The sequence below is a fragment of the Hordeum vulgare genome, chromosome 3H (genome assembly GCF_904849725.1).
Source record: "Hordeum vulgare subsp. vulgare chromosome 3H, MorexV3_pseudomolecules_assembly, whole genome shotgun sequence".
Classification (NCBI taxonomy): Eukaryota; Viridiplantae; Streptophyta; class Magnoliopsida; order Poales; family Poaceae; genus Hordeum; species Hordeum vulgare.
In genome coordinates, this window is record NC_058520.1 from 448,678,840 (window position 1) to 448,750,928 (window position 72,089).

Here is a 72,089-nt window from a genome sequence, read left to right on the forward strand (position 1 = left end):
TCCTAATGATGTGATCATATTATCAATGATCTCCAGTGTCCATGATCAGGAAACCATGACCATCTATTGATCAACGAGCTAGCCAACTATAGGCTCACTAGGGACATGTTGTGGTCTATGTGTTCACACATGTATTACGGCTTCCGGTTAATACAATTATAGCATGAATCATGGACAATTATCATGAAATAGGAAATATAATAATAATCACTTTATTATTTCCTCTAGGGCATATTTCCAACATTTATAAAATATTATTTCAGCAAAATCCTTTTTATTTATTTTTGTAGCCTCAACCCCTGCTTTGGGATTTTCACTACAAGTCCCTGATTTAAGGGGAGTGCTTTTACCGAAAGATTTTATTCCAATTCTATTATTAAAATAACTTCTCAAAACCATGAAATAATTAGTTATAAATTATTTTTCCTATTTTACTTATATGTCCTTTTTAAGGACAAAAATGGTATTTCATGGTGAAAAAATATTTTTCTACCTTAGAAAAATCTGAGAAAATTTAGGGAAACTCAGAGGACATATATTTTCCATACATAAGAGTTTCAACCCTTGGTCATGTTCAAAATATTGGACTAAACCCTTAAAGACCATTTATGTCTGTTCTGATCTTTTGAAATATTTCCAAAGGAAATATTCTTAAAAAATTCCAAGAAAATTCTAGCATGTCCCACATACTATATGTGATGATTATGCCAAGTTTCATCCCCATCCAAGATGGTTTGGTTCACCAAATAATCCAGAAACCTTTGTGTCCAGAACCAAGTTGGAACAACTCTACATTGCCAAGTTTGTCCATTTCGTCTCAAACTTTTCAAGAGTGTTCAAAACCCCAAATGAGGAGGGCATGCCGTTGCATTTGTGGAGTTGATTTGATCACATTTGCCCACAGGATTGCACATCTGTCCATTTTTGGGTTTTTCCAAGTCTACATTGTCAAACTAGCTCAATTGAGCTCAAACATGGTAAACCTTGTTATATTTGCACATTAACCAATCGTGTCAAGTTTGACTGCATTTGGAGAAGATTAACTTCTCCAAACCAGCATCAAACACCTTCAACATAAATTGTAAATCAGCCGTAAACACCCCTTATATCCCACTCCTTCACTTCTAATCTCCATCACAGGTCACCAGTGCTAAACCACACGTGCAGCCGAGAGCTTTAGCTCTAGTTCAAAGTGGAGCAAGACAAAATCTTTAATCTTCTCACTTAATACACTCTGGCAACACCTATTCTTCACTTATCCTTTGACGAACATTGTTCCCCTCGGAGCCAAAATCTCCAAAGGGCATCTACATAACTCCCAGGTGCTACCACGCACGCTCTAGACACGCCAGAGCGAGCATGCATGCCATGGCATCCCAAAGTGGCGCTCTAGACGCGCCACAGAGCGCACTTGTAATGAGGGAGGCCAGCCTCGGCGAGGAATCACCCCCACAGCCTGCCCAAAGGCTCATGCATCAACGGTCGGCTCGAGCGTGACACGGGGCCCCTCTCCTCCTCCATTTTCCCTGCCCTCGCGATGCGTGCCCACACGCATCCGAGCCTGTCAGTCGAGAAACGCCATCATGATGCGTCAAAGATGCGGCCCGCTCCCCTTTGACCCTCTCAGCTCACATAGACATCGCCCACGAAGACCCCAGACATGTCCTAGAGCCCTCTCTTAATCCCACGCCGTTGCAGCGACCTCGTTGGCGCACCACCATTCAGTGGACCGTGGAGTTCCTATATATAGGCCTCCCCGGGCTCTTCTCTGACTCCCTTCGGCCTCACCGCACCTCCAATCGCCTCTATGCTTACACTAATCAAGCTATCCGAGCACCAGTGCTCAAGATCGACCGAGGTGCCGCCGCGTTGGAGCTCAGTCGATCTCGGGACACAGGCCTGCTCCGGTTCTCCCTTGGCTCCCATTCCCCAAGACCCTTTCCACCCTCTGAACGTCTCCACCTCAACTCTCGGGACACAGTCGACTCCTGCATCGTCTCCACCTCTTCCCCGACCCTTTCCACCCTCTGAACGTCGTCGCCGTTCACCTCCCGGAACCCTCCGCCGCGGTCAGCTCCTCGCCCGCGACTCAAGCCATCTCAAGCTTCCCCTCAACCACCACCCGAACGGCGGGAGTGCAAGGAACCCATTCCTGCACTCGCCTTTCCTCGCCGACGCCTGTGCTACCGCCAGTGAGCTCCTGCTCCTCTGTGGCTCGAGGTACACGACGACCTAACATGTGCGCCCCACCTGTCAACATATCCCTCTCTCTCTCCTCCCCCCCCCCACACAGTCACTGGCCACAGGGCCCCGCGCATCAGGTTTGTTCTTGACGGTGCGTGCACGCCTAGGCTGGTTGGCTGGTCGGCCAGTTGGGCTAACCAAGTTGCTGGTTCGCTCACGTTTGGCCCTTTGGCATTTTTTTTATTTTTAAGGATCTGTTTTAATAAATTCCACAGGATTATAAATTTATCCAATTCAAGTAATTTTTCCACCTAAATTCTTGTTTAAATATAAGGAATTTAATAAAACTATTTCTCTAATTTTTACACAAACTTTTGTGTATAGGTTTATTTTAAAACCTATAATAAGGCTATTTCAGCGTGTGTCAAAAAGATTTTTTAAATATTTTCCACTCCAAAACAACAAACAAATATTTTTAGAAATGATATTAGTATTTTACAAAATAGGGTAACATTTTTAAAATGGATTGTGTGTCGTGTTTTTGTTGTGACTTTTATTAATTTATGTTATTATCGCAAGATAAATCACGTGTTTGACAAAGGACTTGGACCCCAAGACCTCAAGGACCTGAGAGACTTTGTTGAGCAAGGCAAGCAGCCCTTTGACCATGTCTGAGAAAATATTTTTTATGCATACCATGTTGATTACTTTATTCCGATGCATATGACACGATTAAATCGGTAACCCCTCGAAATGGTGTTTTCTATGGCTCCTCTAGATCACTTGCATTTCAGCATGACCTTACCACCTATGAGGGTCATGCTGATGAAAGTAGATAGGTTAACAGTAGTGCTAAGTATAGGATGAGCATATGCAAGGAGATGGTAACTCGGAGATGATTACAAAGACTGTTTGAAAACCCCGTCGGGTGCCACTAATGCCCGAGGGTGATGGTGTTGAGATGGATGACCACTTGAGAAAGAAGTGGTGTACCAAGAAAGGTTTTGTGTGCGTGGTTTAGGAAATGAGATTAGATTTAAGATTTGTCAACTGTCCCAACCTTACATGTGCGAACACGATACCCCTTATGGGACGGGGCTTTGTTGATTACTCTGGTCGGTGCTAGCAAAGAGCCCGCATTACTAGTGATGGGGGTGACATGGTCACTCCCGGGATGGGCTCATGCCAGGAAGGGCGACTATGTTATTTTTACAGGTTCGGGCACACCATTGGTCCGTGCATGGATGATACGATCTAGAGTGTACTCGTAAGACGTACATCATGTGGGCTGGGTACCAATCGAGTGGACTCTTTGTCTAGTGTCGCCAGGGGAAAGGCAATGATCGGGTACTTACCTCGAGTATGTTATATACCGCGAGCCATGGATGACACGGAAATTTCTCGAATCTCATGGGTACAACACGCAACCTCTACATAATGTATAACTATTCGAATAGTCATGTCCACGGTCAAGGACAGTTGGGTTGTGCTGCTTAAACTACGTCTAGTGGTTTCCACATAAACCAAGTGTGCGTGTGTATGAAAGGGGTTACACGGGAAATAGGTTACTTGAGTTAAGTCTCGTGACTTGGCATGGAGCGTGAACCAGATGTGTCCAACCCTCAGAAGATATGTTGATATTTGTAACTTGTTCTTATGATTACCATTTACCTTGTGATGCATGAGCTTGCAAACACTTGACCATGTTACTGGATTTAAGGAAAAACCTGCTTTCCGCAAAGGCTGCATTGTATAGTTAAATCACACCGCAATTGCATTGTCCGCTTCATGGGTTGCTTGCGAGTACATTCAATGTACTCATTGGCTTGCCACTAGTTATTTAATTGTCCATGCATGGAAGAACCGGAGTATGGAGAAGAATTCGTCATAAGAGACGGACACATGAACTAGGACGCTTCCTAGTAAGAATGCTTGGAGGTTAAGGCTGATGGCATGGCTTCATGCTTTCAACCAAGATTCCGCTATTACTTCTGATGGTGTGTTGGCCTTCATGGCCCTATCTATGTAAGACTTCACCATAATGGTCCTTATCTATATCAGATGTTATTTATGGATGTAAGACTCTTGATATTCAGTATATGTGTGTGTTCAGTGAGCATTGATCTCTGGGATCACTATACACGTTCATTCGGCGGTCTCGACTCGTCAGTCGGGGTCCCCACACCTCCTCCGGCACTTCTTCATTCTAGTATTTTTTATTTTTTATAAAAAAATCTCTGAAAATTTTCAACCTAATTGGAGATGTGTAGAATAGGTATCTCTGACGTAGCTTTTTCAGGTCAAGAATTCCATTTGCCGGCATTCTCCCACTTAATGTAAACCTTGCATATTGTGAGAGGAAAGGCATTATAATTGCTCCACCAAGTGGAAAAATGGATAAAGCACTATAAATAACAGTAACAAAACATGGTGCAAAATGGATGTATCAACTAGATATTAGCTACCTGTCGTCCAACATTGTTCATCGCGCTCCGACGAAGGGCCAAGTTATTCCCACGCCAAAAGAAGGCGAGAGGGTGGTATTCATCCCCCACTCCACCCCTTTGTAAGGGGTTTGATGTTTGACTACGGGTTGGATTTCCATTACCTCTCCCGAACTCTTTCATGCATATTTCGGCCTTAATAATCGTCTGCGAGGCATTTCTACAGGTTCAACCCTACTTCGGCTTGTTGTTGAAAGTTCTTAATGTCAAGACGAAGGTAGTTAGTGGCGAGCAGGCGGACTGCGGGAGTGATGATTACCAAGATCCCCGTGGTACAATGGTCGTACGGTTCTTTCGTAGACACTGTAAAGATCTGGTGGCAGGAGTGGTTCTACATCATCGAACCTCACGACACAGAGTAGGAAGCACCCTCCGGATTTAGTGTAACAGCCCAAGTGCATTCCCTTGTAATATACCATGTATGACCTCCATGTTTGCCCTCATGTGTTGGCTCTAATAAAATTGCTTCATGACATTCATCATTCATCATTGCATCATGGCATCGTCACATAGAGTATTTGTTGCATCATAAGCTTGTTGTGCTTGTTGTGGTGTGAGTGTATGTGTGGAGAGGTGTGCTTGCAAGTGAGTTTTGTGTTGTGTGAAAACCTCACTTAAATTCTTTTTCAACTATGCCTAAAACCCCTTTTAATTCCAAATACTTGGAAGCACACCTTCCAAATTGTAACGCCACGAACACACCCGCCGGTGGTCGTTACTCCTGGCGGGATCTAGACTGGCCCCACATATCAATACTAGTCTTTTCCGCGCACTTTGTCCTCACTCATGCGTACCCCGGATCAACTTCCCGGTCGGTCACCCATTCGAATGGGCTCCCGGAAAAGAAGGAATTCCTTACTGATATGAGTAGTCTATCATCCCTAATAAGCCAGACTATCACACAAATAATCTCGCAAACATTTTAATATAGCTCTCAACCATGTTGTGTTATATTTACCTTTTGACTATTTGCAAAATAGATTCCTATGGTAATTATATGTGGTTAATTTGTTTGCTCTACAAATGCCCAAACCTTTTTATAAAATAGGGCATATTTTTGTGAGTGCAAAACTATTTTTCTTCCTCTCAAATCCCTTTTCAACTCTCTGGCATCTTATTTCTTTGTTGTTGTTTATTTTAAAAAGAAAATCTCTTGTTTTCGGGTGAGAGAGAGAGAACGGCCCACCTGGGCCTTTGCCTTCCCGCAAGCTCAGCAGAACCGCAGCCCACCGAGCCCCAACGCGACCGTCCTCCTCCTCTGTACGGTAGAGCATCGACCGGGGCCACGTCGCGTCCTTGCCGATTTGACAGTCGACAGGAGCCCAAGCCTCCTATAAGATGAGTCTCCCGTGACCTAGGATCAGCCCTCGACCCATTCCCTCCTTCCCTTGGCCTCGCTGCCGCAGGTAAGTCCCCACACAAGATAGGTTGTCGCCATGCTCTCGGTGCCCCGGCCAAGCTACAGTTCGTGCTCGGGGTAGCGCCCCTGCCTCGTCTTCAGCCCCCCTACGGCATGGATCTGCTACCCGGAACTTTGGTCGTCTTCTCCATCCATGCCCATGACGTTGACGCCTCCGGAGCTTCATCATCGTTGTTGTCTTCTTCCCGGCGCTCGAACCTGAATACATCAAGATCAGAGCTCCCTCGTGTCGTCTCTGGCTCGTCCTCGACCTCCTCTTGTTGTCCTAGGTAGATGATGTAATCTCCTCCTGCTCCTTGCTCCTTCTTGTGTCCTATCGACCCGCGTAGGAGACGCTAGGTCCATGCCACTATCGTGCTCCCGGTGCTCCGGACAAGATGGTGTTTTTGTTGTTGTTGTCTTGTCTTGTGTTGTTGTGCCGCCGTGCCCGTGCTCCCCTTTGTGTGAATGTTGTTGTTGCACACCTCGCGCACGCGCCTTGACTCACCCTACCTTCCAGCGCCTCGCCTAGTCTGTGCCCCGAGCTGAGCCAGACCTCGGGCTCAAGCAGCACTTCTCCCTCAGCCTCCGCGCCTATGCCGCCACCCCGCAGTCAGGATCTGGGGCCCCTTGCAATACCGCACCCCCGCTGGGGATTGCCTCCTCCAGAGACCACCGGTGGTTGCCGTCGTTGCCCTTGTGCTCGCGCAAGGTTGAAGAAGGGGGCCAGCCTCCACTGGGGGTCAATGCAATAGAATCCACGCCCATTTTAAACCGATGACCCCCATCTAGCCGAGTGTATGCGCCCTGCGGATCCATCCGGGGAGACCCGGGTTCGAGTCCCCCGGGTGCCCCCTTTCCCCTTATTTTCCCCGAGTTGAAAGTGGGCCGAGGGCCCATATCACCCCCCGGGGGCCCTCGTGTCAATGCCAGATGGGCCCTTGTTTTTTTCTATTTTTTGTTTTGTTTATTTTCAATGTTGTTGTGATATTTCCTTTTAAGGAAATATTCCAGATTTGGTTATTTCATGTTCTGTTAGTGCTATAGTGCACTATTTTGTAAACTTGTCAACAAGAATGTGGTCGACTTTTGAGGGTACTAGGCCCTAGTAAATTTATTTTCCATGATAAGCTTGTGGATTTGTGGGTTTCTTGCTGTAAACATGCTAAGGTAATATAGTTGTTTCATATGCTCTAATACTTCTAAGTGTTGCTCCTGTCATTTTCTTGCCATGTTGTCTTGATCATTCCCATGAATCTATTGTTCCTTTGTGGTTGGTCGAGTGCCATGATTTGTAGTTAATGTTACCCTATGTCATCATGTGCAATTGGCTGGCAAGAAGGAATCTTGCATCCTAGTTAGTTTTGTTGTCCAATATGACAATCTGTTAAAAACCGCACTATTGCACCCCTTGTTTTTTCTAAGTCTGAGAATCTGTTATTATTATCATGCCATGTTTAGAGGATGGTACGATGAATTCTGTGCAGTTTCATCTCATGCTTAGTGAGAGTGATTTGTATTAGTTGTTACCCTCTATTACCATGCTAAATTGCATGCCGTGAGAGTTGCTATAGAGTATAGTTGTATTGTTGTCAACATGCCACCATGTTAGAAACTCCAAGTGCAAACTATGATTTGCACTAAGTCCTAATCTCTAATATTTCTTGCCATGTTGAGAGCTTGATAACCATTGTTTCATGAACCTATCCAAGTTGATGTTAGTTAAGGATTGTTGCGCTCTTTGATAGTTTCAAATCCATGTCTTGGTTGGATATGTTGAGTGGCGGTAGCTACTAGTTTTCCCATGATCAAAGTGGTATGTTGGTGGTTTTGGACAGGTTGGTTGTTGTTTTGTTTTGGGCCTTGTGTTAACTGTGCTTCTTTGTTTTTCTTGTATTTCAGATCTATTTCACCTAGAATTTCGGACCAATCTAGTGGCATACTTGGAGTGCAAGAAATTGCCCATAGCCTCTCTTATATGTTGTTTAGACAGTGTTGCATTTCGTGTCTTGTTTTGTGAATTCCAAGAGATCCGTAACTCGGTTTGCAGTGTTCTTTATATGCTTTTGCACCGTTTTCTCATGATGCATCTATTGTTTCCATGTTCATGCATGCCCAATTAAATAATCTTGAGGTTCTGTCCAGAATGATAACAACATAATAAATGCATGAGAAAGATGACTAGTTAGCCTTGCCATGCTCCTTTCATAACCATACTCATGCATCATGTTGTTTGAAGCATTGTACCTTGGCGTGTGTTCAATGGATGTGTATTTTTCTTTTGCGTAGCATCGGGTGCTGAGAACAACTGCGAGGATCCCGTTGAGTACGTTCCTGAAGAGCAAGAGTTGTACCCGTCACAAGAAGCATCAGGCAAGATGATTGTGACCTTGATATAGTCTCTAATTTTATTGTGCTTAGATGACTTGTTTCCTTCACTATTTATCGTTGTCTACCAAATAAATATCAAGCCTCCAAACATTGCCATGAAAAACCTCTAACCCTCCACATCCTAGCAAAATATTGATTGACTAAGTTAGCGCTTGCTCAACCATCTTATAGCATTTCTAGTTGCAGGTGCACGTTGATCCATGTGATAACATGGGCATTTTGAATATCATCTTATTAGTGCTATTTAAATTAATGCACCTATATACTTGATAAAAGGCGGAAGGCTTGGCCTTTTGTTCGGTGATTTGTTCCGCTTTTGCCGCCCTAGTTTTGGTTACCGGTGTTATGTTCCATAACTCAGCGCTCCTAACACGCTTGGGGTTGTTATGGGGACCCCCTGGATAAATCGTTTTAGCTTAAGACCAGTCTGGCAAGACCCAACTTTGGTACTCCATTTTCTAAACAACTTAATAATAAAAAGCATAGGAAATAGCTACCCCGAGGAATCAACCCCCAGGCCAGTTCTCCTCATGAGTGTTGGTCCAACCCAGAGCACTGTGCGGGCCAACCTAGGGCAACTTGGGTGATTTCTATCTGGCCACTGTATGCATCGCTTATCCACGTGTCCTCAGACTGAGATACACGGATCTTGTCGAGGTCGTCGCCCCGTTGGGCGGTCTTGCCAGATTTTTTTACCTTCTCGACATATATTAGGCATCGGGATTCTGAGGATACTTTGGGCTATCTCAAGGTTGAGGTTTTCCACTAAGGAATCCGAGAAGATCACGGGTTTTCTATGGTCGGGGTTTCCTATGCAACTTGTAGCAGTTTGTGATGGACTAGTTGGAACATCCCTGCAGGGTTAATATCTTTCGGAAAGCCATGCTCGCGGTTATGTGGCAACTTGGAAACTTTGTTTAAGATCCGGTTCTAGAAAACTTGAAGTAAAATTAACTAAAATATGCCAACTATGTGCGTAACCATGATTCTATCTTTCACGAGGTCCTTCTCCGACTGAGGACACGATGGGTTTATGACTGACGTAAGTAGGTGTTCAAGATCACTTAGTGGTCATTATGTAGCTCATAACCGTCATGCATAGACCACTCCCTTTACATTAAGTTCTCGTAACTTAGCCATCATATATGCTTAGTGCTGCTGCAACCTTTACACACCCAATAACTTTATTAGTTCTAGTATCATGGTTGCAAGATTGCTGAGTCCTCGTGGCTCACAGATTTTCCAACACGACAGGTCCAGGTACTGCAGATCTAGAGGTGTTTGACGCTTCACGGCTTCATTGGAAGTTCGACGAAGGCAGTGGGCGCATGTACATGATGTACCCCGACGATTAGAGGACCTTGGTCGTCTCCTGGGCTAGCGAGACAGAGTCATTGAATTTTATTGTTTATCTTGTCCGTAGCCGGACCCTGTCTTGTGGATGATTGAGATAATGTTGTGTGGCTTGTAACTTAACTTTTGGTGAGTGTAAGCCAATCCATATACTCATCTCTTCATAAATGTATTGCGGTGATTTCTGTAGTTGCGAAACGCTAAGATGCACCTCTATCCATATTAAGGCCTCATCCCCAAATATGGATTGTGTTGCATCTTGGATGTTACAATTAGATCCGGACCTCCCACCAGACTGGTGTCATGGACGAAGAAGGGACTCAATTGGGGGTCGGTCGAGGAGGTGGGTCACTGCAAAGGTGTGTCTCACATCTGGTGAAGAAGAAGATTGAGCTAACAAACGTGGTTTAGGTCATGCTATGTTGTCCCCTCCTCCCCTATGGACATTGGGCCGCCCCTATGTGGTCCTACAGTCCAGATGACCCGGTCACCATGCACCACTTCTACCGCATCACCCATGACAAGCTGTGAAAGGTGTTGTTAGAGTCGCAAAATATTTGGCCAGCCAAAGAGGAAGACATGGGCCTTGACGCCATGCACCCTCCTGGAGAGGTAAAATTTCATTTTTTGTGTTCAGATATTTCCCTTTAATAAGTCTCTTACCCATCTTTCCTCCCCATTCGCAGATCTGGCTGGAGAAATCCAAGCGGATCAATTGTCCGGCACCGCTGCCCGAGGGCCCCAGGACGACCTTAGTGATGGCCATGCTGGTTGAGAAGCAGTACACGGTGCCGAAGAAGGAGGAGAAGGAGGAGGCCTCCGCTGAAAAGGACCTCCGGACACTAGATCCAAAAACACACACACCCCTTCTTCTCTTGAGGGAGAGCAGGAAGAGGGCGGGGAGGAGAGTGATTCCTCCCACGCGAAGAAGAGGGTGGCGTCCGAAGATGTCAAGGGAGATCTACCTCCCACTACCCCAAAAAGGCAATACAGGCCAAGGTGGCCCTGTTTGATGATGGTTCGGACTCCGCTGAGGATTCTGAGACCTTCGAAAGGGTTCCTCAAAGGAACCCCAGTCTCAAGCCCCCGGCGCAAAGGTATGAATCCGAAGATCATATCATTTTTCTGCATTGAGGTTTTGTTATTGACTATATACATACCCTTCCTATTGCAGTCCGCCACATGACTTCCCCGCCGACCAGGCCTTAGAAGGGGACTCTCCACCAGCCAAACTAGCGAAGAGCAGGACCGCATCCCACAACACCCTCCCCTCGTTTACCGAGGAGCTAGGGGAGGTGGTATCCCGAAAAACCTTCCATGAGCTAGACACAGGAGGCTAACACCTCGGTCGCTGAAGACTAGGAGGGTGAATCCCTCATGGCAAGCAAAGAGGGGGAGCCGGGTCAGCCTAAGCTGCCCTCAAAGACAATTTCGGCAACCTCCAAGCCTCCGGAGTTGTCTACTCCGGCCTCTCCGTGAGGAGGAAATGAAGTGTCGCTCCCAGAGCCGCCTGTAACAGAGCGGACCCAAATCAGGTGGTTGGCCATGGTGAAGGAAAATTTGAATGACTCCTCCATCACCGAATAACACCACACCCTTCTGGGTGCGGTTTTACAAAGCATTCGATCCATTGATAGCGGATTGAAGGAAGCTTTCGGCGAACTACCGACATGCTTCAAGGTAAATCACGTAATATTCTTTTTTACAAAGTAATTTTAATTTATGGGTTTATATACAATACCCATATCCAGTAGCCCCTGAACCCTATGTGAGTTTGGAAAGCCCATGTGGGGTCAAATAGTATGGAAAAAATACTTATAATATTTAAAGTGAGCCGTAGACCCAAGACTCTGGCAGGGTGGAAGAAAAACCTAGTAGAGGGTTCAAAATCTGATAACTTGGGAGTCTGACACATATAAATTTCTTATGCAGGCTTCATCTTTGGCAACAGCCCCCTAGTGCCATGGAGCTATCGGAAATGAATCGGAAGCCTAAGAGCTCCGAGGAGGAGCTCGACCTTCTCAACAAGTGGTTCGACGACGCACAAGGTAAGTCCGAACTAGACCACTATCATTATTTTGCTCATTTAAATGAGGTATTTTTACTTTTATCCTTAATCGTGGGGTGTTTTTATGACAACTGTAGTTGTTGCCGTGGACGTCGAGAACCTCAAGGACGAGCTGAACAAGGCGAGGCAAGAGGCTGCCGAACAGTTGTCGGCAAAGTCTACTAGTGACAAGCACGAGGCTAGGGTTAATGAAGTGCACAAAGAGCTCAAGGACGTCGTCACTAAATGTGAGGTCCTTGAGCAGAAGAATAAAGATCAAGCCTCCGAGCTGTCCTTGTTTACCAGCAGCGATCCAAGAGGCGTGGATGGAAGCACAAGGCCACCAGAAGGAGCTCCACCAAATCAAACAAACTGTGGATGGTAATCTATACTTACCGCAACGTGTATTTGGTAGGAAAAGGTTTGTGTTACTCACCTGGGTGTGGCATTCTCCAGGTGTGTTTGCAGACCTCCTCAAGAGTGCGGCGGATGTGACACAACACTATGCATCCCAGGAAGGGGATGCCGACCTAAGACTGTTCTAGGCGCAACTTCAAGCCCCTGAGCAACCTCTCCACGTCTACGATCAACTGAAACAGCTGATGGAGTTGCATTGGATGGCGGAGCCAGCCATGAAGGACCTTGATACGTCTCCAACGTATCTATAATTTTTGATGGTTTCATGCTATTATCTTGTCAAACTTTGGATGTCTTGCATGCCTTTTATATATTTTCTCGGACTAACTTATTAACTCAGTGCCAAGTGCCAGTTCCTGTTTTTTCCATGTTTTTCACTCCTTTCAGAGGAGGATTTTGAACGGAGTCCAAACGGAATGAAATTGCCAAAAAAGATTTTTTCCGGAACAGAAAAAGATCGGGGAGCCGGAGAAACAGGGCAGGGGGCCACCAAGGACCCCACAAGCCCTAATGGCGCGGCCAGGGGGCCCACGACCCCTGGCTTGTGGGCTCCCTGAGGCTCCATTGCCCTAGGTTTTGCGCCTATATATTCCCTAAAAATCCATAAAACATCAGGAGATCATCGAAAGTACTTTTCCGCCGCCGCAAGATTCTGTCTCCGCAAGATCCCATCTGGGGCACGTTATGGTGCCCTGTCGGAGGGGGGATTCGGATACGGAGGGCTTCTTCATCAACACCATGACCTCCCTGATGATGCGTGAGTAGTTCACCATAGACCTACGGGTCCATAGCTAGTAACTAGATGGCTTCTTCTCTCTCTTGGATCTTCAATACAAAGTTCTCCATGATCTTCATGGAGATCTATCCGATGTAACCTTCTTTTGCGGTGTGTTTGTTGAGATCCGATGAATTGTGGATTTATGATCAGATTATCTATGAATCTTATTTGAGTTTCTTCTGATCTCTCTTATGCATGATTTCATATCCTTGTAATTCTCTTCAAGTTGTGGGTTTTGTTTGGCCAACTAGATCTATGATTCTTGCAATGGGAGAAGTGCTTGGTTTTGGGTTCATACCGTGTGGTGACCTCACCCAGTGACAGAAGGGGTAGCGAGGCACGCATCGTGTTGTTGCCATCAAGGGTAAAAAGATGTGGTTTTCATCATTGGTTTGAGTTTATCCCTCTACATCATGTCATCTTGCTTAAGGCGTTACTCTGTTCGTCATGAACTCAATACACTAGATGCATGCTAGACAGCGGTCGATTTGTGGAGTAATAGTAGTAGATGCAGAAAGTATCGGTCTACTTGTCTCGGACGTGATGCCTATATGTATGATCATTTCCTTAGATATCGTCATGACTTTGCGCGGTTCTATCAATTGCTCGACAGTAATTTGTTCACCCACCGTGATATTTGCTATTTTGAGAGAAGCCTCTAGTGAACACTATGGCCCCCGGGTCTACTCCACACCATATTTTCAGCCTTACTCTTTTACTTCGTTGCACTATATGTCTTCAGATCTCACTTTGCAATCAATCTTGAAGGGATTGACAACCCCTTTAAAGCGTTGGGTGCAAGCTCTTTTGTGTTTGCGAAGGTACTCTGGACTTGACGAGATTCTCCTACTGGATTGATACCTTGGTTCTCAAACTGAGGTAAATACTTACTGCTCGTGTGCTGCATCACCCTTTCCTCTTCAAGGGAAGAACCAACGCAAGCAAGTCTCCGTCAACGTGTCAATTTCTGGCGTTGTTGTTTGAGAAGTAGCAGAAGGATTTCTGGCGCCGTTGCCGGGGAGGATCAAGTCAAGAACTCATCCAAGTACGTGTCGCAAACTCATCTCTTGCATTTACTTTGTTTGCCAGTTGCCTCTCGTTTTCCTCTCCCCCACTTCACCAATTTGCCTTTTTCGTTTGCCTTTTTCCGTTTGCCTTTTCGTTCGCCCTTTTTCTCGCTTGCTCCCTGTTCGCTTGTGTGCTTGCTTGCTTGCTGAAGTCACCATGAATGAAAACACCAAACTTTGTGACTTCTCGAATACTAATAATAATGATTTTATTAGTACTCCGATTGCTCCCGCCACTAGTGCGGAGTCATACGAAATCAATGTCGCTTTGCTGAATCTTGTTATGAAAGAGCAATTCTCCGGCTTTCCTAGTGAAGATGTCGCATCCCATGTCAATACCTTCATTGAGCTTTGCGATATGCAAAAGAAGAGAGATGTGGATAATGATGTGATTAAATTGAAGCTTTTTCCTTTCTCGTTGCGAGATCACGCAAAAACTTGGTTTTCTTCTTTGCCCAAAAATAGTATTGATTCTTGGAATAAGTGCAAAGATGCTTATATATCCAAGTATTTTTCCGCCGGCTAAGATTATCTCTCTCCGTAATGATATCATGAATTTCAAATAACTTAATCATGAACATGTTGCACAATCTTGGGAGAGAATGAAATTGATGATTAAAAATTGTCCTCCTCATGGCTTGAGTCTTTGGATGATTATACAAATCTTTTACGCTGGCTTGAATTTCGCTTCTAGAAATATCTTGGACTCCGCCTCAGGTGGAACGTTCATGGAAATCATGTTAGGGGAAGCCACAAAGCTCCTAGACAACATCATGACGAACTACTCTCAGTGGCACACTGAAAGGTCACCTACTAGTAAGAAGGTACATGCTATAGAAGAAATTAACTCGTTGAGTGCTAAGATGGATGAGTTAATGAATTTGGTTGCTAGTAGAAGTTCTCCTTTAGATCCTATTGATATTCCCTTGTCTTCTTTGATTGAGAGTAGCAACGCTAGCTTGGACGTTAATTTTGTTGGTAGGAATAACTTTGGCAACAACAATGCTTTTAGAGGAAACTATGTTCCTAGGCCTTTTCCTAGTAACTCCTCTAATAACTTTGGCAACTCCTACAACAATACTCATGGAAATTACAATAGATTACCCTCTGATATAGAGAGTAATATCAAAGAGTTCATCAACTCTCAAAAGATTTTCAATGCGTCCATGGAGGAAAAGCTACTCAAATTTGATGATTTGGCTAAGAGCGTTGATAGAATGTCTAGTGATATTGATGCTTTTAAAGTTAGTTGTGCTCCTCCCAAGATCAATGTGGATGAAACTTTGAAAGCTATGCGTGTTTCCATGATTGAGAGCAAAGAAAGAACTGTCCAAATTCGTGTTAGACATGAATGGCTTAAAAAGGCGTGTTCTCGTGATAAGAATCACGAAGATCTTAAAGTGCTTGGTGTGACTCCCATTGAATCTTTGTTTTCTTGTGTCAAACCTAATGATTATGGGGCTGGATATGAATTCACTTTGGTTGAAAAGTGCCCCAATGATTCGGAGTCCATCTATCTTGATGCTAAAAGCATTGAAAGTGGAGTAGAAGATATTAAAACTTTGAGTAGTAATGAAATTACTACTATGGATTTCAAGGAATTCAATTATGATAGTTGCTCCTTGATTGAACGCATTTCCTTGATGCAATCCATGTTAAACTCTCCACACGCTTATAGCCAAAACAAGGCCTTTACCGATCATATCGTCGAAGCTATGATAAAATGTCTTGAAGAGAAACTTGAATTGGAAGTCTCTATCCCTAGAAAGCTTCATGATGAGTGGGAACCTACCATCAAAATCTAAATCAAAAACTATGAATGCAATGCTTTGTGTGATTTGGGTGCTAGTGTTTCCGCGAATCCAAAGTCTTTATGTGATGTTCTGGGTTTTAATGAGATTGAAAATTGTTCTCTTAATTTGCATCTTGCTGATTCTACTGTCAAGAAACCCATGGGAAGGATCAATGATGTTCTTATTATTGCAAATAGGAACTATGTACCCGTGGATTTCATTGTGCTTGACATTGATTGCAATCCTACATGCCCTATTATTCTAAGTAGACATTTCCTAAGGACTATCGGTGCTACCATTGATATGAAGGAAGGTAATATTAGATTTCAATTTCCTTTAAGGAAGGGCATGGAACACTTTCCTAGAAAGAAAATAAGATAGCCTTATGAATCCATGATGAGGGCCACTTATGGTTTGAGCAACAAAGACGACGATACGTGATTCTATCACTTTTATGCCTAGCTAAGGGCGTTAAACAATAGCGCTTGTTGGGAGGCAACCCAATGAATTTATCTTTTTCTTTCTGTTTTGTTGCGTCCACACCATCATAATTCTGTTGTGATTGTGTTTTTTGTATTTCTTTTTGTGTTTGAGCCAAGCAAAACCTTTATGACTAGTCTTGGTGATGGTTGTTTGATCCTGCTGGAAAAAGACAGAAACTTTTCACTCACGAGATGATTTTTCATTTTGATTCAGAAAGAGCTTTTGAGTTGACTATTTTTTCTGCTGGTTGATATGCCTTTTGCCCAGGCAGTCGTAATTTTTCAGAATTTTTGAGGTCCCAGAAGTATACGAAGTATACAGATTGCTACAGACTGGTCTGTTTTGACAGATTCTGTTTTTGTTGAGTTGGTTGCTTGTTTTGATGAAACTATGGTTAGTATCGGGGGGTACTAGCCATGGAAAAGTGAGAATACTGTAGCCCAATACCAATATAGATAGAACTCAAGTTAGCTACAGTACCAAAAGAGGTGGTAGTTTGTTTTCTTGTGCTAATGTTATCACGAGTTTCTGTTTAAGTTTTGTGTTGTGAAGTTTTCAAGTTTTGGGTGATGTTCTCATGGACGATGAGATAAAGAGTGGAAAGAGCTGAAGCTTGGGGATGCCCAAGGCATCCCAAGCCAAATTCAAGGACACCAAAAAGCCTAAGCTTGGGGACGCCCCGTGAAGGCATCCCCTCTTTCGTCTTCAATCCATCGGTAACATTACTTGGAGCTATATTTTAATTCACCACATGATATGTGTTTTGCTTGGAGCGTCTTGTATCGTAGGAGTCTTTTCTTTTTGTTGTGTCACAATCATCCTTGCTGCACACCTTTTTTAGAGAGAGAGACATGCACTCATCGTGATTTTGCTAGAATGCTCATAGTGCTTCACTTATATCTTTTGAGCTAGATACTTTTGCTCTATGTGCTTCACTTATATCTTTTAGAGCACGGCGGTGCGTGACTTGGTAGTTGGCTTATGCTATGAAAGTAGTCCCAAAGTTGATAGGTACCCAAAGAGGATACAAAAACCTCCATCTTCATGTGCATTGAGTAGAAAGAGAAATTTTGATTCCTCTCAATTGGTTTTGAGACGTGGATTCGGTAATATTAAGAGTTATGCTAGTAGGGTGTTGTGAATCTAGAGATACTTGTGTTGAAGTTAGTGATTCTCGTAGCATGCACGTATGGTGACCGGCTATGTTAGGAAGTCGGAGCATAACTGATCTATTGATTGTCATCCTTTGTGTTGAGCTCGGGATCGCACGATGGTTAACACCTACCAAACCCTTCCCCTAGGAGTATGCGTTTAGCACTTTGTTTCGATTACTAATAAAAAATTTCACAACAAGTATGTGAGTTCTTCATGACTAATGTGAGTCCATGGTATAGATGCACTATCACCTTCCACCTTTGCTAGCCTCTCTAGTGCCGCGCAACTTTTGCCGGTACACAAACCCACCATATGCCTTCCTCAAAACAGCCACCATACCTACCTACTATGGCATTTTCATAGCCATTCCGAGATATATTGCCATGCAACTCCCACCGTTCCGTCTCATGACTTGTGTGGTCACTCTCATATTGCCATTGCATGATCGTAAAATAGCTAGAGAGATGTTTTCAACGTCATACGCCATGCTAGATCGTTGCACATCCCGGTACACTGCCTGAGGCATTTCCTACAAAGTCATCATCGTTCTAAGCTTTGAGCTGTGAGTAAATAAAAGTGTGATGATCATCATTATTAGAGCATTGTCCCATGTGAGGAAATAAAAAAAAGAGGCCAAAGAGCCCAAATAAAAAAAGAGAAAAAAAGAGGACCAAGTACCCAAATAAAAAAAATAAAAAAAGATAGAGAAAAAGAGAGAAGGGACTATGCTCCTATCTTTTTCCACACTTGTGCTTCATAATAGCACCATGTTCTTCATGATTGAGAGCTTCTTGCTTTGTCACTACCATATTCTAGTGGAAATCTTCATTATATAACTTGGCTTGTATATTACAATGATGGGCTTCCTCAAAATTTCCCTAGGTCTTCGTGAGCAAGCAAATTGGATGCACACCCACTAGTTCTCGTTTTGAGCTTTCACATACTTATAGCTCTAGTGCATCCCTTGTATGGCAATCCCTACTCATTCACATTGATATCTATTAATGGGCATCTCCATAGCCCTTTGATACGCCGAGTCAATGTGACCATCTCCTCCTTTTTATCTCACAACCACCACCACACTCTATCCCACCTATAGTGCTATATACATGGCTCACGCTCATGTATTGCGTGATAGTTATAAAAAGTTTGAGAAAATAAGAGTCGAAAACAATTACTTGGCCAATACCGGGGTTGTGCATGATTTACATTAGTTGTGTGAGGATGATGGAGCATGGCCAGACTATATGATTTTGTAGGGATAATTTTCCTTGGCCTTGTTATTTTGAAAGTTCATGATTACCTTGCTAGTTTGCTTGAAGTATTATTGTGTTCATGTCAATAGAAAACTACTGTTTCGAATCTTACGGATCTGAACATTCATGTCCCGTGAAAGAAGTTGCAAAGGACAACTATGCTAGGTAGCATTCCACATCAAAAATTCAGTCTTTATCACTTCCCTACTCGAGGACGAGCAGGAGTTAAGCTTAGGTATGCTTGATACGTCTCCAATGTATCTATAATTTTTGATGGTTTCATGTTATTATCTTGTCAAACTTTGGATGTTTTGCATGCCTTTTATATATTTTCTGGAACTAACTTATTAACTCAGTGCCAAGTGCCAGTTCCTGTTTTTTCCATGTTTTTGACCCCTTTCAGAGGAGGATTTTGAACGGAGTCCAAACGGAATGAAACTGCCAAAAAGATTATTTTTTTTCAGAACAGAAAAAGATCGGGGAGCTGGAGAATCAGGGCACGGGGCCACCAGGGGCCCCACAAGCCTTCATGGTGCCGCCAGGGGGGCCGCGGCCCCCTGGCTTGTGGGCTCCCTAAGGCTCCGTTGCCCTAGGTTTTGCGCCTATATATTCCCTAAAAATCCATAAAAAATCAGGAGATCATCGAAAGTACTTTTCCGCCGCCGCAAGCTTCTGTCTCCGCAAGATCCCATCTGGGGCACGTTCTGGTGCCCTGTCGGAGGGTGATTCGGATACGGAGGGCTTCTTCATCAACACCATGACCTCTCCGATGATGCGTGAGTAGTTCACCATAGACCTACGGGTCCATAGCTAGTAACTAGATGGCTTCTTCTCTCTCTTGGATCTTCCATACAAAGTTCTCCATGATCTTCATGGAGATCTATCCAATGTAATATTATTTTGCGGTGTGTTTGTCGAGATCCGATGAATTGTGGGTTTATGATCAGATTATCTATGAATCTTATTTGAGTTTCTTCTGATCTCTATTATGCATGATTTCATATCCTTGTAATTCTCTTTCAGTTGTGGGTTTTGTTTGGCCAACTAGATCTATGATTCTTGGAATGGGAGAAGTGCTTAGTTTTGGGTTCATACCGTGCGGTGACCTCACCCAGTGACAGAAGGGGTAGCGAGGCACGCATCGTGTTGTTGCCATCAAGGGTAAAAAGATGGGGTTTTCATCATTGGTTTGAGTTTATCCCTCTACATCATGTCATCTTGCTTAAGGCGTTACTCTGTTCATCATGAACTCAATACACTAGATGCATGCTGGATAGCGGTCGATGTGTGGAGTAATAGTAGTAGATGCAGAAAGGATCGGTTTACTTGTCTCGGACGTGATGCCTATATGTATGATCATTGCCTTAGATATCGTCATGACTTTGCGCGGTTCTATCAATTGCTCGACAATAATTTGTTCACCCACCGTAATATTTTCTATTTTGAGAGAAGACTCTATTTGATATTTGATATTTGCTATGGCCCCCGGGTCTACTCCACACCATATTTTCAGCCTTACTCTTTTACTTCGTTGCACTTTCCGCCTTTAGATCTCACTTTGCAATGAATCTTGAAGGGATTGACAACCCCTTTAAAGCGTTGGGTGCAAGCTCTTTTGTGTTTGCGCAGGTACTCTGGACTTGACGAGATTCTCCTACTGGATTGATACATTGGTTCTCAAACTGAGGGAAATACTTACTGCTCCTGTGCTGCATCACCCTTTCCTCTTCAAGGGAAAAACCAACGCAAGCAAGTCTCCGTCAACGTGTTAGTCCCTTGAGCTTCAATGGTAAGTATTTTATGGCATGGAGGCCGCTCCTCGGGCCATATTGTAATGCCTCGAACACACTCTCCAGTGGTCGTTACTCCTAGCAGGATCTAGACTGGCCCCACAGATCAATACTAGTCTTTTCTGTGCACTTTGTCCTCACTCATGCGCACCCGGGACCAACTTCCTGGCCGGTCACTCATCCTAAACTACTCCAAGCCAAGCACGCTTAACCTGGGAGATCTGTTCGAATGGGCTCCCGGAAAAGAAGGAATTCCTTATTGATATGAGTAGCCTATCATCCCTAATATACCAGGCTATCACATACACCCCCACTCAGAGGAACCGACGTACTCATCGGGTCACACGAACGTTCCCTCTTGGCACAAACGTCTGTGCATCCAGTCCAGTACATGTGCCATGTTGTGTGCCACGACGGGTCACAAACGTCATGAACAACATGATTGCGCACCTGTCCGCAAACATATTGATATGAGTAGCCTATAATCCCTAATATACCAAGCTATCACATACACCCCCACTCAGAGGAACCGACGTACTCATCGGGTCACACGAACGTTCCCTCACTCATGCGCACCCGGGACCACCTTCTCAATCGGTCAGCCCTCTTAGAACTACTCCAAGCCAAGCACGCTTAATCTGGGAGTTTTGTTCGAATGGGCTCCCGGAAAAGAAGGAATTCCTTATTGATATGAGTAGTCTATCATCCCTAATATACCAGGCTATCACACATATGAATATGGAGAAGGAATTCTTCAATCCACATGGTTGGGTCTGTCGTCCCTTCATATTGTTCTATATTTACAGGTCTAAACCCTTTGGGGAACTCATGCTGCATCACCTCGTCTATAAAACACATTGGGTGAGAGGCGCCCCTGGCCCGAGCTATGGCATGCTGGATGTCAGATGCAATCCTAACCTAGTGTTGTTCCCGAACTCTATTGTTCTGGTCGAGCCAAGCTTGGTACCTGTCCCGTCTTGCGGGGGTGTGCCCTCTGGATCCATAGATGGATCTTGCCTCACCTGCTCTAGCGTTCAAGTTATGTCGCAGGTCGAACGGGTCTCCGGGATGCACTGGCTCTTTCCTTCTTCTGCACGGAGGGTTCGGGTCGGTCTCCGGCTTGTCCAGCCTTCCTATCCCGTCCTCGAGGGGGAGGTCCGACAGGTTGCCTTGAGTGTATCTCGGGGTGCGTGCTCGAAGCCCTCGTCGTCAAATTCTAGCAATAAACGGCATCGCCGGGTAACTTTTGTTTTGCCCCTGCTGTTCATAGCCATACCCTTCTTCGACAGCTAGGACTCGCGTCCATCTGTCGTTAAGGGTGTCTTGTTTGGCTTTGATTTTATTCTATTTCATCTTGAGGCTTCAGGCGATGGCTATGAGTTGCCGCTTGAACCGTTCTTGATCCAGCGGGTCTTCGGGGACGATCAAATCCTCATCTCCGGGACTATTCTCCTTTTCAAAACGAGGGAGGTAGTTGATGTCTTTGGAATTGTTGAGGTCCTCAGGGCTTTCCCAATCTGTATGCCCCTCTGAATCACTGATGTCTACTAGGCAACCTTCTCCTTGTAGACGTTGTTGGGCCTCCAAGTGCAGAGGTTTGTAGGACAGTAGCAATTTTCCCTCAAGTGGGTGACCTAAGGTTTATCAATCCGCGGGAGGCGTAGGATGAAGATGGTCTCTCTCAAGCAACCCTGCAACCAAATAACAAAGAGTCTCTTGTGTCCCCAACACACCCAATACAATGGTAAGTTGTATAGGTGCACTAGTTCGGCGAAGAGATGGTGATACAAGTGCAATATGGATGGTAGATATAGGTCTTTGTAATCTGAAATTACAAAAACAGCAAGGTAATTAAAAGTAAAGTGAGCATAAACGGTATTGCAATGCGTGGAAACAAGGCCTGGGGTTCATACTTTCACTAGTGAAGTTCTCTCAACAATGATAACATAATTGGATCATATAACTAGCCCTCAACATGCAACAAAGAGTCACTCCAAAGTCACTAATAGAGGAGAACAAACGAAGAGATTATTGTCGGGTACGAAACCACCACAAAGTTATTCTTTCTTATCGATCTATTCAAGAGTCCGTAGTAAAATAACACGAAGCTATTCTTTCCATTCGATCCATCATAGAGTTCGTACTATAATAACACCTTAAGATACATATCAACCAAGACCCTAATGTCACCTAGATACTCCATTTTCACCTCAAGTATCCGTGGGCAATATTATACGATATGCATCACACAATCTCAGAATCATCTATTCAACCAACACATAGAACTTCAAAGAGTGCCCCGAAGTTTCTACCGGAGAGTCAAAACGTGTGCCAACCCATATGCATAGGTTCCCAATGTCACGAAACCCGCAAGTTGATCACCAAAACATACATCGAGTACTCACATGAATATCCAAACGTGTGCCAACCCATATGCATAGGTTCCCAATGTCACAAACCCGCAATTGATCACCACAGATAGACACGTGCAAGACATACATCAAGTGTTCTCAAAGACTCAATCCGATAAGATAACTCCAAAGGGAAAACTTAATTCATTACAAGAAGGGAGAGGGGGAAGAACATCATAAGATCCAACTATAGTAGCAAAGCCCGTGGTACATCGATATCAAGACATCTCAAGAACACGAGAGAGAGAGAGATCAAACACATAGCTACTGGTACATACCCTCAGCCCCGAGGGAGAACTACTCCCTCCTCATCATGGAGATCGCCGGGATGATGAAGATGGACACCGGAGATGGATTCCCCCTCCGGCAGGGTGCCGGAACGGGCTCCAGATTGGTTTTTGGTGGCTACAGAGGCTTGCAGCGGCGGAACTCCCGATCTAGGTTTCTTTTTGGGGGTTTCTATATTTATAGGAATTTATGGCGGTGGAATTACGTCGGTTGGGCCCACGAGGAGGTCACAAGCCTGGTAGGTGCGGCCTAGGGGGTGGGGCGCCTCCTGGGCTTGTGACTCCCTCGTGGCTCTTCTGGCCTTCTTCCAAAGCTTCGGGGGTCTCTTTTGGTCCAAAAAAAATCATCGCGTAAGTTTTATTCCATTTGGACTCCGTCTGAAAAAGGGTAAAAAACACGGAAAAAACAGAAACTGGCACTTAGCACTGAGTAAATAGGTTAGTCCCCAAAAAGATATAAAATAGCATATTCATGCATATAAAACATCCAAATATGACAAGATAATAGCATGGAACCATCAAAAATTATAGATATGTTGGAGACGTATCAAGCATCCCCAAGCTTAACTCCTGCTCCTCCTCGAGTAGGGAAGTGATAAAGACCGAATTTTTGATGTGGAATGCTACCTAAAATATTTGTCCTTTGTAACTTCTTTCTTGTGGCATGAATGTTCAGATCCGTAAGATTCAAAACAATAGTTTACTATTGACATGAAAACAATAATACTTCAAGCATACTAGCAAAGTAATCACGAACTTTTGAAACAACAGGGCCAAAGAAAGTTATCCCTACAAAATCATATAGTCTGGCTATGCTCCATCATCCCCACATAACGAATTTAAATCATGCACAACCCTGGTATTGGCCAAGTAATTGTTTTCGCAATCTTACTTTCTCAAACTTTTTCAACTCTCACGCAATACATGAGCGTGAGCTATGGATATAGCACTATAGGTGGAATAGAGTGTGGTGGAGGTTGTGAGGCAAAAAGGAGGAGATGGTCACATTGACTCGGAGTATCAATGGGATATGCAGATGCCCATCGGTAGATATCAATGTGAATGATTAGGGATTGCCATGCAACGGAAGCACAAGAGCTATAAGTGTGTGAAAGCTCAAAAGGAAAACTAGTGGGTGTGCACCCAACTTGCTTGCTCATGAAGACCTAGGGAAATTTTGAGGAAGCCCATCATTGGAATATACAAGCCAAGTTATATAATGAAAATTCCCACTAGTATATGGAAGTGTCAAAACAAGAGACTCTCTATCATGAAGAACATGGTGCTATTTTGAAGCACAATGTGGAAAAGGATAGTAGCATTGTCCCTTCTCTCTTTGTCTCTCATTTTTTTTTGTTTGGGCTCTTTGGCCTCCTTTTTTCTGGTGGGCATCTTTGGCCTCTTTTCTTTTATTCCTCACATGGGACAATGCTCTAATAATGATGATCATCACACTTTTATTTACTCACAACTCAATACTTAGAAAAATGATGACTCTATGGGAAATGCCTCCGGCAGTGTACCGGGATGTGCAACGATCTAGCTTAGCGTATGACGTTGAAACATCTTGCTAGCTATCTTACGATCATGCAATGGCAATATGAAAGTGACGACACATGTCATGAGACGGAACAGTGGGAGTTACATGGCAATATATCTCGGAATGGTTATGAAAATGCCATAATAGGTAGGTATGGTGGCTGTTTGAGGAAGGTATATGGTGGATTTGTGCACCGACGAAAGTTGCGCGGTACTAGAGAGACTAGCAACGGTGGAAGGTGAAAGTGCATCTATACCATGGACTCACATTAGTCATGAAGAACTCATATACTTATCGCGAAAGTTTTATTAGTAATCGAAACAAAGTGCTAAACGCATACTCCTAGGGGAAGGGTTGGTAGGTGTTTAACTATCGCGCGATCCCGACCGCCACACAAAGGATGACAATCAATAAATCAATTATGCTCCGACTTACTAACATAGCGTTTCACCATACGTGCATGCTACGGGAATCACTAACTTCAACACAAGTATTTCTAGATTCACAACACCCTACTAACATAACTCTAATGTCACTGTATCCATATCTCAAAACTAATTGTGAGGAATCAAACTTCTCTTACTAATCAATGCACATGAATATGGAAGTTTTTATCCTCTTTGGATGCCTATCATATTAGGACTAGATTCATAACCTAAGCAAGGTACCATGCTGTTTAAGACTCTCAAAATGATCTAAGTGAAGCACGAGAGTTCAACTAGTTCTATAAAATAGAACCATTGCAATGCTCTACAAAGATATAAGTGAAGCACTAGAGCAAAAGACAAACTACTCCAAAAGATATAAGTGAAGCTCAATGAGTAGTTGAACAACTATTTGGCTATGTGGAGACTATCGCATCTAATAATTTCAGATCCTAAGTACCTTATTCTAACAAAATAAAATGACGCTCCAAGCAAAACACATATCATGTGGTGAATAAAAATATAGCCCCAAGTAAAGTTACTGATGGATTGAAGACGAAAGAGGGGATGCCTTCCCGGGGCATCCCCAAGCTTAGGCTTTTTGGTATCCTTGAATATGGCTTGGGATGCCTTGGGCATCCCCAATCTTAGGCTCTTGCCACTCCTTGTTCCATAGTCCATCGAAACTCTACCCAAAACTTGAAAACTTCACAACACAAAACTTGACGGAACTTCGTGAGATGGGTTAGTATGATAACGATCAAATCAATCACTTGGGTACTGTCAAAACAAGACTCATAATTATTTTCACACAATGACTACTGTATATTACTATTTCCACAATTTATATTACTCAAAATAATCTATGAAAACACCAAAACAAGCAAACTATGTATTGAAAACAGAATCTGTCAAAAACAGAACAGTCTGTAATGATCTAAACGAGAACCATACTTCTGCATCTCCAAAAATTCTGAACAATTATGAAAATTAGGGAAATTTGTGTATAAATCAGCGTCAAGAAGAATCAACTCAAAATATCTCTCTGGTTGGAAATTAAAAATAATTTTGTGAGAAGAAAGTTTCTGTCTTTTTCAGCATGATTAAACAGCTATCACCCAAACTAATCATAAAGACTTTACTTGGCACAAACACTAATTAAACACAAGAAACACAATCATAACAGAATTATGATGGTGTGGACAAAACAAAACAGAAAGAAAAAAGAAAAAATAAATTCATTGGGTTGCCTCCCAACAAGCGCTATTGTTTAACGCCCTTAGCTAGGCATGATGATTTCAATGATACTCACATAAAAGATAAGGATTGAAGAACAACAAGAGCATCATGGAGCATATGGCTAGCACATTTAAGTCTAACTCACTTCCTATGCATAGGGGTTTTGTGAACAAACAACTTGTTGGAGCAAGAATCAACTAGCATAGGAAGGCAAAACAAGCATAGCTTCAAAAATTTCAACACATGGAGAGGAAGCTTGATACTACTGCAATAAGTAGAAGCATATGATCCTCTCTCATAGTAATTTTCAGTAGCATCGTGAATGAATTCAACAATATAACCAGCACCTAAGGCTTTCTTTTCATGATCTACAAGCATAGGAATTTTACTACTCTCCACATAAGGAAATCTATTTTCAAGAATAGTAGTGGGAGTATCGTAAAAGACTTGAGCACTACAAATTGTGTCCACAATGAAAAAGAAAGGTTTAGCAAAGGGGTTATCGATAGTATGACAAGTTTTATCATCCCTCTTCTTTATAGCATAAGTATCCTCATAATAATAATCATAGATAGGGGGCATGCTTTCATCAAAATGATTTTGATCATTCAAAGTGGAAGAACTAAAAAGATCATCTTCATCAAATATAGCATCCCCAAACTTGTGGCTTTGAATATCATTAGCATCATGGGTATTTAAAGAATTCATGCTAACAACATTGCAATCATGCTCATCATTCACATATTCTATGCCAAGCATTCTATGTAATTCTTCTTTCAGCACTTGAGCACAATTTTCCTTCCCATCATGCTCATGAAAGACATTGAAAAGATGGAGCATATGAGGCATCCTCAATTCCATTTTTTTTAGTTTTCTAGAGACAGAAAATGAAACAAAAAGATTTGATTGCAAGATCTAAAGATATACCTTCAAGCGCTAACCTCCCCGGCAACGGCGCCATAAAAGAGCTTGATGTCTACTACGCAACCTTCTCCTTGTAGACGTTGTTGGGCCTCCAAGTGCAGAGGTTTGTAGGACAGTAGCAATTTTCCCTCAAGTGAGTGACCTAAGGTTTATCAATCCGCGGGAGACGTAGGATGAAGATGGTCTCTCTCAAGCAACCCTGCAACCAAATAACAAAGAGTCTCTTGTGTCCCCAACACACCCAATACAATGGTAAGTTGTATAGGTGCACTAGTTCCGCGAAGAGATGGTGATACAAGTGCAATATGGATGGTAGATATAGGTCTTTGTAATATGAAATTACAAAAACAGCAAGGTAACTAAAAGTACAAGTGAGCACGAACGGTATTGCAATGCGTGGAAACAAGGCCTAGGGTCCATACTTTCATTAGTGAAGTTCTCTCAACAATGATAACATAATTGGATCATATAACTAGCCCTCGACATGCAACAAAGAGTCAGTCCAAAGTCAACAATAGCGGAGAACAAACGAAAAGATTATTGTCGGGTACGAAACCACCACAAAGTTATTCTTTCTTATCGATCTATTCAAGAGTCCGTAGTAAAATAACACGAAGCTATTCTTTCCGTTCGATCCATCATAGAGTTCGTACTATAATAACACCTTAAGATACATATCAACCAAGACCCTAATCTTACCTAGATACTCCATTGTCACCTCAAGTATCCGTGGGCAAGATTATACGATATGCATCACACAATCTCAGAATCATCTATTCAACCAACACATAGAACTTCAAAGAGTGCCCCGAAGTTTCTACCGAAAAGTCAAAACGTGTGCCAACCCATATGCATAGGTTCCCAATGTCACGAAACCCGCAAGTTGATCACCAAAACATACATCGAGTACTCACATGAATATCCAAACGTGTGCCAACCCATATGCATAGGTTCCCAATGTCACAAACCCGCAAGTTGATCACCACAGATAGACACGTGCAAGACATACATTAAGTGTTCTCAAAGACTCAATCCGATAAGATAACTCCAAAGGGAAAACTCAATTCATTACAAGAAGGGAGAGGGGGAAGAACATCATAAGATCCAACTATAGTAGCAAAGCCCGCAGTACATCGAGATCAAGACATCTCAAGAACACAAGAGAGAGAGATCAAACACATAGCTACTGGTACATACCCTCAGCCCCGAGGGAGAACTACTCCCTCCTCGTCATGGAGATCGCCGGGATGATGAAGATGGCCACCGGAGATGGATTCCCCCTCCGGCAAGGTGCCGGAACGGGCTCCAGATTGGTTTTTGGTAGCTACAGAGGCTTGCGGCGGCGAAACTCCCGATCTAGGTTTCTTTTTGGGGTTTCTGTATTTATAGGAATTTATGACGGTGGAATTACGTCGGTTGGGCCCACGAGGAGGTCACAAGCCTAGTAGGTGCGGCCTAGGGGGTGGGGGCGCCTCGTGGGCTTGTGACTCCCTCGTGGCTCTTCTCGCCTTTTTCCAAAGCTTCGGGGGTCTCTTTTGGTCCAAAAAAATCATCACGAAAGTTTTATTCCATTTGGACTCCGTTTGAAAAAGGGTCAAAAACACGGAAAAAACAGAAACTAGCACTTGACACTGAGTTAATAGGTTAGTCCCAAAAAAGATATAAAATAGCATATTCATGCATATAAAACATCCAAAGATGACAAGATAATAGCATGGAACCGTCAAAAATTATAGATACGTTGGAGACGTATCAATCATCGATGTGTTGCTCGGGAGCAGCGGGGTCAACGGAGTTTTCTGGGTTGTACGGGGTAGCATTTTCTTTGCTGCCCGTATTGCTTTCCCTGCCATTGTGCCCCTTGGGTTTTTTGTGATGATGTCTGATACGTCTCCAACGTTCTGATACGTCTCCAACGTTCTGATACGTCTCCAACGTATCTATAATTTTTTATTGTTTCATGTTATTATATTTTCATTCTAGGATACTTTTTGAGTAATTATTTGCCAATTTATATTATTTTTAAGGACTAACCTATTGACCCAGTGCCAATGTCAGTTTCTGTTTTTTGTGTGCTTTTTGTTTTGCAGAAAATCCACATCAAACAGACTCCAAACGCGATGAAAATTTACGAAGTTCTTTTTGGAATATATGTGAATTTTGAGAATCAGAATCAACGCAAAACGATGCCCGAGGGAGGCACAAGCTAACAGGACACGACTTAGATTGGGTTTACCTTAATGGTTTCTAGTAGTTGTGAATGCTTGTCAGAGGACCAATCATAAATGCATATGATCCAAGTACAAAAAGTATGTTAATGTATGTCTCTCCCTCATTTTATATGAAGGGGTATAGAACGATCTCAGTCGTCAATGTGTTTAGGAAGGTCTACGAAGCAAGAGTGTTTTCTATTTGTTTCTCCTATAAATATTTTCGGACTCTTCATAAACATTACACAAAACACAAAAAGGCTCACGCGTCCTATTGTATTGTAATGGAATAAAAGAAAATTCAGTGACACGAATAGGGAAAAAAAGAATAACTTTTGCTCCCTGGCCCAAGGCTTTACCAGGGCCCGGCCGGTCGGTTGGTGCGTTCGGCCCCCTGTCAACCACGGTGTGGAATCTAACCTCGCGAAGCTTTGGTCGTCATTCAGTCGTGCACCCGTTGGCATATTGCTCAAATCCCAGCCTTGGCCGATGGAACCGCTGACGTTTCCGACCTTTGGCCGACGGCCCGGGCAAACCCTTTCTACGCGAGGTCTTAATCCATGGTGATCAGCAAGATGCACCAACCCGATCGGCCTCGACCAACAGCAACAGAAGGCGAGAATACCGACAGCCGGACACACACCCAGCCATCGGCCTTGGTGACCTTGGTGGCGAAGCCACTCTCCATCGCACGAACAGAGGTAGAGCACGCACCGATCCATCAACAACCGCCCGGCGCTTTTCCGCTCCTTCGATGACCCGACGCTGATCGCCAGCTTACGTCTTCCTTCGTCGTGTCGGCGTGTCGTCATAGCGTACACAAACGTCACCTGAAGAGCAGTAGTACGCCGAGATCAGATCAGGCCGAATCATTTTCGCGCAATCTAGCGCCGGTTCACGCTTCCGTCGCGTGGGCGACACGCCTGCAGGCTGCTGTTGTAAAGCTGCTAGCTTGCCAGAATCATTTATTCCGTGTAGCTTTGCAAATTGACACGCTAGGGCAGTGGCCCGATACTCTAATTTGGCTGAAGGTTAGAGTTAGTTTCTAACTTTAGTCTAATCATAAACTAACTCTAGCCTTTGGTGGTGTTTGGATGTAAAGGTTAGTTTGACAATAAATACACCTTTTTCAATCATGTGTCTTTTTTAACCAGGATTTGTTGTGGCAAGCTCTTGTGTAGGCCTGGTGTAGGGGTATGGAGGAGGATGAAGAGGATCTGATGCGGTTAAAATATTATTATTATTACCTGCCCATCCTCAACTAGCTCCAATTAGCATCTCTTCTCAGGGCTGGTTTTTTTGATGGGTTAGTTTACATCTAACCAAAACTAGCTCATGTGTTTGGATACTTTGGGAGCTAGTTCAGCTCAAACTAGCTCAAACTAGCTCTAGAACTGGGATCCAAACAGGGCCAGTGAGATGATCACATCAGCGAGTCGGGGAAAATGACATGAGGTGCGAGGTAGAGAAAGAGGAGAAGGCATGACGGTTCATTCATGGATGAAGCAACTCTAACGGTGTGACCCATTTCGTCTGTCGTTGTTTGTTTGGAGTTGTATGGACAAAAATGATGGTTCAATGCGTCGATTGTTTTTCAAAACTCGTCCATTCTACGTACGCGCCGATCCATTTTCGGTCCAAATTTGAGACTGAAATGCGTCGGCGCGAACACGAATCGGACGTGCGCGCGCTTTCGGTATCCACCCCAACCACCGCGATCAACATAATTTATGACAGCCGCCCTCCTCGGACCCACACGTCAGCGACCCCGATCGGCATTTTTTAATCCGAGCGTGCATTGGGATTCGGCCATCTGCTCCCAGACCCCCCCCCCCATCTCGCCACCTCCTCGTCGACCAAACCCTAGCCATGGTCGGCTCCTTTTCAAAACAAGGGCAAGGCCCCCGTCAACCACCACCGGCCTCGTGAACGCATCAGCGTCCTGGTGCACCAAGCACGGTGGCACTCAGAGCACCGCGTTCCGCTGCAGTACCCCGACGTCACCCTCCCACACCACCGACACCTGGATTCGGAGAGGATCCCGATGTCGGTCGTGCCGCAGTCGGCGCGCATGCACGCGGAGGACGTGAGTCGCCGCCGGTGTCAGCTGACGCGAGAGCAGCGGCTCAACCCAGCGTACGCGGCCGACTCTCCCAACTGGGAGGTCTGGTTCGCGCTCGAGCACGAGGAGCAGCGCCGGCGCGGCGTGCATGTCGTGCATCCGGGAGGCCCTCCGCCACCATCGCCCGTCGTTAGCGACAAAGACCAGGAGGCGGAGACCGCCTACGAGGCGGCGTCGGCATCCGTTCTCTGTGAGAGCGAGGAGGAGGAGCGGCGCAAGGTGAACGAGTAGGAGGTGGCGTATGAGGCGCAACTCGCGGAGGCCATCGCGTTGTCCGCCACCGGCGATTGCGTCGTGCCCCCTCCGTCGAAGAGCGAACTACGGCCGAAGGTCTACAAGTGGACCGGTTGCTTCCGCGAGTGGATCAGCGTACCGCCCATGTGGTTGGGCGCGAGAGTGGAGTAGGAGGAAGCCTACCTCCTGCACTCGAAGTCGCAGCACCTGCGGGCGGAGTGCGAAGAAGGACGTCAGCAGATGGAGAAGGAGGCGGAGGAGGAATTACGGGAGATGGAGAAGGAGGAGAGCGCCCATGCTACGTTGCCACCGCCACCAGCAAAGCATGCGCCGGCGGGACAGATGACGGAGGCACAGGCAGCCGCGCTTTGGAACACAACGTTCCCTGGGCCGGCCCTACGCCTACGTTGGTCGACCTCACCGGCCCCGACGTCGACGACGGCGCCTAGGGTTGCCTGCCTCGTAGTTAGTTTTTTTAATGTTTAACTAATGTAATGTGGACGCGTGGACACTCGTCGGCATTCGTGGTCGGCTTTTAATCTTTAATGAGTGCATGTTATATATTTTCGTAAATGCTGGGGGGGGGGGGGGTTCACACGCCGGTAAAAATGGATCGGGTCAGCGTTGGGCGCATGCGCCGACCCAAACGACGAAGCAGACGCTGGTGTCCGTCGAACGGACCCAAACGAATGAAAAGCGGATAAAATGGCCATCTGTTTGGATCGGCCGATTGGAGTTGCTCTTACCTTTATCCATACGCATCAATGGGTACATTTTTTTCCCAAACTATGGGTAAAATTACCCGTGTTTGCAAATCAAAAGTCAAACAACTTATAGTCATAAACATCAACATATAAGGGGACGATTACCCATGGCACCCGCGGGGTCTGGGTGAAGCCAAGCCATACTTTCTAAGGGGAGGATTCATTCCGTCCGTCGTTTGTTTGGGACTGTGTGGACAAAAATAATGGTTCAATGCATCGATTCATTTACAAAACGCGTCCGCCGATTCATTTTTGACTCAAACTTGGGTTTGAAATGCATCGGTTCGAACGTGAAGCGGACGCACGCGCCCTTTCGGTGTCCGCCCCAACCATTGCGGTCAACATAATTTATGGCGGTCGCCCTTTTCGGACCCACGTGTCAGCGACCGCGGTCGGCTTTTTCTAATCCAAACGTGCGGTGGGATTCGGCCATATGCTTCCAGAACCCCCCCCCCCACCCCCCGTCCCCATCTCGCCACCTTGTCGTCGAGCAAACCCTAGCCATGGACGGCTCCTTCCAAAACAAGGGCAAGGCCCCCGTCAACTACCACCGGCCTCGCGAATGCATCACCGTCCCGGTGCACCAAGCGCGGTGGTACTAGGAGCATGCACGCGGAGGAGATGAGTCGCCACCGGTGTCAGCTGACGCCAGAGCAGCGGGTCAACCCGACGTACGCGGCCGACTCTCCCAACTGGAAGATCTGGTTTGCGCTCGAGCACGAGGAGCAGCGCCGGCACGGTGTGCAGCCGGGAGGCCCTCCCCCACCACCGCTTGTCGTTATCGATGAAGACCAGGAGGCGGAGGTCGCCTACTAGGCGCTGCTGGCAGCCGTTCTCCGCGACAGCGAGGAGGAGGAGCGGCGCAAGGCCGACGAGGAGGAGGCGGCGTACGAGGCGCACCTCGCGGAGGCCATCACGCTGTCCGCCGCCGACAAATGCGTCGTGCCCCCTCCACCGAAGAGCGAACCGCAGCCGGAGGTCTACCAGTGGACTGGTTGCCTCCGCGAGTGGGTCAGCGTGCCGCCCATCTAGTTGGGCGCGACACCGGAGCAGGAGGAAGCCTACCTCCTGCACTGAAACTCGCAGCACCTACGGTCGGAGCGCGAAGAAGCCCGTCAGCAGATGGAGATCGAGAAGGAGGCGGAGGAGGAACGCCGGGAGATGGAGGAGGAGGAGCGCGCCCGTGCTGCGCTGCCACCGCCACCAGTACAATCCACGTCAGCGGGACAGACGACGGAGGCGCAGGCAGCTGCGCTCTAGAACACGAAGTTCCCCTGGGCCGGCCGTGCACCTACGTTGGTCGACCTCACCGGCTTCGACGTCGACAACGACGGCTAGGGTTGCGTACCTCGTAGTTAGTTTATTTATGTTTAATTAATGTAATGTGGACGCCTGGACTCTCGTCGGCCTTCGTAGCCGGCTTCTAATCTTTAATGAAGTGTGTTATATATTTTCGTAAATGTTGTTTTTCACGCGCTTGTAAAAATGGGTCGGGTCAGCATTGGGCGCATGCGCCGACCCAAACGACGAAGCGGACCCAAACGGATAAAAAAGCGAACAAAATGGTCGTCCGTTTGGGTCGTCCGGTTGGAGTTGCTCTTACCCGTCCCCCCTGAGCTTACCCATCACCCTTACCCATACGTGTACCCGTACGTGGATAAAATTACCCATGTTTACAAATCAACAAGTTAAACAACTTATAGTCATAAACAACAACATATAATCATAGTTTATAAAAATAGATTATAACAATAACATATACTTATAAACAACATCATATAGTCATAAACAACAACACATAGTCATACATTTTCATTTCACAAACACTTGACATAGTGTAGATTGTAGACATAATATTAATTTGACAAAGATTCTATATGGGTACATGAACATGTGGGTATGGGTTATATGATTCCATACCCGTATCCGCTCTACCCGATGAATTTCAAATTTTTCTATTTATATATTCTTGGATAAATTTTATCTCATACCTCATCTTAATAGGGTTTTATCCAGAGGGTGACCATTGCCATCTCTATTCATCCGGCATTCAGTTTCTACACTCGAGCTTAAATATACCCTCGTAAACAGCAAATTCAAAAACGAAATCTGAATTTGGCAAAATAAATAAGATATTTCTACGGGCATATTTTCATGATGAAATTACATCCACGAATGCTATGAGAAAAAATGATGCTTCGGAAAGACTATTTTCCAAAACATTTTGAAATGCTGGTTTGTCTTTTTGCCGAGACATCCACGAATGCTATCTTTCGGATTTTACTATTTATGCAGAAGCAACTGAGACTTCGTGATTCACCTACCTACATGATCAGCCTGCTAAGTGCTAATTTTTTTTCGGAAAGAAGGCGTTGTCCCGGCCTCTCCATCAAGTGATACATACAACCATTATATTACGAACGAAGTAGTCTGAAAAAATACCGCTAAGTGCTAAACGAATGTCACTTAATCAGCATCCGCAACCATGTATGGGTATACTTCCCTTAACGTATGACCAGCCTGGAAAACATATTCGAAAGGGCCTACCCATTTTGTCTTGTCGCCAGCGAGATATGTTTATCGGATATTGGAAGCGCGGCAGCACTCCTACATTAGGAATTCCGACGAATAAAGGTAATGTGAGTGTCCTTTCCTTCTCTTTTTGACTGCACATGATCGATGCTGGATTACTACTATAATTTTTGAAATAAGTACGTAGCAAGCTCCATCATTGCTGGTACATCTATTTCCTTGTGGGTTCTGTCCCCACCATCAGATCAAATTAGCACTTTAACACCTTCACATATATCTTTATCTAATAATAAAGAGGCTATCGCTTCCGTCGGAAAACCCACCGAGGTGATTTAAAAAAAAACCTTACTGTTTATGACATTAAACTCATAGTATATATTAAATATTTTTTTAAATACTCATATCTTTTAAACCGTAACTCCAAATTTAACATATTATACATGGAATTTGATTAGAAAAATATGTAGAATTTAAATATGATATTATTTTATCTGTTAAACGTTTAATAAAAATACTATCTAGGGTGCAATCTTAATAAATAAGTCATTATTCGTCTTTCTTTCATACCGGTACTCATCCGGGTTGGGGATGAACACGTCAACAAAATCAGGATTAGAGATGAAACTGAAGGTCACTTGACTGATTCTTTGTACGTATTAAATCTACATGCAAGCTGTGTTAAAATAGAAGACTTGTGAAATTTTGAACTGCATTTTTGTAGGATAAGACCATCTTTATTTGTATCGTAACTATAAATTCTAAAATTATAGACATTTTTTATAAATTAAGAGCGTGTGCCGTATGATATTTCTTTTTTCCGTTGCAACGCATGAGCCCTTTTGCTAGTGTTACTGATATAAGTCTAGGTCTTGGAACACACTGCCCACCTCTCGTGCTTGTGTGATTCAAGTAATCTGTTCCTTCACATAACAGATAGGTGATTAACCTGCACACAACTTGTCTCACACCCACACACGCAAGGAGGGCAAGCTTAGGCATATGAGGGATCATTTAAAAGATCCAGTTGTAGATAAGAGAGGAAGCCAACGAAAACTGCTGCGTGGGAACGCAGGGGACTCACCTCATGCAAGAAGTCTTACGCAGAGTTTTGCCTGCCGCTAATGCGGTGGCCTCAGACTAGTCATAGTGGGGAGTAACTAAGTAGTAACATCAACGCCACGTGGGCAAAAAATCTGACGTGGCAAGTATTTAATGTGGAGAGAGATGGTAGTGGTAACATAGCTAGTTACCATCACATCACATATTTCAATGCACTATGTGTCTACAACCTAATAAATGTTTGTTTGCATGACACCACATGTATGTTACTCCCCACTATGAAGGTAGTAACATAGACTAATAACAACATCATGTTACTACTCTTAGTTACTCCCCACTATGAGCAGCCTCATAGTGGTCACACGCAGTGCAGCGCAGCAAGCGGGTACCATTGTCAATTACTCCTTCCGTTACAAAATAAATGTCACAGATTTAATATAAAATTAATATAAATTTTGTATCAATAAATCAATAACACTTATTTTAAAACAGAGAAAATACTGTTTACGAGGATGTATTTGAGCTCGAGTGAGCAACTGGTAATATCTATACAATTCTTGTGTTGCGGCATCCATTAAGTTCTGGTATTCAAGCAACATGTATATGTGTTAATAATACATACTCTCTTTGTCTCAAAATAACTGGCTCAACTTTATACTAGCTTTAATATAAATTTATATTAAACTTAAGACATTTATTTTAAAACGGAGGGAATGTAATACAAAATTCGAAAAGAACACTCTCCCAGATAGGGATAAAAAAGGAGCGGAAATGGACGAAACTGAGTGCTACCACATTTGTTTTCATATTGTTTTGCAGAGTTGGAAACGAATACAGAAACCCCAGAAATGAATACAGAAACAGATACTAGCAGAAACAGACACAGAGCGAATACAAAGCGGATACGGAAACAAAAGCGGGTGTTGACCAAAACTTTTAAACACCTTGAATCATTGAGTAATACACACAACAACAAAAAGTAATGAATTGCTAACATGGCTACAAAATAATTTGATTATATTAACAACATATCCTAGTATTGCATTAGTACATGACATTGTGTATAGGGTCTAGTTGAGCACGTATATGGTACTATAAGTTGGGCCTCAAATGATTCATTATGTTCATTGTGTCATTATGTGTTATCTGGTGGTTGAGCTAGAAAGAAGCCATAGGCCTAGAGTAAAAATAGGAAATTCCATATTCATGGAACGGAAAGTTCCATTTCCACGTACGTTCCACCGGAAAACACTCTTCCGTTTTTGTTTCCGTTTTTACATTAAAATTTTCATTTCCATTTTCGTTTTGCAAATTTCCATTTCCGCTTCCATATTTTCTCTTCGTTTTCATTTTTCGTCCGGAAAAGCAAAAAAGTTTTCACTTCATTTTCATCCCTACTCACAGATGACTCTTTTCTAAATAAAGTGAACTTGAAAGCTGGAGCTCAAGTAACGCCCGAGCAGGAACTTGTTCCTTCACGGAGCAGAAAAATGATTAATGACCAGTCAGTCCAACCATTTTTATAGCCCTGCCTTACCAACCCTTGACAGTGTCGTGCCTGGCTCTGCCTGATGGTAAAATGACACTCGATAAAGACATCACCCCGGGTATTATGTATGTGCCCATGAATTTTCGTGTGAACCAAAATACTTACGTAAGTACATGTGAACCAAAGAGAGCTCGACTTCAACGTTACACCAGAGCCTGCCTGTGCAGACAACAAGCGACATCACGTCAGTGTCGGTTCTCCTCACCTACTATATTCACGCGCCCGGCTACATTACGTATCTCTCACCACCACAAACGTGCCATCGGAGAGAGAGGAAGAAGAAGAAGAAGAGAGAGAGAGAGACAGAGTAATGGATGACGAGGCGATGAGAGGCAGAGGAGAGGAGGAAGTGGCGGAGGGGAGGGAGAGGAAGGACGCGGGCGCGACGACGAAGAAGGTGCCCTTCTTCGGCATGTTCAGGTACGCCAGCCGAGCCGACTTTGCGCTGATGGGCGTGGGCACGGTGGCGGCCATGGTGAACGGCGTGTCGGAGCCGCTCATGACGGTGGTCTTCGCGGCTGTCATCGAGTCCTTCGGCGGCAGCGACAACAGCGCCGTCCTCCACCGGGTCAGCAAGGTGCGTACGACGAGTGCGTTAGATCTTCTGCACGCCACCGGTTCCAGCGAGCTGTGCCATACAATACCTCGATCGGGGTCAGCAGGCTTGGGGTGCGTGCGTTTTGCCGGCGAGAGGCTTCAGGTGGTAGGTATCCTTCAAGGAAAAGAGAAGCTCCGTCGGGTTGGCGGGTTGGCAAACCATTGGCAGCTGCACGAGCTGCAGAGCGCAGATACGCACGCCGCCGCGCGCATGGTGGCCGGTGGTCGGCAGTGGCGATGGCCGCGCCGCACTCTGGCGTTGGATATACGGCGTGGGGTGACCGGCTAGGCCGGCGGGCGAGGTGTGGCAGACGATACGCGCACGCACGTAACGTAAAGTAGGGACCGGCGGACGATGGGTCTGCATGCGCTGAGACGTCACTCCACCACTTCGGCTCCTCCACCAAGCATGTACTTCAGAGACTTTCTAATATGCGGGCGATGGAGTGAGCAACTGAGCATCTGCTAGACGTTTAGACTTTCTTATACTTATTTACATACTCGAAAAAGACGAAAATGAAGGAGCATCTAGGCCGCACGCTAGCTAGCTACGCTACAGTATCAATCAAGTGGTGATAAGTTGATAAAAGTAACTCCAACCGGTCGATCCAAACCGGATGCACGCTATGTTCGCATTTTGACCGTTTGAATCGGCCCGACGAACATCCGTATCCATTTTTGTAATTGGGACGGTCGCTTTCAACGCCGCCAGCAACCCATTTTTAGGCGGCACGGAAAAAAACATAAACAAACATTTTAAAATAGAGAAATCATTAATTAAACATTTAATGCCAGCCTGGAAGGCCGACGATAGTGCATATTACATTAAACATAAATTTAAGTAAACTAAAAACGAGGAGGTGAGTTGCACTAGACGTCCTCTTCGTCGTCGAGGCCGGTGAGGTCGACGAGCGTCAGCATCGGGTCAACCCAGGGAAAGCCCGTGTCCCAAGCGGCGGCGATGTCGTCCGTCAATGATTGCACCGCCGCTTGTTGGGCAGCACGCTGCTCCTCCTCCTCAGCTTCGGCCTTGCGCTCCATGAGCTCGATCCGGGACGCGGTGCTCCCAATGCCACCTCGTCTGGTGCACTGGTACGCTGACCCGCTGACGAGGCAGACAGGAAGACGCCGGCGACGGGTTTGCGCGAACAGGGACGGCGGTGGACTTGCTCTTGTCTTTAGTGGAGAAGAACCCCATGATGATGGTGGCTAAGGTTTGCCGCCGGTGAGGGAACAGGATGGCTAGATGGGAATGGGGCGACTTCTGAAAAGGGATGAGGCTGGCCCCCGACACGCTCGAATTAAAAAAGGACCCCAGTAGATCGCTAACGCATGGGCCCGTGATGGGCGGTCGTCATTAATAAAGATGACGCTGGCTTTGACCGGACGCTACATGTGGACGGACACGAACATGAGAAGACACATGTCGCGTCCGCTTCACATCCGCTTGAACGTATTTCAGGCACAATTTTAAACCGTAGATGGATCCGTGCGAACACGTTTTGAATTTGGGTCAACGCACTGGGCCTTCACTTTTGTTCGCGACGATACAAACAGATCGCTTCGTTGGAATTGCTCTAATGGTATCGACGATCATGATGGAGGCCTCGAATAATCCTAAATCAACGGATTTATGTTAAAAACAGTGAGGCGCTGATTTGACACTTGGGCAACCATTTGGAGTGTATATGTGGACCCTGGTGCTCAACGGGGAATATAATATACACCCTCCTATTATTAAATGAACACAACACAAACAGCAAAAAGAAAAAAGAAATGCCGTGTTAACCTGAAAACGTTAACAATGAATGACAGTTTGCTCTCAAAACCTCGCTTCTACATTAACCAAAGAACGCCCAATTAGTTCAAATACTAATTTGTTTTTGCCATTTGCTTTGTCCAGGTTGTTATGTACTACATCTATTTGGGAATTGGGACGGCAATAGCTTCATTTCTCCGTAAGTACAGTACGCTTTTACTCTTGGACCAAATGTTTCTAGTACAATGGATAGCTGAAACTCAACCCTATCCAGTTGTGAACTGAAGAAAGGTCATGACATAGACAGTCGAGCACCCAAAAAAAATCAACAAATAAACATATTGACATCCACTACTGTAGTTCAAAAATGGAGGGTATACATTGGTTACAAATGATGAATACTCCTCGGTTCACAAATATAACATGTTTTGGATATTTCAATATGGGCTACATATGTATGGACAGAACGAGTGAGCAAACACACTAAAACATGTCTATATATCTCTGATTCAGAAAAATGCTAGCTACAACATCTTATATTTGTGAACGGAGGTAGTACTTGCTAGTACTAATCTATTTTTACGTTAGTGCCTGCACTTCGCAAACTTTGTTTTTTCCTAGTTCGACACAGGTTCATATCCATACCCCCAATAATCTGCAACAGGAACCAGGCAGATCTGGAACTTCATGAAGCAATACTGATTCTCAACAATTAAGAAACGAATAGTGCATTACCACAGTAAAAATGTAAAACTTACTACCACAAGTTCATAAGTTAAAACTTAAATGGAGTACCGAGCAGTACGAAGGAGTTGGCAACATGCATTCACACATAGCAGAATTTCAAATGAGCGGCCGAATGCCATTAACTTTAATCTGTTACCTGTGCCAGAGGTGTCATGCTGGACAGTGGCTGGGGAAAGGCAGTCAGCACGCATCCGATCTCTCTACCTTGAAGCTGTTCTAAAGCAGGATGTTTCATTCTTTGATGTGGAGATGACAACTGGGGAAGCAATTTCCAGAATGTCTGCGGATACTGTACTGGTACAAGATGCCCTTGGAGAGAAGGTAAGAATAAAGAAAAATATAAATAAATAAACTATTTTCTGTAAATGCATCATTCGATTTTGAAGTTAATAGGGCTTCTTCATGTTTCAGGTAGGCAAGTATGCACAGCTTTTGACAACCTTTGTTGGAGGTTTTGTCATCGGATTCATAAGAGGCTGGATGTTAGCTCTTGTTATGCTGGCATGCATACCTCCAAGTATTCTCTCTTTTGCAACTGTCTCTCGACTACGTGCTCAAATATCTGCCAGGAGGCAAGCATCATACGACGACGCGGGCAATGTTGTCGAGCAGAGCATCGGAGCTATAAGAACGGTTGGTTCTAAGGGTTTTAATTCATAAATATTTATTTGATGGTTACTTGTGGATGGATAATATTGGTAACGTTTCAAGGCAGGTTGTCTCCTTCAATGGCGAGAAGAAAGCAATTGCACTGTATAATGCTCTCATAAAAAAATCATACAAGGCTACTGTCTTGGAAGGGCTTGTCACCGGTCTTGGAATAGGCTGTATCTTTTGTGTTGTCTTCTGCAATTACTCTCTAGCCTTTTGGTATGGCGCAAAGTTAATCATCAGCAAAGGATATACTGGAGGGCAGGTCATCAATGTTGTATTTGCCATTCTTACTGGATCAGTGTGAGCTTTCCAATTTTTTACTGTAGTATCATAAATAATACTCCCTCCATTCCTAAATATAAGTCTTTTTTAGAGATTTTACTAAGAGACTACATACGGAGCAAAATGGATGAATTTATACTCTAAAGTATGTCTATATACATACGTATGTAGTACTTTAGTGAAACCTTTAAAAAGACTTATACTCCCTCCGTTCCTAAATATAAGTCTTTTTAGAGGTTTCACTAATGGACTACATGCGGATGTATATAGACATACTTTAAAGTATAGATTCATTCATTTTGTTCCGTATATAGACACCTAGTGAAATATCTTAAAAGACTTATATTTAGGTACGGAGGGAGTATTTAAGAACGGAGGGAGTAATACTGTATAAGATGTTAGTAAACTAGCGCTTAAGCGTTTTACACACAAAAGTAAAAAAATCTTTCTTAACCTAAAAATAAGAATATCCCTTCCATCTATCAAAGCGTTTTACACACAAAAGTAACCATATTACTGCAATCATTATAGTTAATTGGTTATTATTATTACTTCTGGTAGAGAGCTTATACAACTTGTCAAGCTCAAACAGACGGGCGCAATACTTTTGTCAATCAAATTAAATGTACTGCTAGAATCATGCTTCAGAATTGAATCAAATAATGTGGATAATCAAAAAATGCATTGTTGACCATTGGAATTAACAGTAAATTTTGTCACTAAGGTATTTATTATTTGCAACAGGGCTATAGGTAATGCATCACCCTCAATTTCCGCTATTGCAGAAGGCCAATCTGCAGCACACAGATTGTTTGAAATAATTAACAGAAAACCAAAGATTGACATTAGTGACACTTCTGGGATAGTATTAGATGATATCAAGGGCGACGTTGAACTCAACAATGTGTTCTTTAGATACCCAGCAAGGCCTGAGCAGTTGATACTTAATGGGCTATCTCTGCAAGTGCCTAGCGGTACAACCATGGCTATAGTTGGAGAGAGTGGAAGTGGCAAATCAACATTAATTAGTCTAGTAGAGAGATTCTATGACCCAGAGGCCGGTGAAGTGCTGATAGATGGAATCAACATCAAGAGTTTGAAACTCCAGTGGATAAGAGGGAAGATGAGTCTTGTTAGCCAGGAACCATTACTTTTTATGACCTCCATCAAAGATAACATAACCTATGGTAAAGAGGATGCTACGCTTGAGGAGATCAAGAGAGCAGCTGGGCTGGCAAATGCAGCAAACTTCATCGAAAAGCTGCCTAACGTACTTAAGAAAAACTACTCCTTATTTATACAAGTATCTTACTCAAGTACCCTGTAATTGATGCTTATCTTACTTCCACATACTACAGGCATATGAGACAATGGTTGGTCAGAGTGGTGCTCAGCTTTCTGGAGGGCAGAAGCAAAGGATTGCCATTGCAAGAGCGATCCTTAGAAGTCCAAAAGTCCTTCTGTTGGATGAAGCTACTAGTGCTTTGGATGTAGAGTCTGAGCGAGTAGTTCAAGAAGCACTAAATAGGATCATGGTAGGGATAACTACACTCATTGTTGCTCACCGTCTGAGTACAGTCAGGAATGCAGATTGCATAGCAGTGGTTCATCGAGGAAAGGTAGTTGAACAAGGTAAGACATACTTCATGTATATCTTCTTTGAACCAATTAACCATAGTAAACTGGAGGTTATTATTTTATTTATTTTTCGCAAATACGCAAAGCATGCGTATGTTTTCATTGATAGAAGGAATAAGAAAGATTACCGATAAGGGTACATCGTATGACATGAACGCAAAGAGGCGTGAACATGGCACCCAGAGCAACGGACAAGGGATGCTCGACCCAAACAGACACCGCTAGACCCACTAAGCCCCGGAGAAGAGAGGTTGACCGACGACAAATATCACCAAAACCAACACCAGGGACACAACGAGCGAGCAAGATGACACCTCCAAGAAGGAAGACGCCGCCGCCGTCCATTCCGGAGAACCGGACCTAGGGTTTCCCCTAAGCTCGAAGACGGGCACAGACGAAGGTCGTGGAAGGGCCTCCAAGAAGGAAAACGACGTCCACGAGCATCACCGCCGCCAACACCGGCAAGCCGAGGAGAGATTTCTCCTTGGCCTGATTGACGGAGCCGCCAAATCTTGAGGGGGTTGGCCGCCGGAAGGTGGCAACCTGGCGCCACCGGACACACGGCAAAGGATCTGGCACCAGGCAAGGCGCGGAGGTACAGGGTCGACGGTGCGGTGAGGCAGAGAGGACTGGCGCAGGGGAAGCGATGGCGACCAACGATGCAGGCAAGCAAGGACTGGAAAGAGCAGAGATCCGAGCTGTCGGGACACCGACGAGCCAAATGGCTGGAAGGGGAACAGCTACCTGATCGTCGGGGCTGGTGCTGCATCGGCAATAGACACCGGCGAGCCACGGACACTGGAGAACGCAGGTCCAGAGGCCACCGGTGCCGGGGCAAGGCCAACAAAGACCCATTGCGAGGCGCCACATGAACACCACAACACCAGGTCGCCGCGCCGCGAAAGGCAGCTGCCGCCTGGGAATCGACCACCGTTGCCTCAATAACTGCCACACAGAAGCCGAGGTGGTCGCCGCAGGAGAGAAGGGCCTCCTGCAGGAGGCAAACCTGCAACCGGCCACAACACCCGCGTCCACATCCCAGCCAGCCGCAACACTGACAGCAAGCCGGGCTACGCCCACAAGGAGGGAGGGGCTGCAGAGGAGACCTTCCAACGCAATGACCAAGCCGCAACGCCGGCCTAACCAGCCAAGGGTGGGGCACCGGATGGAGACACCGTGCGTAGGAGAACAATTCTCGGGGGGGAGGGGGTGCAACGCTCAACGGGAAGCCCCACCGCCACCATGGTCACGGAGAGGCCGCACGTCAGCCGGGCCGGTAGGGGGAGGTGGGCGCCGGGGGAGGGACATCGAGCCACCGGAATCAGATCTCAGGGAGGAGGGGTGTTGCAGTGCGCCCAGAACTGTCCCGCCGCCGCCATCCCAGGGACCGGCAGCGACGGCTAGGTTTGCCATGTGTCGTCCGTGGGGGCGGAGATTATCATAAACGGACTTAGAGATAGTGGAAACATTAGCACCTAGATCACATAAAAGATTTAACTTATTTAAACCAATGCCAATCTCAATTTCAATAGTGGGTTCAAAGATATCCTCTTGCTCAGCGGGTAGCTTACCATATAGCTTTTACCTTTCATCATCCAACTCACATACCTTAGTTGCAACATGATCCATTTTATACAGGTACCCATGACCAGTTGATCAAGGATCCTGATGGAGCTTACTGTCAGCTTATTCAGTTACAACAGGTCCATACCGAAGGAACCCATGAGGTGCCATATGCGTCAGGTTCAAGACTTAAAAGTAGAAGTTTATCTTTGGAACAATCTATGAGAGATTCTCCCAGGAATAGAAGACAACAATCTATAAAATCCCTTGGACTGCCTGACTCTGATAATTTGCATGGGCATGCTAATACGAGCACACAAGATCACAAGGAATTTGATGATAGTAAGGTTCCTAAGAAAGCACCAATTGGACGCCTTTTTAATCTTAATAAGCCAGAAGCACCAATTCTCCTATTGGCTGTTATAGCTGCTTTTGTGCATGGACTTCTTTTCCCGTCGTTTAGTATTATGATGTCTGGTGGTATAAGAACATTCTACTATCCAGCACAGAAACTTCGGAAAGATTCTGCATTTTGGGCATTGTTATGCCTTCTGTTGGGAATCATTTCTCTCATTGCAATCCAATTAGAATTCTTCTTATTTGGAATGGCTGGTGGGAAACTTGTAGAACGTGTCCGTGCTTTGTCTTTCCAGAGCATCATGCATCAAGAAGTTGCTTGGTTCGATGATCCTTCTAATTCCAGGTTTGTTACTTATTTTTCACTCTGCAACTCTGTCTTTATCTGTGACAGTGTGGACATCATGTTTTCCTTCTAACTTCTACAGTGGTGCACTTGGTGCAAGGCTGTTTAATGATGCTTTGAACATCCGACGCCTTGTAGGAGATAACTTGGCCATACTAGTGCAGTGCACAATAACACTTATTTCTGGCTTCGCCATAGCGTTTGCTTCTGACTGGAAGCTTACGCTGATCGTCATATGTGTCATTCCTTTTCTGGGTTTACAGAATTATATTCAAGTTAAGTTCTTGAAAGGTTTCAGTGAAGATGCTAAGGTGAAATCAGAGTAAACCCTTTCTTGAACTATTGTTTTTAACTAAAGAAGAAACAAATAATTCCTGATACTTTTCACATTACGAAGATGAAGATGTGCACTTTTCCACAGATCATTCAATTTCCTTTTACTAGTCACGTATTTGAAGTTTATCATCAACATAATGTGGTTCTTCCGAAGTGAGTTATAAATAATTTCTCCTACAACAAATGGTTGCTACAGGTGATGTATGAAGATGCAAGTCAAGTTGTAGCGGAAGCAATTGGCAGTATTCGAACTGTAGCATCTTTCTGTGCAGAGAAGAGAGTAATTACAATGTACAGCAAAAAATGCCAAGCTACAATGAAACAGGGAATTAGAAGTGGAATGGTTGGAGGCCTTGGGTTCAGTTTCTCAAACTTAATGTTGTATCTCACATATGCTCTTTGTTTCTATGTTGGTGCACAGCTTGTACATGACGGCAAATCTACCTTTAAAGATGTTTTCAGAGTAAGACATACACATTTGACATGTGAGGTTGTTTTATTCAGCGACTAATCAAATCGGCCTGGTTCTTTGCAGGTTTATTTTGCTTTGGTTTTCACAGCTTTTGGAATTTCCCAAACAAGTGCAATGGCATCAGATTCAACAAAAGCTCAAGAATCTACAACATCCATACTAGCTGTCATAGACAGGAGGTCCAAAATTGATCCAACTAGTGATGAAGGCATAAAGCTAGAGAAAATTGATGGCAACATAGATTTCAACCATGTGAGCTTCAAGTACCCGTCCCGCCCAGATGTCCAAGTATTCAATGACTTTACTTTGGGTATTCCCTCGGGAAAGGTACAGTTAACTTGATACTTACAATTTTTTTACTGTGCTAACCAAACCTAGTTTACTGCCTGGTATGGAGATTAGACCACACCACGCTCCACCACATAAACAACGACTGAGATGATTTAGTATAAGTGGATAAATGTGGTGGCTTCTTTTGCCTTGCTTTAATATAATACTCCCTCAGTGTCAAAAAACATCTTACATTATGGGACGGAGCCACGGAGGGAGTATAATTTATGTGCTAAATGTTTCACAAGAGGGTTGTAGCAACCTTGACCTGCTTTGTTTCAACATGACTGACAGGAGGAACATGAAGTGCTAAAGAATGTAGATATAGTTTTTTGCCTGCCCCAAGTGTTAGAATGCCCAACCAATTGCAAAAGTTCCACGAGAATATTGTATATGTGAAACTAATTTCTATGTAATGGAATTTCGTCGAGTTTATTATTTTCTCCACAGTTGTACTGACAGGTTTGAAATTGTTTGTCATATGCAGACTACTGCACTTGTTGGAGAGAGTGGCAGTGGCAAGTCCACAGTAATTGCTTTGCTAGAGCGATTCTATGATCCAGACTCTGGCACAATCTCACTAGATGGAATAGAAATCAAAAACTTAACACTGAGTTGGTTAAGAGACCAGATGGGGCTGGTAAGCCAAGAACCAGTACTTTTCAATGACACGATTCGTGCCAACATAGCATATGGAAAGCGCGGAGAAGCAACCGAAGAAGAGATTATCACTGTCGCAAAGGCAGCCAACGCTCATGAGTTCATATCGAGCTTGCCTCAGGGATACAACACTAATGTTGGTGAGAGAGGAACACAACTCTCTGGTGGGCAAAAACAACGGGTAGCTATTGCCAGGGCGATCTTGAAGGACCCAAGAGTACTTCTGCTAGACGAGGCAACAAGTGCCCTCGACGCTGAATCGGAGCGTATTGTTCAAGATGCATTGGACAAGGTAATGGTAAGCAGGACCACCATTGTCGTGGCACACCGTCTGTCCACGATCAAGGGGGCAGATACAATCGCAGTCATCAAAGATGGTTCGGTTGCCGAGAAGGGGAAGCATGAATCGCTCATGGGCATCAAGGGTGGAGTCTATGCATCGCTGGTCGAGCTACACTCAAAGGCGTCAGCGTCATAAACTCATAAGTGGGTGGGCAGAATTTATATTGTTCAGATCTTTCTTTTTTACAACTATAGTAGAAGACGAAAACTGAATTGTGTATTTTGTATTAGAAGCCGTCTGATGTGAACTGTACGAAAATTATAAGGCCAATGACCTACTCCAAAATTAAGCATCTGTTTTGTCTAGAAATGAATGTATCTAAATACCAAAACATGACTATATACATTCATATCAAGACAAATCTAAGACAAGAATTTTGGGACGGAGGGAGTATAATTCTTGTTCTGGCTTGGCCTAAGACATCAGAGGTAAGATTGCCTCAGCATAGCATCTGTTTTAGTTGTTTCTAGCTACTGCCGAATGCCGATGTATGCATTAATAGAACAAAAAACACATCACTCTAGTGCATCAAATATGTATGAACAGGGATAGCCTAGGAAATGGTGAACATCAACTACTTAGTATCTAAATTCCACTAGCCCAAATTGACGATGCGGGGTATGTGAAGAGTAGAAGGGCGTAACCTTCGATACTGCGAGGTCACCCACGTGTGTTCCTGGAACATCCAACGGCAAGCTAGCCGTGGCACACCGACTCTGCCGGCGAACCTGACATTGCTGCCCTAAGAGAGTCGTCTCCGGCCTCCGCCGTCGCCGCCGGAACAGCGAGGACGTTATTTTTTGCCAATGTAATCCACCGTTCGTTGTCTGAGCCGTCTGAAAAGCTGAGAGGGTGCTTGGATATGTTTTAGTCCTATGACTAAAAGTAGTGAGACTAAAACTTGCTAGCCTCATCCATGCTTGCATCCAAATACTAAAGAGACTAAAATCAAGTTAATGGACATTTATTATCCTGCAAACCCTCCAATCCAAAACTCGTCTAAGGAGTTAAATCAGGAGAGAGATGACTAATGCACATTTTAGTAAGGGTACCCCTGACTAAAAGATTTTAACCTCAAGACTAGTTTTAGCCTCTCTTTAGTCAGGGGTGCTTGGAATTTAGCCTCTTAAAGAGACTAGTTTTAGTTAGACTAGTTTTAGTCCCTTGGATCCAAGCACCCTCTGAATCAAGGGCCTCGATTGCTTGTGCTCACTCGCGTCCCTCGAGTCGGTCGCGCCAGATGGGCCTGGCCCAACGAGCGCGAGCAGAGTTGGCAGAGAGAGAGCAAAGTCTGTTTTTTTTCTTTTTCGTTTTTTCTCATTTCATATTTTTATTTTCGGTCAGTTTAATTTTAATTTGAAAAATATCAGGAATAAAAAAATGTTGTAGATTAATAAGTTTCTAGAAAAACTGAAAAAATTCACAAATTTAAAATTTACTGCAATTCAAAAACTTCTTGAATTCAAAAACATACCATGAATTTGAAAAAAAAATCATCAATTCAAAAAATATGCATCGATGTTAAAATGTTATTGAATTCAAAAAAATCGCGTATTACTAACAAGAAATGAAACCACATTTTTTTATGAATTTTTCTAAATGTCATTTTTAAAATAATGATTTTTAACTTAATTCTTCTAATTTTTTTTGGAAAAACGAGCAATGCATGAAATTTTGATTATTTTATTGAATTTTATAAAAAGAGAAATAAAGAAAATAAAATGAAGAACAAAACAACCGGGAAAAATCAATTGTTTCCTTTGGGCGGCGATGTTAGGGTGCCTGAGAGATTGATTTAAAGATTCAACAGTGTTCACTGGAGCTTTAGAGCATTGGTCCTTAGGGGCTCGTGTGGTTGTTCGGTGATACAAGGACCTTTATGTAATTTAATTATGTTAAAGATAATAAATTAGCAAACATGTTTGTACGTTGCAACGGAAGAAAAACAATTGCAATGTGAATAATGAATACATCTATAACTGTATAACGACAAAGCATGCACCCGGCAGGTGTCAAGCCCATGCAGTTTGGTAGTACAATTGAGTTGCTTGTTTTGGATTTTTGCATAGTAAATATTCATGATCCTAATTAAGCATGTAGTATAATACATAAAGATACGAGATAACATGTGAAACGTACTGTTATTCTTCAAAAGTGTGTTCCATTGCATTTGATATTTGTGAAACAAAAAACCACTAAAATTTATGTGCACTATACAGGTTATTCTTAGCATCATTTATGAAGATCATTGCAGAGATCACTTTCGCTGAACTTGGAACTAACTTCTTTGTATGAATCCAAAGGCATCTTCTCAAGGGCTTGAATTAACAATAAGGAAAAACTTAAGGTTACTAAACTTGGGTGGTCCATAAAATATGCACAACAGAAAACAATTTCATATCCTATCTAGTGAATTAAGAATAATCTCAATTTTAAAATTTTAAAAACATAAGTACGTTTCAATAACAGACAAAACCAATGGTTAATATCAATACTCCCTCCGCCCCAAAATAAATGTCTTAATTTTATACTAACTTATAAAGTCATACTAAGATTGAGACATTTATTTTGGGATAGAAAGAGTATTAAGATAGGATAATTAAAAAAATCACAAACCATACCCCGGTAAAAAAAAACATGCTTATATACTTCCTCCATCTCAAAATGAGGATCACAACTTTATACTAATTCTAGTCTAAAGTTGTACTAAATTTACGACACTTATTTTGAAACCAGGCCCGGTCCTGGGGCAGGGCGAGTGGGGCGGCCGCCCCGGGCCCCAAAATGAAGGGGGCCCTCCCGGGCATGTACTCTAAAGGCCTATGTTATTCTGCATACGTAGAAAAATTGGAATGACAGATGATGGGCCTGGACCATGTTGGCTTGTATAGAACTGGCTGCCGGGAGCGGATGCTCCACGAGGTCCAGGACATGTTATAGAGCTCACGTTCTTCTGGTGCACGGCTCCGGATTTCCGAAGCTGGTCGGTCGACCAGCCCTCGGATGTCCGGAGGGAGCCGGAAATCCGAGTTATAGGGCTCAAGTTCTTCTGGTGCAGGGCTCCGGATTTCCGAAGCCTGTCGATCGTCCGACCCTTGACCGGCCCTCGGACGTCCGGAGGGAGCCGGAAGTCCGAGACATTAGACCTGTTTTGAGATAGGAGCAGAGTAGAGAATATGTGGTATTGAGCAGAATAGTGGATATCTAGTTTGAGCAAGTTCATCACAAAAACCTGTGATCCCCTCTTAATAGTGCGGGATCCCTAAAGACTCAAGAATTGTATAAGGGATACCGATGATCCATACTTGAGTGTGTACTTTTATTCGCTGATCATCACTCCGCACCGCTAACATCAAAGTAACTGATACCTTGAGTTAGCCCTTTCACTTGAGCTTGATGTTGTTGTTCCTTCTTGGCTCAATGTTGAAAGCAAGACATGATGAAGTCTTCAAGTAGCTCTCCCATACACAATGTGGAAAGCCTAGGTTATATATTTATCTTCATTTGTCCATCATGTGAACATCCACAAGGATCAAGCATGTAGTGCTCAGGAATGCTTATCTTGATCTTGTCCTTGTTAGCACATGAGCTGGTCCTTATCAACACATGATCATTCACAATAGCTTAAAAAGGGTTAGTGATTAATTATCTATATGTGTGTTGTCAGCAACACCAAAACACGATTAAGGGCATGATTGCACTTTCAATCTCCCCCTTTTTGGTAGTTGATGACAACATACATATAGCTCTCAACAATAGTAATAGACATGTGTGGCTTAGGAGAGTTTTGTTACGATGCTTATGAAGCTCCCCCTTATTATATGCATAGTAAAATAGGTAAGTGCGAGAGCTCCCCCTTAATGTGTGCATTGAAGATAATAGCATGATATAACACCATAATAGTTCAACAATACATAGCATATCATATGAATCAATAGGATAGCATAAAACTCATCATCATATGACACAACGATAATATCGTGATATCTCATCACCACATGATAGTTCAGCAATACATCATCCATAGGTGATGGCATAGCACACCATCCATAAGTATCGTTACATGATGATACATCATTAAGTTCGACATAATACATCATACCATACATTGTGAGAGGAACTAAAATCGAAAACTAAGAAACTAAGATAAGATAATGTTCTCCCCCTTTGGCATCAAGGACCAAAAAGGAGGGAAAACCGGCAATGCTATCACATACTCAAGGATCACCCTCATCAATATCATCATTAATCAGGCATCATCCTCAACATCATCATCCTCATCATCAGGCAAACCACTGCCACCAGCCTCGTCAAGAAAATAAGCCCACTCAGGACCAGATGGGAAGCCAAAGTCAGAAGGAGGAGCAGCAGGAAGGGCCTCATCATCACTCACATCAAGAGCGCCCGAGTCTCTCATACGAGCCTTGAGGGCATTCTTGGAGGAGACTAGGCGAGAAACCACATCATGGGTTTGACCACACTGGAAAGAGATGGCCTTCATCATAGCATAATGTGCCTTGCCAATGAATTTGGCAAAGCGACCGAGAGGAGTGGAGCTAGATGAGGGGGTTGCTGACCGAGCAGCAGTGCCGCGAGTGGATGTGGTGGATGGGGTTTTCTTGGGAGCATAGTTATCCGCCATGTGAGCAGGAATGACCCACATGCGATGTGTGTGAGTGACAGCAACAGAGAAATCAGCAACATGATTAATTAGAGCCTGGATGAAGGGGGCATGAGGAAAAGCCCACTTGTATTGAAAACTAGCAAGCCGAATCTCATGCCAGAGAAAGTGAGGCACATTAATTCTGCTTTTGGGGTGCTCGTACAAGTGTGACATGATGTCAATGCAGTAGCCACTGCAAGAGCCCTTATCACCCATCTTGGGATAGATGGTACAAATAAGACACTGAAAGATGATAAAGTAAGGTGAACGCCAGATGGATACCTGGTTAAGATCCTTCATGTGTTCATCTGCATCAAGCTCATGGAGTGGTTTGAGGAGATACCCACACGCCTCAATGGACTTAGGTGCATGGTTAGGGTCATTCCTATGTATTTTGAAGCCGGAGTTGGGGAAACCAAGTGCGGCAACAAACGTATCATAAGAAGCTGTGAAGCGAACGTCAGAGGTGATCCAGCTAACAGTGTGGTTTGGAGCAAAGAAGCATGTGGCATAGAACTGGTGAATGGCAGCAGCGTTAAAATCGCGATGAAAAGCAAACGGGGCAGCAAGCCCCGATGCCTCAATAAGCTCAATGGCACCCGGGTATTTCGCCGGGTGCATGCGAATATGCTCAAGATCTATGAAGTGATGAACAGAGAGACCCTTAGGAACTATGACTGTAGTAAAAATGTCCGCCTGGACGTGTGTGCGGAAACGTGAGTCCGTAGAGTCACGTACGACAGAGAATTGATCAATGTCGTGGCGGAAAGTGAGGTATGAAGACTTGGCAAGTGTGGTGAAGTTCGTGACTTCACGACCTAAGGTAGCAGGGGGTTCAAGTGAGATGCGACGAGCTTCACCTGCGGGCTGAGTAGGAGGAGGTGGTGGCATATAGGACGCCCTGCGAGTCTCGGGCTTTGGCATAGACCTCCGATCGGCGGGCTGGTCAGCAAGGTCCTTGGTGGCAAGCTCATCCTTGAAGTCAAAGCCATCACCATCAGACGACGAGGGGAGCTGTGGAGACGGAGGACGCCGGACAGTCCGTTTGAAGGGACGACGTTGCCCTTCCGAGTCCGACCCCGTGCCAGTAGGGGCACGAGCAGATGAGCCAGCAACGTCCTTCTAGGCGGCGTGCTTAACCATGGGCATGGTGCACAACAACCTACACGGATGGAAACCCCAAATGAGGAATGAACATGGTCAAACCTTACGAATGAACACGTGGACTTGGGAGAGAGGGAACCAAACGCGAGGAGAACGGAGGAGATACCTGTAGACGGATCCTGCGGAGGAAGAAGAGGAAGAAGAGAAGGATCCGCGGAGGAGATCAGGCAGATCTCGGGAGTGGCGGCGCGGGCGAGCGCTCCTGGAACTGGCGGCGGCGGCTGCAGGGGAAAAAGGGGGCGCGTGAGGGCTAGGGCAAAGCCCAGCCCCGCGCCCAGCTATTTATAGGCCCTGATGCGTCGGACGTCCGACAGGCATCAGACGTCCAGAGAGGATTTTGCCGTCGGACGACCGACACTGGTCGGACGTCCGGAATGAGGTTAGCCACCGGACGTCCGAGACACGTCGGACGACCGAGAGAGAGGAGGAGGCAGAAGTTGATTCTGGAATTTTTGATGATGAGGTGATACTAAGTATTCTCGCATGTGTAGCAGCCAAAGGGACCTCTCAACTAACATATTTTGGACATGGTCTGATGAATTCTTTTAATACGATTACTACGATAAATGTGGGTCCAAAATACGTCAAACACATGAGTGCATAGAATCATGCACAAGTTATCCTCTTATAAGAGCAAGGCACATGACACAAGGGTCATGGCACAAATTTGTCTCATTCATATGACCATGAAGAGCTAAGAGAACACCAACACTAAGCATTTCATCAATGTGATTGACAAGGACATGCAGGAAATTACAAAGTGGAAAAAAAGTATTATGTTCATGCCATGATGCAACCTACACAGTGTTGACTCTAATATTGTACATGCATGAAGTAAATACTTGTTACCGGAAAAGCATTGGTATGACGTAGAAGTAGCCGAGTCCTGTCTTGACTCTAATTTCTTCGTGACTAGCACCATCTTTTTTCTGAGAATAAGTCAAGATAGCAATGCTTCTCCAAAGTACCTAAACCACCAATTAAGCACAAATATGGTCCCCAAACTTATTGGGTCCGAAGTAGTTAGTCCAACTACAATATATATAGGGTAAGATCACTCAATTATGTGCATATAGATATAAGTTTTACTTTCAAGCACACCCTAACCTTTTTAATGAATACGTCTAATTTACCATATACATATATTGGATCAAAGATACGATAGACACGACATGTGCATCTACACATAGTAGATATGCCTACACAATCCTATCAAAATCCAAGGATATACAATTTGGACAAATGAACACATAATTTTCTATTACAGAACATTCATGTCATCCAAAATGGATCAGGGTGACAAATCAACACATGGTAGCACCCCAAGTTCAACACATGAACTGGTCAAGGCATCAAGCCATGTAAGGCATGCATTTTGCACAACCTTACATGCATGTCTCACCCCAGTAGATTTATAAGTGTAGGTAATATGATTATAACTCCCACAACATTATGAAATAAGTAGTGCAAGCTCTACCAGGAGACACATGAATTTCTCGGCATGTTATGTAGGTCAACTGAAGATAGAGCCGAAATAAAATGACCATGAAAAACACTACCAAGCCAGAGATACCATGTGTGAGAGAACACAATGACATTTAGAGTTATCAGTGGTGGTAGGTGCCAAACGAGCACAAGAATCGTTTTATACTCACACAAGTGTGATATGGGAGTTCAACCATAAGCATAATGTTTAGATGACATACGTTAACATCCCAATTAGTTAGATCATAGTGTGGAGGATTAATTCGAAAGGCATGCATCAACAATGCCCTTCTTTTAGATACGATCTAGCGGCTAAGCCATGAGCATTGGTGTAGTAGGACATTATACTCACGCACATCTAAGGAATTTAGATACCAACAGGGCTTATTATGCGAATTAAGATATGTGGAGCATGACACACAACACAGTTATAGGATAACCACATGTGGTGGATTCTGAGTGGCATGCATCGGATGTTTTGTCTTACCAGGGGATGTGACATGCACAAAGCATATCATCCTCACATAATGTGATAATCCATGTATTTATCATACAAGGCAATCAATCATCCAACTAAGGTGATAAGTGGATGCCAATTTAAACTTCGGATGGCCTTGACATCAAACTAAATGATTGGATAATCTTGCACCGAATACTACATGGAGTCCAACACATATGTACACATTTTGGGTTAGTGGTGTGCGTAGAGCAGAACACTCCCCCTTAATGTGATGAGCTATTAACGTCGCAAAAGACCCCAAACAACGGTGCAACTAGGATGCAAGTAATGATCAGGACTACACACAACTATATGACATACATAACGACCTACACATGATAGATAACATATAACAATCATACTAGTAGGCGCAACATGTCAAAGTACATGCTAGGAACCAAACCTAAACATGAGAGGGAGTGGGGCAGGCAACTTTCAATGTAAACAATTTAAGTACAAGTCACCGCAAAGAGGCACATTGGATATGGGATATGGGCTCGATAATCCAAGTGACTTGGCTTGAGATGATACGAATGATGAAGAGTCCTCAAATCTTCATTGTGTATCCAAGTCTCCAATGTCCTCCAGAGTCACCTATTGATCAAGTTTGAGCTTGTTGGTCCCCAACTACGTTGGGTCCTAAGAGGTTAGTCACAATAGGCTTGGCAACCCAAATGGTTCTTTTCTTGACACCATTTTGAGTTCCAACAAACTTGTCAAACACATTGCCAACCTTATCCTTCCCAAGGGAATAGCTATCATCAATAGTGATTGGGTTGGATAAGTTACCTCTCGTGCAAGACGAAGCGACGTGACCCTTCTCACGACATAAGTAGCAACATCTACCCTTTGTTTTCTTCCCAGTTGATTTCTCACCTTGGGGAGTGTTGGCTTGGGTCTTATTGGGAAGAGGCCTTCCTTCAACTTGTAGCTGAGTGTGTGATTGAGTTTGTGGCCGCTTCCCTTGTTGCTTGTGACTTTGAGACTTCGTCTTCAGAGGGCAAGATCTAACATGGTGCCCTTTAACTTTGCACTTGAAGCAAATGATTTTGGCCGAATTCTTAACTCGTTCTAGGCCACTCTTGTTCTTGTTTGAGTTTACTCCAACATCATTTTTGTCATTCGGAGATGTTTGCTCACGCAGGACGTTGTTGAGTGTGGACATCCCTTCATGACACTGTTCCAAGTCTTTCTTCAAAGAAGTGACTTGGGCCTTGAGCTCTTCGATTTCCTCTACACGGTTAGTTTTAATGCAAATACTAGAGGAAGTGTAAGTTTCATTGTTAGAGCAACAAGGCAAGGAAAGTAATTCATCACACGAGGTAGCAACATTATGAGTGGACAAATTACGAGGACTGGCACATGGAGATATAGTACTTTGATTAGAAGTGGTGCCATTGTCCACCTGAGGCTCACTTGATGTTACCTTGGTGATGATAGCCTCCTGAGCTAACTTTTGCACATTATGGGATGTTAGAAGATCGGCATGAGAGCTTGTGAGCATTACATGGTTTTCTTCCAACTTCCCATAATTGCTAGTTAGTAAATCAAGTTGAGCACGTAGCTCAACATTCTCCTTCAATGTTGATACTTCAAAAGAGATAGGGTTAGATATACAAGTATCATCAACAATATGAGGAGAGTAAGTGGCGATTAGAGACTTCTCATGAGTAGATTGAAGCTCCTCATAGACCTTAGAGGTTTTGATGAGCTCTCCCTTGACATTCTTGCATTCAAGGAGAAGGACCTCAAAATCCTTTTTAAGTTTATCATGAGCAACTTCAATCTCTCCTTTTGAAGATCTTAAGTCTCTACATGCTTGGTGACTCTTCTCAAGTTCATGTTCAAGTTGTTCACTTTTAGCTTGTTCATGATTAAGTGAATCATTACAATTTTCAAAGTAAGCAAGAACATCTTGGAATCTTTGAAGAGCGTTATTTTTAGCTTTATGAAGAATTTTACTGATCACATAGATATTTTCAGTCAAGTCATCATCATCATCATCCTCATCGCAAATATCATCGTTATTGCACAGGGAAGATGATACCTCATTATTACCTCTTGCCATGAGGCACATGTGAACTGGAGGAGTTGATGATGATTTTTGGTGAATCAGATTCTTCATTAGTCAAAAGTACTTCATATTTCTTGATTTCCCCTAAATGATTAGTCATAGAGCAACTAGGGAGAAACAAGATATTTTGATCAAGAGGACACGAGGAAGCAGGCATATCACCACACACATTTGTCGAGGGATCTTTAGGTGAAATGCATGACCTATCAACACAATAATTTACACTATGTGTGGTGCTAGATATGCTCGTGTCCATAGAGGCTATGACATTTTCATCAACATGTATTTCTTCACTCACCATGTCATTACCTTGTGAGATTGAAGATGCTGAGGTGTGCAAGCAATCAGATATGGAAGTAGTGGCGGACTCTTTAAGATCGAAAAGAGTGAAGAGCTCATGCACCAACTCCTTCATCATAATACCGTCTTCATCAAGATTGGACCCACCATATATATCTTCAAGTTTAGTCCAAACTTCATGAGCTGACTTGCAAGTCGGGATAGACTTAAACACTTCAGGACTTATGGTTCGATGAATGGCAAGAAAAGCCTCACACTCAAGATACATTTCATTAGTAGATGAAGATGCATCATTCCTTTTGTCGGCAATCCCTACAAGCACAATTCGTAAAGTATTTGGGCCGATGGCCCAAAAGTGATGAAGCATACGAATTCTCCATAGGGTATAATTTGTGCCATCAAAGTCAAAGGTGTCATTGTGCACTAATCCAATAGTCGACATCGATACTCTCTAGGTCGTGAAACCTAATTAAAGAGAGACCTCGCTCTGATACCAATTGAAAAGACCTCGATGATGCCTAGAGGGGGGTGAATAGGCTATTTAAAAACTTCTTCGGATTTGGCTTGAAACTAATGCAGAAATAAACTAAGAGGGTACTTGTCAAGCACAAATCCTAAATGCACTAGGCACTGCAACGTGTATCAACAACACGATCTACCAAGATGGACACAATACAGTTACCAACAAGCACAAGTAAGTTACACAAACTTACTTGAGCTATATCACACGACAAGTAGGTGAACAACACAAGATACTAGATCACACTATATCACACGATATATCAAAAGCTGCAAGTATGAACGTGTGGATATAGAAGGTATGCTTGAATGATTAATCTTGTACAAGAAATAGCCAACACAATAAAATGAGCACAAACAATATGCAATGTATGTATGCTCAAGTAACACAAGTAAACCACAAGTAAGGAGTTAGGGTTAAGGATAACCAAGGTCACCGAGACGAAGATGTATCCCGATGTTCACTTCCTTGGAGGGAAGCTAGTCACCGTTAGAGAGGTGGATGTTACCACGAAGGCACACCAACGCCACGAAGGCTCACCCTATTCTCCCTTTGAGATAACACCACGAAGGCGTTTCTCAACCACTAGTGGTAAGCCTTTGAGGTGGCTTCCAAACCCTCACAAACTTTTGCGGGGGGGTGGGGGGTAATCACACGGATTGATTCCTCTCCGAAGAACTCCTACCGCCTAGGAGTCTCCAACCTCCAAGAGTAACAAGATCACGGGGAATGCTCAAAACTTTCTCAAATCTCAAATAGCTTGGGTTGAGAGAAGGAGAGGGAGACGATCTATCTTTTGATTGGAACATCTCTCAAAGGGGCTCACAAATGCTCTTGGGATCTAAGATTTGGTGTGAGCAAATGTGTGTGAGGTAGAAATGTGTTCTTATGAGGATATGGCTGTGTTGGACACCCTCTCACGAAGTGGGAGGGGGTATATATAGTGGGGAGTGTAAAACAGCCGTTGGGGACACTTTAAGTCACACAGGGCTCGGACGTCCGGCAGTTTACGATGTCCGGGCGTCCGCAAGGGGTCGGTTGTCCGAGAGCTGTAGATATGTCTGGAAACACTGTGGGTTGAACAGGGACCGGACATCCGGAGAAGGCCGGAAATCCGAGTTATTCGACTCAACTACTTCTGGTGCAAGGTTCCGGATTTCCGAAGGTGTCGGACGTCCGGCCCTCGGAAGTCCGGAGGGAGCCGGAAATCCGAGTTATAGAGCTCACGTTCTTCTAGTGCACGGCTCCGGATTTCCGAAGCTGGTTGGTCGACCAGCCCTCGGATGTCCGGAGGGAGCCGAAAATCCAGTTATAGGGCTCAAGTTCTTCTGGTGCAGGGCTCCGGATTTCCGAAGCCTGTCGGTCGTCCGACCCTTGACCGGCCCTCGGACGTCCGGAGGGAGCCGGAAGTCCGAGACATTAGACCTGTTTTGAGATAGGAGCAGAGTAGAGAATATGTGGTATTGAGCAGAATAGTGGATATCTAGTTTGAGCAAGTTCATCACAAAAACCTGTGATCCCCTCTTAATAGTGCGGGATCCCTAAAGACTCAAGAATTGTAAAAGGGATACCGATGATCCATACTTGAGTGTGTACTTTTATTCGCTGATCATCACTCCGCACCGCTAACATCAAAGTAACTGATACCTTGAGTTAGCCCTTTCACTTGAGCTTGATGTTGTTGTTCCTTCTTGGCTCAATGTTGAAAGCAAGACATGATGAAGTCTTCAAGTAGCTCTCCCATACACAATGTGGAAAGCCTAGGTTATATATTTATCTTCATTTGTCCACCATGTGAACATCCACAAGGATCAAGCATGTAGTGCTCAGGAATGCTTATCTTGATCTTGTCCTTGTTAGCACATGAGCTGGTCCTTATCAACACATGATCATTCACAATAGCTTAAAAAGGGTTAGTGATTAATTATCTATATGTGTGTTGTCAGCAACACCAAAACACGATTGTGGTTGCTCTTGATTTTGATCTTGTGCCTCCATTTGGTCTGGATCTTGTAGTTGCACTTGATCTTGATCTTGAGCAGATTCGGAACCTTGTGTAAGCACTTGGATATCATGGGGCACATCACCATCTTTGAGCAATCGATCTTGTCCTTGAACCTGTTCAGCTGGTTGAGGGTTTTCTCTTTGTTCATCAGAAGCGTGTGGGGCTTATGAGGATGATGGCTCCACTTGAGTAGAGCATTGTCCTTCTCCTTCAGCCACAAGGGGTTCCTCAATGGGGAGTATTTGGCCAATCCCCATTCTTCTTATGGCTTGGGGAGGAATTTCATCACCTACATCACAGAGGCCACTTTACTCCACTTGGGAGCCATTATTTTCATCAAACTCCACGTTACACGTTTCCTCAATGAGCCCGGTGGACTTGTTGAGGACACGGTAAGCATGAGAGTTTGTAGCATAACCAACAAAGATGCCCTCTTGAGCTCTAGAATCAAATTTAGCTAAACGAGCACCTTTCTTGAGAATGAAACACTTACACCTGAATACCCGGAAGTACTTGAGATTGGGTTTGTTTTCGGTGAGAATCTCATATGGGGTCTTGTTCAAGCCTTTGCGGGTATAGAGCCGATTGGATGCATGACATGCTGTGTTGATGGCTTCGGTCCAAAAGTTATACGGAGATTTGAATTCCGCCATCATTGTTCTTGACGCGTCCATTAACGTCCGGTTCTTCCTTTCCGCCACACCATTTTGTTGAGGGGTGTATGGTGTTGAATATTGATGTTTGATTCCCTCATCACATAGAAACTCATCCAAGGTGTAGTTCTTGAACTCGGTGCCATTGTCACTTCTAATCATCAAAATCTTTGCTTCATGTTGTCATTGAGCTTCATTAGCAAAGTTGATGACGGTTTGTTGAGTCTCACTCTTCCACTTGAAGAAATATACACAGGTGTATCTTGAGTAGTCATCAACAATCACCAAGCAGTACTTTCTGCCCCCAATACTATCAAATGATGGAGGACCGAAGAGATCCATATGAAGGAGCTCCAACGGCCTCTTAGTGTAAATGAGAGTCGTTGGACGATGAGCAGTTTCATGAATCTTCCCTTCAATGCAGGCACTACAAGCACGATATCTGGCAAAACTCACATTTGTTAGTGCACGAACATGGTCCCCTTTGAGGAGACTTTGCAAAGATCTCATATTGACATGAGCTAGTCGGCGATGCCAAAGCCAGCCCACATCAACTTTAGCCATTAGACAAGTCACAATCTTAGTGGGTCGCTTTGAAAAGTTCACCACATAGAGACCATTTTCGACATATCCAACATAGGCTACTTTAAGAGTCTTGCTCCACAAAAGGACCACGGTATCAAGATTAAAGAATGTGGAAAAGCCCATAATTGCAAGTTGACGAACCGAAAGTAAATTGTAAGCAAGGGACTCAACAAGCATGACCTTCTCAATAGATAACTCTTGAGAGATGACCACCTTACCAAATCCCAATACCTTTGACGTTGATGCATCGGCGAATTGGACATGGGTGGGCATAGATGGGGCAGGATTCACATCCACCACTAAGTCCTTGCTTCCGGTCATATGATTTGTTGCTCCACTATCGAACAACCATGACACCCCATCGAAAGCAAACTCCTGCAATAGATCAAGGCTTGGTTTTAGGTACCCAGTTTTGAATGGGTCCTTTAATGTTAGAGACAAGTGTCTTAGGAACCCAAATAGCCCATTCAATGGACTCATAGTAAGAACCAACAAATCTGGCATAAACATGCCCATCACCAGCATGACATAAAACATAGGATAGATTGAGTTTGCCGGCTGTGTTGGATGTAAGTCCAAGTCCCTCCTTTCCTACAACACCCTTTTGATTGCTCAAGAGGTCGTTTAGGTTCTTCTCGCCTTGGATGCATGACACAAGGCCCTTCTCAAGTTGATCCTTAAACTTGGCATTTTCCTCCACAAGATGTACATGCTCACAACAAGGGTTAGTTGTAAAAGCATTATCAATTAGAACGAAAGGAGGACAAGTAGAGATCTCCTTGGTAAGCTTTGCTTGGAGTTGATCATGAGACTCTTTCAGGGAGAAATGGGCACCTTTCAAGACCTTGTGAGCCTTGTCAAGTGTGTCAAACTCCGCTTTGAGTCTGTCATGGCCAACCCCAAGTGTAGCCTTTTCAGACTTAAGCACATGAGTAAGAACAATAGCATGATCTAGTTCCTTTTGCAATTTAGCGCAGTCATTGTCAAAGTTGTCAGAATCGCAATTCTGAATCGGATCGGAGCTCCGTTGCTGGGATCGTGAATCGTAGAATCTTAACTATCAGGATCGTAGAAACTTAGATTCTACGAGCAAAATCGTAGAATCAGAGGGGCTAGTTTGGATCGTAAGATCATAAGATTCTAAGACTTGAGTCACGATTCTGACAACTTTGGTCATCGTTGTATGACTCCTCAAGATCCAAACGAAGAGTGCGCTCCTTTTCTAGTGCAATAGATAATTCAGCAATCTCATCGGCATAGTCACGACTATGTCCTTGCAGCTCGGAGATAGTCTCCTCATGGGACTCGATGAGGTCATTAGCCTCACCCAGTTGTTCCAAAAGAGCAACAAAGTGCTTCTTGGGTTCTCCTTTGATCTTACACAGAAATTTGTCAAAATCATGCTCATTAAGTTCCACAACATCACTATCATCAACACAATTCAACAATGAAGGAGCAATAGTGACAGTGCTCTTAATGTTGGGTGTTACCTGATCGATACCTTTGGCCATGAGGCACTTGGCAATGTGGTTATCGTTAGGGGCATTGAAGATAGACGTATTGGGAGAAGGGGTGGCAATGGCTACAGTCGCAATTGCCACCATATCGTCATCATCATCATCATCGGAGGGGTACTCTTCAAGTGCCACCATACCCTCTGGTGGGGTTTCTTGACAAAGTTATTCTTGTTTGGGAATGACTTGGCTTTGTCTTTGCGAATGAGCTTGCCCCCGTTGTCTTCCCTCTTCTCATAGGGACATTCTGCCATGAAGTGACTCACATTGCCGCAGTTATAGCATGTCCTCACACGTTGCTTGGACTTGAACCCACTTGAGTTATTCTTGGAGAAGTTGGGCCTTGAGTTCCTATTGTTGCCCCGAAATTGGCTTGACGCAAGAGCCATGTGCTCGTGATAAGCATATTTAGTGTCTTCAGGGCAACTCTCCTCTTCCTCATCCTCTTCTTCTTCTTCAGAAGCAGCCTTTGCTTTTAAAAGCAAGGTTGGGTGAAGCTGTCTTTGACCGAACGCGAGCAAGTGCATTATCAGCGGTCTTGTTCACGATTGACATTGCAATGAATTCATCCAACACCTCACTAGAGGACAAGGAGTGGAAATCTGGTCGTTGGCGAATGACGGATGCCATGGCTTTGCTATATGGCATGATGGCCTTCAGAAACTTGCGCTTGATCCATGCGTCATCCACATCCTTGCTCCCATGATCCTTGAGAGCAACAGAAATAGCAGTCACCCTTCGATAGAGATCACGAGGGTCCTCATCTTCCTTCATCACAAACTCATCGGCCTCATCAAGCACCACTTCATAGTTGGACCACTGAATGCTTGAGCTTCCCTTGTACATCACCATAATGTGCTCCCAACAGTCCTTAGCCAGAGTGAAGGGGTGCAAGTGAGGAAGATCTTCAGGAGGCACTGCAGACTGGAGAATAAACAATGTGGAGTGATTATATTGATTGTCCGCTTCTTCTCTTGGAGTGAGGTTGCTTGGATCATGTGGATAGTAGCCTTGCTCAATGATTCTCCATAAATTTGTTGAGCTATGATTCAAGTGAGACTTAATGGAAAATACACAGTTAGCAAAATCACCCTTAACAAGCTTAGGAGGAGGACCTACGGGATTAATACGCGGAGTAGGAACCGGCCCTCCATAGACCATGGGAGGTGGAACTGATTATAGGTTCCAATCCCATTAATATTGTGAGGGGAAGAAGGTTGCATACCTTTAGCCGCTTCCTTGGAGGAATTGGCCTCCGAATCCGTGTTGACGGGTTTAGCCACCAACGCCGGTTCGGGAGAACTTTTAATTCCCTCAATTAATTCTTTAAGCATGGTCTTTACTTCGTTCGTCAAGGACGTCCTGAGATTGGCCACAGCCGCATTCAAGTCGTCCCTGGTGATCGAAGTCAAGGCCATGGCCTCAGGTTGACCATGGGGTCCTCCCTCATCCTCATCCATACTCTTCGGGCGGTGAAACCCTTAATAAAGAGACGTGGCTCTGATATCAATTGAAAGGATTAATATGGTTGACTAGAGGGGGGTGAATAGGCAACTACCACTTTTTAACTATTCTTAACAAGTTAGGGTTAGCAACATAATGGTTCTTTAAAATGACAACTAGGTGATCAACCTATATGATGCTACCAACTATAATCGCTAAGGCAAGTAAGAAATAGTCTACAACAATAACATACACAATGTAAAGATTAGAGATAACCACAAGTGGAACCGATGAAGACGCGGATGTGTTACCGAAGTTCCTTCCCTTTGACAGGAAGTACGTCTCCGTTGGAGCGGTGTGGAGGCACAATGCTCCCCAATAAGCCACTAGGGCCACCGTATTCTCCTCACGCCCTCACACAATGCAAGGTGTCGTGATTCCACTATGGGTGCTCTTGAAGGCGGCGACTGAACATTTACAAACAAGGTTGGGGCTAACTCCACACAAAGCTTGGAGGCTCCCAACAAGACCACGGAGCTTCACCACAATGGAATGTGGCTCCGAGGTGACTTCAACCGTCTAGGGTGCTCAAACACCCAAGAGTAACAAGATCCACAAGGGATTAGTGGGGGGAATCAAATTTCTCTTGGTAAAAGTGTAGATCTAGGGCTTCTCCACCAATCCCTAGAAAATCAACAAGTTTGATTGGCTAGGGAGATAGATCGGGCACTTATGAGCTTAGGGAGCAACAATGGAGTCTTAGAGGGTCAAAGGTAGGGTTCTTGAGAAAGAAGAACCCTTTATATAGTGAGGGAACGAATCCAACCGTTACCCTCACTCACAGCACGAGCCCAGTGGTACTATCGCTGGCAGCAGCGGTACTACCGTTGACCCTCCAGCGGTACTACCACTGGGGCCAGAGCGGTACTACCGCTGAGCCCATGGTAGCGCAAAGATACTACTGGGCCAACCACCGCCAAGAAAGTCTTCGCAAAAAGTCCGACGTAGTACAACCGCAAGGATGACGGTACTAAAGTCCTGGAGCGGTACTACCGCTGACCAGGGGCGGTATTACCGCTAGCTCCAGCGGTACTACGGCCCGCCCAGCGGTACTACCGCCAGCTCTAGCGGTACTACCGCCAGGTCCAGCGATACTACCGCCAGAGGCCATTTTGCATGGAGAGAAAGACCAGAGAGGGGAAAAACTCCATAGTTGCAAGGGAAAGGAGATGGAGAAAAAGTGTGTGCGTGCAAAATTGATTCCACCCAAATCTTCCCAATACGGATCCTCTCTTAGTAGTACGACGTTCCTATGACTCAAAACCACCAAAGAGAATCGTAGAAGACACTGTGCTTCTATTCCACGGAGGGTGCCGAATCGTCTTGTGCCTTTGTTATGTATTATCTGAAATGCTCAACGCACACGATTAGTCCACTAATGTACTGTCATCAATCACCAAAATTACTTAGGCATAAATATGCCCTAACACCCGTGAGCGGCCTCGGTATGGAAGACATGGTATGCATGCCCTCTCATTTCCTTTTGGACCCACACATTTTCCCGTTGATTGCATGTCCATTTGCCCACATATGCTTGCTTTGTTTGAATTGTAGGTGTTCCAAGCTTTGGAGGCATTCAAGGTTCAACACGACGGCAAGGCTTTCCATCTCTACCATTGTTGGACTATCATCAACGGGAAGGAGAAGTTCAAGGCGCAATATGCCGCCCTCTTGGCGCGTGGGGGGAAAGAAGTTGTGGAGGACCATGGTGATGGTGAGAAGGCCCGACCGCGGGGAGAGACCAACTCAAAGAAGGAGGACAAGCGGGACGCGGCGTCGATCGCCTTGCTTGAAAAAATGGAGGGCATGATAAGCAAGAAGGACTCGAGGAAGGAGAAGTGTCGGCAAGAAAAGCAAGAGCAAATGAACGCCTTCATAGAAATCCAAAGGAGGAGGCTCAAGATGGATGCGGAGAAGCAAGCCAAGATGCTTGAGAGGAGGTGAAGCAAGCCAAGATGCTCGAGATCGAGGCCGCCAATGCCAAGACCAAGACGAAAGAAGTGGCCCTCGCAAGCATGAAGACGGGTGTGGAGATCATGAAGGTTGATGTGAACACCATGTTGCCGAAGAAGAGTCTATGGTTCGAGAAGATGCATGCCGAGATGCTCAAGTTCGACTAGTTGTGATCTACGACGGAGATTGCAGTCTCTTTTTTGTATGCCGGCAAGTGTGCTGGCATGACCACGGACCGACATGGCGTGGTCAAATTTTCGCCCCTTTTGGTGTGCTCGCATGTGTGCCGACTGCTAGCAAATGTGCCAGCATGAACTGCGTGGTGGTTCTGTGTAAGCTGCCAATATATGTCGGCCGCTAACATGATATCGATATGAAATTTTGGGCATTAGCATGATTTATGGTCAGATGCCTTTTTAATCTAAATATGTGGAGATTAAACGGATCGTTTGTGTTGGACACACGACTCATCTAAAAAAACAGAACGGGCGCGGAACGGACGGTTGACTCAAATGAACAAAAAAGATAAAATGGATTCGTTCGGATCGTTTCGTTAAAGTTGTTTTAAAAGGAATAATTATATTTATAAACGAAGGGAGCAGTTAGAACCGAAAAATGATCGAATCGGTACGAAGAGCTATCATGTCGCCTACGCACGTGAGGTGAGGTGTCGGGCTGCTGGCTAGACGTGCACGCACTATTGCATATAAAATCAATGGCAAAATTGACAAAAATGACCCCTAAGGGGAAAGAACTCACATAGTGACCCCTCGGGGAAAATATTTCACCAGTCTGACCATTTTGTGTGGCGCCCGACACCTAGGCGCCACACTACACTGTGTGACGCCTAGTCGTTCGGCGCCACACCCCCCCCCCCCCCCCGACCACCTGGCAGAGAGGGCCCACCCCCAGGCCGTGTGACGCCTAAGCCTCAGGCATCACACATTGACATAAACAGGCACGGGCCAGCCCCCCTCCCCACCCCCTCCCCATTCCCCTCCCTCATTCAAACCGGCGGCGGCTGGCTCTCATCCAAGCCCGAATCCCCTCCCCCATCCCCTTCAGATCTGGTGATTTCTTCCTTGGATTGATCCCCCAAGGTTGGCTACTAGGTAATCTCTTCTGTTTCCCATCCTTGTATCCAAATGGAATAGGTTTTTGTTTGAGTAGATGAGTAGATCGATATAGGTAGATTGATATGATTAGATTGATATGAGTAGATTCATATGAGTAGTTAGGATATGAGTAGATAGGATATGAGTAGATTCATATGAGTAGTTAGTATTAGTAGTTAGTATATGAGTAGATTCATATGAGTAGTTAGGATATGAGTTCTTAGGATTTGAGTAGTTAGGATATGGTTAGGATATGAGTAGATTCATATGAGTAGTTAGGATATGAGTAATATGTAGATGAGTGGATTAGTAGATGAGTATTTTTTTGAATATGAGTTTTTTTTGTGAATTGTAGGATGGTGTGGCTTTTGAATGATGTTTATGACATTGAACACCGGGCCTATTTGATGTCGGAGAAGAAAATGGTAAGTAGATCATATGATAAAAAATCATGTATTTAATAAGATGAAAAATGTAATGATATCACTTACTCCTATCTGTTTGCAGGAGCTTATGCCCTTGAAGATCCGGTCTCACGGGGCATCGTCTGTAATGCAGTGCGATGAGCGGTACACACCATACATCGAGATGACAGGACTCCTTCCATTCATTCAGCTTGTGAGTCGGTCAACGCCCAATCTGAACGATGCGGCAGTCACTCACTTATTGATCATTGGAGGCCGGAGACACATAGTTTTCACCTCCGGACCGGAGAGATGACAGTTACTCTTCAAGATGTTCCCATGATCACCGCACTTCCGATCGAGGCGAAGCCTATTTGTATGAGCACTGATTCCGAGGGATGGCGGCAACAAATGGAGGCCCTTATTGGTATGTCGTCTCAGGAGCCGGAGGTAGAAGATTGAGGGAAGAAAGATAGAGTCCCGGCCGGCGCTCCTTTCACTTGGATTGCCGCGAACTTTGCTCATTGTCCTGAGGACGCAGATGATGAGGTGATCTAGAGGTATGCTCGCGTGTACATGTGGTACGTCATCCAACCACATCTTCAGTTCGAAGAATGTTTCGAACTTTGACCCCGGCAAAATAATATTCTTTCCATGTCTGTCCCGATGAGAAGGTGGCCTAACTCCAAACAATATGCCTTCGCCTCCGTCAACCACGGCTTCATCCGCAAGGCTAAGATCCTCGAACAATGTTGTCCGGTGATCACACTTTAATACCTTCCTGAAAGCTTCAGCCTCCTTTGCCGTGAACCCTTCCTCATCAACTTCTTCATCGGGACCCTCATCGTCAGACTCAGATGCATAGCCACGTGAGTACGGAATAGAATGGTCCATTGTCTCTTGCAAATTATATTTGTCCAAATCACCAAGATTGTTGTCATGAAGAACATTACCATCATTCTCATCATCATCGTGCTCATCATTAGCCTCTAGCAATGGTTCATGTTCAATGTTGGCCTCTTCGTTGGCCTCATCGACACAAGAAAGAGGTTCAATGTTGGCCTCTTCGTTGATGGGTGCAGGAATAGCTTCAACAATCGGAGAGGCAACCCGGTTCAAATCCAACAAGTTAGGAACATTTGTTTTGATGGCAAATAACTCTAGAGCCTTGTCTAGTGATTCGGCCACCGTATCCTTGTATGCAAGCCAACGTTGCTCGGAGTTGACACGCATGGTCTTCCAACGAATGTGCATTCCGAATCCCACATTATGCCTACCATCAAACTCAACTACATCACTAGGGTCCATCAAATTCAAATCATTTCGGACTTGTTCCAACAATTCACCGTAGCTAGGACACAAATCGAACACCATGTCAAGCCCATCCGGGTCTGGATCAATATTGCCTTTTAAAAAGGCATCCTTGTCCACGTGATGAACATAAACACATGTTCTTCCCATCCCTAAACAACAAAACATAGAACTTTTTTTATAAGCAATCATACAACTACAATATCTACTTACTAACTTCCAAACATCCATAACCCTAACCCCATCATAAATCTAACACAACCAAACATCCCTAACCCTAGCCTAACCATAGCCTAACCCTAACCTAACCCTAAAACAACCATAATGCAAACATCCAAAAGACCCTAATCCTAACACCATCATACCCCTTATCATAACATACAAACAAATACAACAATATCATATACATCCCACATTTCATGAAAAACTAGGGTTTCCTCAAATTTGCAAAAAAAAAAGACCACAAGAGATTTTTCTTTGGATGAGAATGAGGGGAGAGGTGGGGATTACCTTAGGGGAGTGATTGGACAACAAATGCTCGGTCCAAACCTTCAGATTTGATGATTTGAAGAAGGATTTGAAGAGGGGCCCGTGGCTGGGAGAGGGGAATGAGGAGGGGGTGGGGAGGGGTGGGAAGGGGGGCTGGCCCGTGCCTGTTTAAGTCAATGTGTGGCGCCTAGGCGCCACACATTACAATGTGTGACGCCCGAGGCTTAGGCGTCACACAGCCTGGGGGATGGGCCCTCTCTGCCAGGTGGTCGGGGGGGGGTGGCGCCGAACGGCTAGGCGTCACACAGTGTAGTGTGGCGCCTAGGTGTCGGACGCCACACAAAATGGTCAGACGAGTGAAATATTTTCCCCGAGGGGTCACTCTGTGAGTTCTTTCTTCCCAAGGGTCATTTTTGTCAATTTTGCCAAAATCAATCAACCTGCTAACTTGCGATAGGAAGAGCTATCAGGTCGCCTACGCACGTGAGGTGAGGTGTCGGGCTGCTGGCTAGACGTGCACGCACTGTTGCATATAAAATCAATCAACCTGCTAACTTGCTTGCTTGCTAGCACGTGCTCCTTCCATCCAAAATTATTTGTCGTAAAAATAAATAAAGATAAATGTATCTAAAACTAAAATATATCTAGATATAATTATTTTTCCGACAAGTATTTCGGGACGAAGGAAATACGTGTTTTAGCTTCTCGCGAACTGATCTAGCATTATTATAAAACCAACATGTCTCCACTTACTTGCTCATATATATGTACCCTTTGACCTCCTCACTTCCTGTAAGTAATTAACAGAAGTGGACTAACATTAAAGATTAGGGGTGTCAGACAAATAGAGGAAGCTAGGCGACGTGAAGAGGAGCAATGCAGAAGACAGGAGAGGCCGTCATGATCTGCCTGGATAATTGGATCGGAGACGCTCCTGTTGTGGCCAGATAATTGGATCGGAGCTCGCCATGATCTGACCGTATAATTGGAAAGCAGCCATCACGACGACCGAAAGGCCTCCTATCCATGAGAACAACAAACAATTTGATCCGAGGCGCACGTGTCGTGGCCAGCATGCCCAGTGGCGGATCCAGCTCAACATGGCAGGGTGATCCAATAATGTATTTTTTAAGAAACATACTATTATAAATTATTTTTCTATAATATCTTCCCTATAATATAATAATAAACCACGGATCGCTTCTGCCGTACGTCGCTGGCGGTTTTGCAAAAAAGTCCTTATGTTTTCGGCTATTCAACCCGCGGTCCTTACGTGAGTTAAAAAAGTTTCGTTTTTACGTGAACCCCCTCGCAATCACCCTCGTCCGTCCGTACACAGAGCCAGAGCGTGCCGGCGTCCTTGCGTATGGGCACGAGCTCGCCGGAGATGTGGATGGCCATGAGCCGGTCGAGCCCGCCGAGGAGCCGCCCGCCCACGAACACCGCGGGCAGAGCGACGACGGCCTCGTCCCCGGTGACCACGGCGGCGTGCTCGGCCTCGTCGGCGACCTCGTGCACGGCGGGGTTCACCCCGAGCCCCTGCAGCAGCCGCTTCACCACGTGGCTGAGGCAGCACCCGCGCCTCCCCACCACCAGCATCGGGCTCTCCGCCATCGCCCGCCTCACCGCCTCCCCGCCGTCGCCCCTCGCCGGCGCGCCCTCCTGGCCGCCCGCGCCCTCGGCCTCGGCCTGCTCGGACCGTGAGCTCCCACCCCACCATGGACCCCGCCTCCGCCGCGTCCCACCTTGAGGAGAAGAACCCCTACTGGGACCCGAGCAGCCCTGCCGCGAACAGCACGGCCGACCCCACCTTGCCGGCCCACGCGGGCGCGTCGACGCCGCTGTCGAGCACCCA

General features: G+C 44.6%; 2 protein-coding genes and 1 pseudogene across 2 annotated transcripts; 1 reads left to right on the forward strand and 2 right to left on the reverse strand.

The window, feature by feature from the left end:
• The first annotated feature begins 38,200 nt into the window (after nucleotides 1–38,200).
• Nucleotides 38,201–48,306, forward strand: LOC123444192 (ABC transporter B family member 4-like). The gene is made up of 12 exons (XM_045120831.1): nucleotides 38,201–38,490; nucleotides 40,414–40,468; nucleotides 41,162–41,337; nucleotides 41,428–41,649; nucleotides 41,732–41,970; nucleotides 42,697–43,222; nucleotides 43,311–43,584; nucleotides 45,229–45,856; nucleotides 45,939–46,167; nucleotides 46,389–46,655; nucleotides 46,728–46,991; nucleotides 47,482–48,306. The coding sequence occupies exons 1-12, from the start codon at nucleotides 38,224–38,226 to the stop codon at nucleotides 48,130–48,132; spliced, it is 3,798 nt and encodes a 1,265-aa protein (XP_044976766.1). The 5' UTR covers nucleotides 38,201–38,223; the 3' UTR covers nucleotides 48,133–48,306.
• Nucleotides 48,307–71,512: 23,206 nt separating this feature from the next.
• Nucleotides 71,513–71,932, reverse strand: LOC123441840 (monothiol glutaredoxin-S9-like; the record flags this gene model as incomplete). The annotated part of the gene is made up of 1 exon (XM_045118049.1): nucleotides 71,513–71,932. A coding segment is annotated over one exon (420 nt), but the record flags the coding sequence as incomplete, so codon positions are not given.
• Nucleotide 71,933: 1 nt separating this feature from the next.
• LOC123444193 overlaps nucleotides 71,934–72,089 on the reverse strand; it is a 462-nt pseudogene continuing 306 nt past the window's right edge.

What these genes read in the sequence shown, in the direction of transcription:
- LOC123444192 (XM_045120831.1), top strand. Translation starts at nt 38,224, where the DNA reads ATGGATGACGAGGCGATGAGAGGCAGAGGAGAGGAGGAAGTGGCGGAG. An exon ending in TCCTCCACCGGGTCAGCAAG is followed by an intron (nt 38,491 to 40,413) that starts GTGCGTACGACG and finishes TGCTTTGTCCAG; the next exon opens with GTTGTTATGTACTACATCTA. An exon ending in TCATCGAAAAGCTGCCTAAC is followed by an intron (nt 43,223 to 43,310) that starts GTACTTAAGAAA and finishes CACATACTACAG; the next exon opens with GCATATGAGACAATGGTTGG.